Source organism: Petromyzon marinus, chromosome 47, assembly GCF_048934315.1.
Source record: "Petromyzon marinus isolate PM22_M1 ecotype Great Lakes invasive population chromosome 47, UKy_Petmar_22M1.pri1.0, whole genome shotgun sequence".
Classification (NCBI taxonomy): Eukaryota; Metazoa; Chordata; class Hyperoartia; order Petromyzontiformes; family Petromyzontidae; genus Petromyzon; species Petromyzon marinus.
In genome coordinates, this window is record NC_133713.1 from 5630627 (window position 1) to 5702715 (window position 72089).

At 51.6% G+C, this 72089-nt stretch overlaps 1 protein-coding gene across 4 annotated transcripts; it reads left to right on the plus strand.

Moving 5' to 3' along the window:
- Positions 1 to 9453: 9453 nt before the first annotated feature.
- SHOX2 (SHOX homeobox 2) lies at positions 9454 to 52126 on the plus strand. Of its 4 annotated transcripts, none has more exons than XM_032971923.2 (5): positions 9454 to 10495; positions 44484 to 44683; positions 46330 to 46387; positions 49786 to 49895; positions 50648 to 52126. In XM_032971923.2, the coding sequence occupies exons 1-5, from the start codon at positions 10174 to 10176 to the stop codon at positions 50891 to 50893; spliced, it is 936 nt and encodes a 311-aa protein (XP_032827814.1). In that variant the 5' UTR covers positions 9454 to 10173; the 3' UTR covers positions 50894 to 52126. The 4 variants fall into 4 exon arrangements, with proteins under 4 accessions (XP_032827814.1, XP_032827813.1, XP_032827816.1 ...); XM_032971922.2 differs by having other exon boundaries at positions 9459 to 10495; positions 50642 to 52126; XM_032971925.2 differs by having other exon boundaries at positions 9460 to 10495; positions 49807 to 49895.
- Positions 52127 to 72089: the final 19963 nt, after the last annotated feature.

The window sequence follows — 72089 nt, forward strand, 5'->3', positions numbered from 1 at the left end:
CTTCGTCTCCCCCGGTGCCGATGTATAAACACCGCTCGAGTTACTCATTTGAGGCTGAGCCTACCAAGGGGAGGCCCAGGTCCGGTTTCAGATATTCTTCAACAAATGTTGAACGTGAGCGGTAATCGAACTTGGGTTGCCGCTAGTTCACAGCGCCGTGAGCTAACCGCTAGAACACATCACCGCTCCCCAGACGTACAAAGGCAAAGACCCCCCGAATAGCCTTTAACAGACTGTTGGGGCAAGTGCTGTGAGCGAGCACCTGTGAAGGCCGGAATAGCACACGAGGGGGTGTGTGGCTAGCACTACGCCCGGCCGCCTTTGTCTCCCTAGTGGGAGTGTCTACACATCGCACCAGGTACTCATTTAAGGCTGAGTAGACCTAGGGGAGGCCCAGGACCGGTTCAGAAAATCGTCACTGGTGTTGGCCGCGAGCGGAAATCGAACCCGGGGCGCCGGGTTCGTAGCGCTGCGCTAATCGCTGCACCACCGCTCCCCGCGTGTACACACTCACACACGCGCAAGCAAACGCACACATACAAATACGTATTCACTTACATTTGCAAGCATAGTGTTACGAAGCAATACAAAGATCCCCCCTTGTAAACTCGAGAGGCAGTTGGGACAAGTGCTGTGTGCGAGCACCTATTAAGGCCAGGGGGGGGGGGGGGGCCGTGCACGAGGCTGAGTCGACCGAGGGGAGGCCCACGACCGGCTCACATTTAACGCGCCACTGATGTTAGCCGGGAAACGGAACTCGGGTGGCCTCGGTTCGTCGTGCAGCTCGCGAACCACTGCATAACCGCACACACGCACACACACACAAAGGCAAAGGCGACGGTGTAGGCTTCGCAGTGTGTCGGGGCAAGTGTTGTTACTGAACACCTTTTGAAAGTCGGGCATGAAGGGTTGTTGCGGCTAGAGCCACCACGCCCTGCCGGCTTGTCTCCCCCCCCCCAGTGCCGATATTGACACAGCGCTACGGGCACTCGGTTATAAGGCGACCTAGGGGGAGACAGCGCCGGTTTCGATATTCGCCAATGATGTTTAACCGCTCACACACACACACCGACACACACACACACACCGACTCACACACACACACACCGACTCACACACACACACTCCGACTCACACACACCGACTCACACACACACACACACACCGACTCACACACACACACCGACTCACACACACACACACCGACTCACACACACACACACAAAGACACAGATCCCCCCCGTATAGCCTTAACGGACTGTATGAGCAAGTGCTGTTAGCGAGCACCTATAAAGGCCTGCTCGGCACACGAGCGGGTGGGTGACGAACACCACGCCCGGCCGGCTTTGTCTCCCCAGTGGCGATGTTTACACACCGTAACCAGGTACCCATTTGAGGCTGAGTCGACCTAGGGGAGGCCCAGGACCGGTTCAGATAATCGTCACTGGTGTTGGTGGCCGTCAGCGTGAATCGAACCCGGGTGGTCAGGTTCGTAGCGCAGCACGCTAACCTCCTACACCACCGCTCCCCACACAAACACACACACACACCGACTCTCACACACACAACAACAACCGCCATTCACCATTCGCTTGTGCCAGGCTACGTGCACGTTGAGGCCACGTGAAGTGTCGAACGCCCGCTGGCAGGAGGTCACGTGGGGGGGGGGGGGGCAGACCCAGCAGATGTCACGGGTCGACTGACTGAGATGAATACACACGCAGAGACTCTCACACGATCGCAGAGTACACATTTGCCAAATGTTAAAGTGACCCCGCTAATTTACCGTTGATGGACCATAAACAGAGCGGCAGGCATCGCCCCCTCCTGGTGAAATAAAGTCCTCAGGTCGCTCTCGCAAATGAGACTAACTAACGAACCAAAAAAAACTTTTACAAGGTTTTTGCCGAGTGAGCTATAATACAGCTCTTTTTCAGGAACGACCTGGTCACAAATGATAGCCCAATGATGTTTGCTTGTGAGTAAATGTATAACAGCTAAATACTCTAAACGCGTGTGATTCTAAATGCAGATGGGAAAAACCGGAGGAACCCCACGTAAAAATCCACGCGACCACGGCTACAGAGGGACACGCAAACTCCAAATCTACAGCAGCAGCAGCAGGCGTCAGGGTCGGGATCGAACCCACGACCTCCTGTATACCAGGCGAGGTAGTTACCATCTCCTAGCCACCGTGATGATGATGAAAGAGAGACACGCAAACTCCAAATATACAGCAGCAGCAGGCGTCAGGGTCGGGATCGAACCCACGACCTCCTGTATACCAGGCGAGGCAGTTAACATCTCGCTATCCTGGTCTCCTTGACGTCTCTCGGGGGGGGGGGGGGTGGTGGTGAAACAAAATCAACTGGGAAAACTTTTCAATTTGAGTGGTGAAAATGAGCGACGTTCTGGGACCGCGTGACGTCAGAAACGAGGTTCCGCTTCACTGAATGGCCACGACCGGTCCCTAGGTCCACATTGCTCCGAGTCTCGCACTGCTCCAAGCACCATCTCCGTCGTCGCCGTCGCCGTCAGTGAACCGAGTAAGTTGCCCTCCCGTGGAGTGTGACGTTAAAGCCGAAAGAAAGCTGAGATGTGATTTCAAATCGCGGCGTTATTTACTCCCCATCGCCTACCACACCGCCGAAATAAACACGCACACATATTACATTCCATCGAAATATGAAGGCATATATATGCTCTGTATGTATATATGTATATACATATATGTATATATTCAATTGCAGTTACTGAGCACAGGTCCAAATATCCAAAATGCCAAACGGCCAACGACAGATTGCACTCTTAACATTGTAATACGAACTGTCTACAGTGAGCGAGCGAGTTGGGTGGGGTGGGTGAGCAGGTGGGTGAGTTAGTGAGCTGGTGGGTGGGTGATCGGGTGGGTGGGTGAGCGGGTGGGTGAGCGGGTGGGTGAGCGGGTGGGTGGGTGAGCGGGTGGATGAGCGGGTGGGTGAGTTAGTGAGCGGGTGGGTGGGTGAGCGGGTGGGTGGGTGAGCGGGTGGGTGAGTTAGTGAGCGGGTGGGTGGGTGAGCAGGTGGGTGAGTTAGTGAGCGGGAGGGTGGGTGAGCGGGTGGGTGGGTGAGCGGGTGGGTGGGTGAGCGGGTTGGTGAGCAGGTGGGTGAGTTAGTGAGCGGGTGGGTGGGTGAGCGGGTGGGTGGGTGAGCGGGTAAGTGGGTGAGCAGGTAGGTGAGCAGGTGGGTAAGCGGACGGGTGGGTGAGCAGATGGGTGGGTGAGCGTGTGGGTGAGCGAGTGGGTGAGTTAGTGAGCGGGTGGGTGGATGAGCAGGTGGGTGAGTTAGTGAGCGGGTGGGTGGGTGAGCGGGTAGGTGAATTGGGTAGATGTCGTGACCTGCAATGTGTCCGAGTCCTCAACATTGGGTGGAGGAATCAGCGTGCGGAAAGTCGAAGGATCAGTGACCAGGGTGGTCGCGATTGAAGAGCGATAAGGAAACGACTGGCTGCGAGTGAGAGAGTGACTGGGGTAACTCGGTGAGCGTTAGGTCATCATAATTATTATAATAATTATCATAATCATCATTATATAATTGCCTTCAAGGTGAAGTGTTCACGTTTATTTCGTGTAACCAGGCAAAAAAAAGAAATCTTGCTTAGCTTCCCAGAAGAGACAGACTGGGGCGCGTTCTCCGTGACTTGGCGGTGCGCCGGTGATGGAATTTAAATGAAACCAAAGAACACGGCCGCAAGGGGACGACAGAGATAATGGTCAACGTTTCAGGCAATAACCCTTTTTCATAACACAGACAATGAAGACTTGTCGTCCGGTTTCCTGTCCGAATGAGATTGCGGCGGTGCTCATCTCCCGTTAGCAGCCAGTGGTGGACATTCCACGTTCCTATGGCCTGGGCGTGTCTAATCCACAGTGCAACCACTGTTGACCACCTGAAAAGCGGTGCTCATTTTTCCGGAGCCAGGAGGGACGATGGGCTGAGTCGATCCCGCGAAATCAGCGATCGAAATCGCGACGCCGCTCGCTCTCCCCACCGAGCCAACCGGCCGGAACGTCGCCTCGGGCACCGTCGATTGGCGGGCAGCGTCGACCGTGCCTGTTGCGGCCTTCTCTGCCCACCAACGCCCCACGGAGCGGCACGCGCAATCCCCGTCCAAATCAAGCCCCGCCGCTCCAAGTGCAACCTGAGCGGTTGGTCGCGCAACGCAATCGCTCAGCGCGATCGCGCCACTTGGTCGCCTGCACACCGCGTGGAAAAGCCGCGCGACTCAACTTCAATCGGCGAGCAACTTGGTCGCGTAACTATTCGTCAATAGAAAAAGAAGAAAAATAGATGTTAAGACGACGCTTCTGGCAATGGCCCTGATGCAGAGCACATCGGCAGAGATGCCGGCAGAAGAGACCGAGCGGACGATACGAGTTGGGGGACCGCAAGTTGCCCCCAACCCCCCCCCCCCCCCATAATGAGATCATTATCGCCGGGGATATGCAGCAGATGAGACGCGCGCATAAGGTGGAGGGCGGGGGGATGTACAGGGCATGCGTCTGCCTCGCGTGGACCAGCAGACTTCTACTGCCGCTCGCACTCTCACGAATGCGCACGCGAGAACAAAGGCACCGGCGCTCGCCAGTGCTGGAAATTCCCCGTTACTATGACGGGGGTGCGAGAACCGGCGTCTGTCTATATAGAACGGCGCACGTTTGACACTCCGCGCGCATTTATTTTTGTTTTTAAAAGGAAGTGGTATCTTATTTTATCGACCCCAATCAATTTCGTGAAGATAGGAAGATCGTGTTCGTCAAGAACCTGTGCCCGGGTGTCAATGAAGTTGTAGAGATCCCCGGTACAGCCTTTAACGTACTGTTGGGGCACGGCACGCGAGGGGGTGGGTGGCCAGCACAACGCCCGGCCGCCTTTGTCTCCCTAGTGGCGATATTTACACACCTCACCAGGCACTCATTTGAGTGCTGAGTCAACCTAAGGGAGGCCCATTACCAGTTGTTAACTACTACGCTACCGCTCCCCGCGAGCACCTCCGGTCACACACAAAGACAAAGACCTCCCATATAGCCTTTAATAGGCTGGTGGGGCAAGGGCTGTTAGCGAGCACCTATGAAGGCTGGAGCGCTACACGAGGGGGTGGTTGGCCAGCACCACGCCCGGCCGCCTTTGTCTCCCCAGTGGCGATGTTTACACACCGCACCAGGTACTCATTTGAGGCTTAGTAAACCTAAGGGAGGGCCATGACCGGTTCAGATAATCGCCGGGTTCGTAGCGCAGCGCGCTCACCGCTGCACCACCGCTCCCCACGGTCACACACAAGACAAAGATCCCCCGTATGCCCTCATCAGACTGTTGGGGCAAGTGCCGTTAGCGAGTAGCACCTATGAATCGGTCACACACACACACACAGAGACACACGCACGCACATCCACACCTGCCGATTCATAAGCGTCCCCAAACTTTCCAATACATTACAGGGGGTTGAATGCGTCTTAGATTCCGCACATTACGTTCATCATGACAATAAGTGCTTAGCACTTTCTAAAACACCCCTGGATAAAATCCTCCCCACGCTGTGTCTATCACAGTGGCTGTTTGACCATACTTCACCACGCTGGTCAATGCGGATTGTTGAAGGCGGTTGTGGTGGAGAGGATCGTGCCCAGAACCGGTTCAGACATCACTCGCCACCGATTGGGAGCCGTGACCGGGAATTCAACTTCAGTGGCCGGGTTGATAGGGCACTGCGCTAACCAGAGCACCACCGCTCATTCCCTATACGTACGTATTCGAAAGATAAAGATCCCCCGTATAGCCTTGAACAGACTGTTTAAGCTTTTGTAGACACACTCGCAAACAAACACACACACACATATATATCAATATACAAGTACACATTGTAATTGTACACACAAAATATCCGAAATATTTACATATATACACACGTATGTGCATATATACATATATACATGCATGTATACATGCATACACACATTTACAAATACCAAAATTATTAACGTGCATGCATCCAAGTGTACACAGAGAAACTCGTAAACACGCAATAAATACATAAACACAGGCGCGCACGCATGCACACATTCGCACGCGTAGACGCACCAATGCCCGCACACGCATGGCAGTGCACTTGGGTGCGTAGCGTGTAGCCGTGTCAATGGCATGTGTCATTTAGTTGTGGCGTGTACACACGCGCGAAAATATCGACTGCACGGACGCGGCGTACAGACACTCGCACGCACGCACACACACACACACGCGCGCATTTCACATCGTACACACTATATATATACTGGTCCGCGCGTACACGTGTACAAGATGCACGCGCGTGTTAAAAAACAAAAGATAACACACACACACGTACGACAACAACAAAAAGCACGCGTGGGCACAGACGCGTGGAGATACGCGCAATTACAAACACCCCCCGTGTAGCCTTAACAGACTATTGGGGGCAAGTGCTGTTAGCGAGAGCGTTGAGAAGGCCGGATCGCGTACATTTACGGAAATTTACGCGATATAACTGCGTACATTTACGCGATCTACGGGGTGAGATCACGGAAATTTTACGCGATCTCACCCCATAAATTTACGCGATCTAACCCCCCCCCCAAAAAAACCCCTCTCTTATGGATGATATTGGTCGCGAAAGCCGACTGCGTGTCAAAAAGGTCGGAACGGTACACGAGGGGGTTTAGGTGGACAGCACCACGCCCGACCGCTTTGGTCTCCCATGCAGTGGCGATGTTTACCCGCAGCACCAGCTACTCATTTGAGGCTGAGTCTAAATAAAGTGTGTGGGGGGGGAAGGGGGGGGGGCCCAGGACCGGTTGAAGCAAGCGTCACTGGCGTTCTGCGTGAGCGGGAATCGAACTCAGTTCTCCGGGTTCGTAGCGCGGCGCGCGCTAACAGCAGCACCACCGCTCCCCACGAACACACAGAATTATAAAAAAATCCCCGCGTCTAGCCTCCAACAGTGGGTGTTGGACAAGTGCCATTCGCGAGCACCTATGAAGGCCAATACCACACACACAACGACAAATATGCATACATACACTCAACAACAACAACAACATCTGCCACCCGCCAAACAAAGACGCACACAGACAAATACACACACCAACACTCAGACACAAAAGACAAAGATCACCCGTATAGCCTTAACAGACTGTAGGAGCAAGTGCTGTGTGGGTGGACAGCACCACGCCCGGTCGCCTTTGTCTCCCCAGTGACGATGTTTACACACCGCACCAGGTGCTCATTTGAGGCTGAGTCGACCTAGGATAAGCTCAGGATCAGTTCAGATAATCGTCAACGATGTTGGCCGTGAGCAGGAATCGAACTTGGGTCGCCGGTTTCGCAGCGGAGGGCGCTAACCGCTACACTACAGCTCCCCACTCAGACACACACACTCAGACACAAAAACAAAGACACGCACACTCACACACACACTCAGACACAAAAACAAAGACACGCACACTCAGACACACACACTCAGACACAAAAACAAAGACACGCACACTCAGACACACACACCCACTCAGACACAAAAACAAAGACACGCACACTCAGACACACACACTCAGACACAAAAACAAAGACACGCACACTCAGACACACACACTCAGACACAACAACAAAGACACGCACACTCAGACACACACACTCAGACACAAAAACAAAGACACGCACACTCAGACACACACACTCTCAGACACAAAAACAAAGACACGCACACTTAGACACACACACACTCAGACACAAAAACAAAGACACGCACACTCAGACACACATACTCTCATACACACACACACTCTTAGACACACACACTCTCAGACACACACACACTCTTAGACACACACACACTCTCATACACACACACACTCTCAGACACACACACTCTCAGACACAAAAAAACAAAGACACGCCCACACACACACACACTCTCTCTCAGACACACACACAGACACAAAAAACAAAGACACACACACTGAGACACACACACTCTCTCCGACACACACACACACACTCAGACACACACTCTCTCTCCGACACACACACACTCTCTCCGACACACACACACTGAGACACACACACACTCTCTCCGACACACACACACTGACACGCACACACACTCTCTCCGACACACACACACTGAGACACACACACACACACTCTCTCCGACACACACTGACACACACTCTCTCCGACACACACACACTGACACACACACACACTCTCTCCGACACACACACACTGAGACACACACACACTCTCTCCAACACACACACACTGAGACACACACACACACACTCTCTCCGACACACACACACTGAGACACACACACACACTCTCTCCGACACACACACACTGAGACACACACACACTCTCTCGGATACACACACACTGAGACACACACACACACTCTCTCCGACACACACACACTCAGACACACACACTCTCTCCGACACACACACACTGAGACACACACACACACACTCTCTCCGACACACTGAGACACACACACACTCTCTCCGACACACACACACACACTCAGACACACACGCACGCGCCCACGTGCGCGCCCGGCCGCTTCGCAAACAGAGCAGCAGGGACTTGTCCCGGAATCGAACCCGGCCCGCAGGAGTCCCGTGCGCTGCGCGCTCGACGAGTCCCCCCGCCGACGCGAGGCCCCTTGTCCATCTCGAGAATCATCGCTACTGCTGCTGCTCCTCCTCCTCCTCCTCCGCGTGGCGCTCCGTAGCTCGTTCCCTCGACAGGGATACAATGTAATTGAATTAATTAGAAGCTCTTGTCAAATGGGGCGATGGATTGCCGGAGCGGCCAATGGGTAGCTGCCTTGTGCGAGAGAGTGTGTGTGTGCCCCCCCTCTCTTCCTCCTTCCTCCGCTCTCCCTCCCACGACGACGTCCCCCCCATCATCATCACCACCACCATCAACCCACCTCCTCCCACACAAGGAAGCCACTAGCCCATCCCACACACCCCAGACCCCATCCACAGGCAACCCGGCACCATTCTCACTCTTGCCTCTCCCTCCATCATCATCATATCCCTCCCGCCTTCTCTCCCTCATTCCCTCCCTCCTTCCCTCTCTCCATCTCTCTCTCACGCAGCCTCCTCCCCACAACAGCTTCCGCCGTCCCTCCCATCTTCACCAACCCACTCCCTTCCCCAACCCCCACTAAACTCCTATCCCAACCCCCTCCATCCCTCCCTCCTGCCCGTCCCCACCCAACCCACCCACACACCCCGCCAAGCCACCCCTTCGCGCCGATGACACGGCGATAAGGGTGTAATGCACAACGCGGCCAGCGATTAGCTGCTCGCTAATTGCGGTACGGGCGCGCACGGACAGACACGCGCACGCGCGCGCACGCACGCGGACACGCGGAGTCGGCAAACCCGCGGGGCGCCGTGAGCCCCTTCGTCTCGGCGCCCTATATAAGCAGCCGCGACTTGTGGGCAACGGGCTCATTTTTTGGAGCAGCATCTTTTGCTGCTGCCGCTATTGCCGCTTCTGCTACTCCCCCCTCCCCTTAGCACCTCTCCTCCTCCTCCTCCTCCTCCCCCCACCTCTTCTCCCCCCCCCACCCCCCCCCCCCCGCGAAATTTTGTAACAGATTTCCTCTATTGCCTGAAACCACCACCACCCCCTCCTCCTTTCTGAAAGATCACCTACAAAAAAGCCAGACTCTCCCTGCCGTTCATCCATCCCCTGCCGCCGCCGCCGCCGCGTTAATTGCCGGGAGAAGGCTGCGGAGCAAACTCCACGTTGCTGCGCCGAGGGCGCGAAGAAATTTCAACTCGCGGCGCGCGTAGCGCAGTTTTTTATTATTATCATCATTATTTGTACTTATTAAAAAGAGAGCCGCCAAGTTCAGTGCGGGCAATTTATTTATTGATTTTATGAGCATTATTTTTGTAACAAAAAATGTCTTACTTTATTTTGTAGTTTTGTAACAAACAAAAAAAAGAGAAATCTTTACGAGACGAACGGCTTCGTTGTACGGACAATATTTGCTCTCGTCGGTGTGATTCACACAATCATCATCATCAGCAGCAGCAGCAGCATCCTCCCCCGTCATCGCTCTGCCCAGTCCGAGCTCGCCGCTTCCCTGCCGTCGAAGATCCCGAGCATGGAGGAGCTCACGGCCTTCGTCTCAAAGTCATTCGAGGGCAAAGTGAAGGACCGCAAGGACGGAATTACTTACCGCGAAGTCCTCGAGAGCGGCTCGCTTCGCGCTCGGAGCGGCATGGCCACGGACGAGATTGTAGCGACTGCTGCCGCTGCTGCTGCTGCTGCTGCGGCGAGGGAAGAAGCGATGGCGGGGTCCCTATCGGCAGGGTTGGCCCCGCGGCTGCCAATGCTGCCCCGCCCGCCGAGCAGCAAGGAGTTAGGGCTGGACGGAGACAGCGAGAGGGAGGACAGCGACTTCGGTGTCTCCAAGGGCCGAGACGGTAAGAGAGAGAGAGAGAGGGGGGGCAGTCGGGCGGGGCGTACGGGCGGGCGTGCGGGGAGGCGTTCGAGGCGCCGCCGATCACGGAGTTGAACCCGCGCGCGTTGCGACTTCGAGGCGATGCCGACGGAATGTCGCTCCACTCGCCAAGTTTGCGGTCCGGTTCGAGCGTTCTGCGCGGTTCCGCGACTTCTCCCGTTGTCCGCGCTTCGCCCGGTGCTGTGCCCATCGACTCGGCCGTCTATTGTCTCACGCGTGTCCGTGGCATGCATCGCTCTTCCACGGCTATGCCGAATGAGGATGGGAGAGAGGGGTGGTGGAGGGTGTATTAGTGGGTGAGTGTGAGCGAGGGGAAAGCCAGCGGTGAGCCGGGATGGTGAGCGAGACACTTTAGTTGTAGTTTAAAGAGTGTGTGTGTGTTTGTGTGTGTGTGGGAGTGGTGAGGTCGTTGGTGCAGTGGTTAGCGCGCTGCGCTACGAACCCAGCGAACTAAGTTCAATCCCGTGTCGTAGTTGCAGCAGCATCTGTGGCGAACCTATATTGCGCGTCCTGTAGGTTAGCTCATGCAGTGCGTATAAAAGATCAGTACTGGAGAGACAAAGGCGGCCGGGAGTAGTGATGCTCACATCCCTCCGTTCGTGCCGTTCCTTGACGGCTGCTCGCTTAAACGAATTTCCCCAACAATCTGTACGGTTGAACACGATATATTTTATTGTGTGTGTGTGTACGTGCATGAATACATGCTGCATCTTGAATAGATCAACACAGCGTATACGCCGCGTGTAGATTGATTATTGTTGGCATATACTCTGCACTGTGGTTTAATATCAATATTAACGCATTCGCACATTCACAGACCAACTCGGTACAATTACGCAGCGCAGACACTCGGCAGAGGACACCACATTACCGAGTCTAAGTCTCAGCTAGCGACGTTCTCGCCCTCCCTGCCCCGTGAATGCCGCAAATAAAAATATCTCACTCAGCATTCAACATCGACATCGTCGTTCATTGTAAGCCACGGTCGATCCACTGCTGGATGATATGCCTCGCCAAGGCACGACCCAGCCCGTGAACACGAGCTGATGTTCATTGCTCCCTGCAACCTCGACACCCCCCCACTCCCCATCTCTCTCTCACTCTCTGTGTGACCCCCAGGATGGTCCCGACTCCTCCAACTGAGACTTGCCCTCTGTTTGACCAACAACAACAATAATAATAATACGAAAACATTAACACGTGATCTCGATATGTACCCGCGCCTCCGATTAGCCACGGTTGGCTACGTACGTTGCGAAAGAAGTTCAACACACATACATACTAGATACACAAGGGACTTGGAACCTAGTGCGGCGCGCAAGTGCCTGTGTCTCGTCGCTCGTATGTCACGATATATTGTGCACATAAAGTGAATATAGCGTCAGTCTGCATGACTGCGTATTTGGCGGTCTGTATATATAAATGACCGTCTGTTTCTGTCTGTCTGTACGACTGTCTTCATGGCTGACTGTCTGTCTGTACTGCTGTCTGTCTGTACGACGTCTGTATGGCTGACCGTCTGTCTGTACTGCTGTCTGTCTGTACGACTGTCTGTATGGCTGTGTGTCTGTCTCTATTGCTATCTGTCTGTACGACTGTCTGTATGGCTGTGTGTCTGTCTGTACTGCTGTCTGTCTGTAACGACTATCTGTATGGCTGACCGTCTGTCTCTATTGCTGTGTGTCTGTACGACTGTCTGTATGGCTGACCGTCTGTCTCTATTGCTGTCTGTCTGTACGACTGTCTGTACGGCTGACCGTCTGTCTGTACTGCTGTATGTCTGTACGACTGTCTGTATGGCTGACTGTCTGTCTGTACTGCTGTCTGTCTGTACGACTGTCTGTATGGCTGACCGCTGTCTGTACTGATGTCTGTCTGTAACGACTGTCTGTATGGCTGTGTGTCTGTCTCTATTGCTGTGTGTCTGTACGACTGTCTGTATGGCTGACCGTCTGTCTCCATTGCTGTCTGTCTGTACGACTGTCTGTATGGCTGTGTGTCTGTCTCTATTGCTGTCTGTCTGTACGAGGGTCTGTATGGCTGACCGTCTGTCTGTACTGCTGTCTGTCTGTACGACTGTTTGTATTGCTGACCGTCTGTCTGTACTGCTGTCTGTCTGTACGACTGTCTGTATGGCTGACTGTCTGTCTGTACGACTGTCTGTATGGCTGACTGTCTGTCTGTACTGCTGTGGGTCTGTACGACTGTTTGTATTGCTGACCGTCTGTCTCTATTGCTGTGTGTCTGGACGACTGTCTGTATGGCCGACCGTCTGTCTGTACGACTGTCTGTATGGCTGACCGTCTGTCTGTACTGCAGTCTGTCTGTAACGACTGTCTGTGTGGCTGACCGTCTGTCTCTATTGCTGTGTGTCTGTACGACGGTCTGTATGGCTGACCGTGTGTCTGTACTGCTGTCTGTCTGTACGACTGTCTGTATGGCTGACTGTCTGTCTGTACGACTGTCTGTATGGCTGACCATCTGTCTGTACTGCTGTCTGTCTGTCTGTACGACTGTCTGTATGGCTGACCGTCTGTCTCTATTGCTGTCTGTCTGTACGACTGTTTGTATGGCCGACCGTCTGGCTGTACGACTGTCTGTATGGCTGACCGTCTGTCTGTACTGCAGTCTGTCTGTAACGACTGTCTGTACGGCTGACCTTCTGTCTGCACTGCTGTCTGTCTGTACGACTGTCTCTATAGCTGACCGTCCGTCTCTATTGCTGTGTATATGCCTGCACGTATGACTTATCTGCCTGTATGGCTGTCAGCCTACATGACTGCCTGACTGTAAGTCTGTCTGCCTCTCTGTCTCTCAGTCACAGACGAGGTCGGCTTGCCAACACAAGCGCGCGCGTGTGTCTCTGTGCATGTACGTGCCGCTGTGTATGTATGTGTATCGATTCCCGCTCACGGCCACCAGCGACTATCATCTGAACCATTCCCGAGTCTCTCCTAGCTCGACTCGTGCCTGCAATGAGTACCTGGTGCGCTGTGTAAACATCGCCACTGGGGAGACAAAGGCGGTCGGGCGTCGTGTTGGCCACCCACCCCCTCGTTTGCCATTCGGGTCTTCGTAGGTGCTCGCTAAAAGCACTTGCCCCACCAGCCTGAATAGGCTGTACGGGCGGTCTTTGTCTTTGCATGCATGTATGCTTGTATTTGTGTGCATATATACGCGTGTAAGTGTCTGTGTATATATGTTTGCACTGGTTTTTTGTGTATGTGTGTATTTATTTGCGCTACGTGAATATATGTGTATGTATGTGTATCTATATGTTTAGATGTACGTATTATGCGCGTGTCTCTAAATATGCATGTGTGTATAAGAAAGTGTGTGTGTATATTTGTTGGGGCGGTATTGTCTTGGTTAGCGCGCTGGACTTCCTTTCGGATGGTGACCCGAATTCGATTCCCTCGCTCGCGACCAAATATCAGCGACGAATATTTGAACTGGCCCTGACCTTTCTCCGATGAGCACGGTCGGCTACGTACGGTGCGAAAAAAGTTCAACGCGCATTTTAAAAAAGGAGCACCCGATGCGGTGTAGAAACATCAGCACTGGTGAGACAAAGGCGGCCGGTAGCGTGGTGTTGGCCACCCACCCCCTCGTGTGCCGTGCCGGTCTTCATAGGTGCTCGCTAACAGCACTTGCCCCAACAGTCTGTTCAGGCTATACGGGGAGTATTTGGATTTGATTAGTAATGCACCGATAATATTTAGCTTGTGTTTATATGTATTCGTGTGTGTACATATGTGATATATGTACATACGGATATGTTTCTCGTAATCGCATTATGTGTGGATAGACTGGTGGGAGTGGTGGCGCAATGGTTAGCACACTGCGCTACGAACAAGACCCTCAAAGTTCGATTCCTGGCTACGGATAATATCATCGGCAATCAATATCTTAACCAGTCGTTAGCCTCACCTAGGTAGACTCAGCCTTAAAAAAATGTGTACCTCGTGCGGTATGGAAACCGGGCACAGGAGAGACAAAGGCGGCCGGGTGTGGTTCTGGCTACACCACTTCCACCACCTCGCGCGGGATTTAAACCAATACAGGTGTTGGCTAACAGCACTTGTCCCGACGGTGCATATGCCTATACGGGGTACCTTTGTCTTTGTGTGTACGTAGTGGGGAACGGCAGCGTAGCGGTGAGCGCACTGCGCTACGAACCTGCCGACACGAGTTCGATTCCCGCTCACGGCCAACAACGAGTGGCGAATGTCTGAACCTGTTCCCTGGGGCCTTCCCTATGTGGACTCAGCCTCAAATGAGTACCTGGTGCTGTGTGCAAATATCAGCATTGGGGAGACAAAGGCGGCCCGGGCGCTAGTACTGGCCCGTTGCGTGTGCATTGCCACTCGCTCACAACACCTTGCCCCAACATCCCGTGTAAGTCGGACGGCGGGCGTTCTTTGTCTTTGTATCGACTGCGGTGGCCTGTAACGGGCAGCTTTTAAGGCTCTGTAAGTGCCCGGGTCGAAGAGACACAGAATATCGTCCGATCTTATCGTCACAAACACCGAGGTCGTTCTGTACGTAACAAAGATCCCCCGTGTAGCCTTAACTGGCCGTTGGGGCAAGGTGCTGTTAGCGAGTAGCGCCTATCAAGGCCGTAACGGCAAACGAGAGGATGGTGTGGTTATCACCACGCCTGTCCGCCTTTGTCTCCCCCTCTCCTCCCCCCCCCAAAAGTGTTGATGTTTTACGCACGACACGAGATACTCGTTTCAGGCTGAGCTAGGGAAGGCCCAGGAGCGGTTCACATATCCGTGAGCGGGAATGGAACTCGGATCGTCGGGTTCTTAGCGTAGTGCGCTAACCACTACACTACCGCTCCCCATACACATTCAGAGAACACCTTTAACTCAACCACCGATTCTCAACATTACAATGATTTTATTACAATCGTTACAGCATTTGAGATGTAGCGACCTTGGCGTCTGTACGTCATCTCATCCTCAAACGTTACGAAGGGCACCCCCAGTGGCATCTGTCCCTGCTCGGAACAAGGTGACTCGGCCACCTGTCCCTTGCGAGCGGGCTTGACAAGTCTGCCGGGTAAGGATGGTGGAGCAGTGGTTAGGGTAAGGGATTGCGTCATCATCATAATCCTTAGTCATGGTCAATCCACATCAATAGTAATCTCACAACATGACATCGCGAATTAAATACAAGCATTGAAGACGCACACACCACATACGCATCACACACACACCACACACGCACACACACCACACACACGCACACACACGCACACACACCACACACACCACACACACCACACACGCCACACACACCACACATACAGCACACACCGACTCCAACGATATCCGCATTGTGTCGGTGGAGTGCTCTTGCCTGGAGCGCCAAGCAAAGCAATAGAGCCATTTGTTTACACGGCCACACAATGCTGATGATTGGCAACAAAAGGAAAACCCGACTGGGAATGTTCTGCTTATGAACAAATGTTCCTGGCGAACGTCATTCGAACTTTATTCAAGACGGTTTTTTTTTTTTGGGGGGGGGGTGCTAACGATCGTAAAAACATTTTAGATGTTACGTTATATTACAGTATGTGTGTACTGTATATATGTTTACTTTTGCTGATTAAATATATACACGTGCAGAGGTCCGTCTGTGTATGTGTGCGTGTGTATGTGTGTGCGTGTGTGTATGTGTGTGTGCGGAGTGGTGGCGCAGTGGTTAGCGCGCGGCGCTAACGACCCCGGCTACCCGAGTTCGATTCCCAGCCACGGCTAACATCGGTGGCGAGCGAAATCACGAACCGGGTCCTGGAAAAAAATCCCTCCACGCCTTCGAGACGGCCGGCGTCGGGAAGCCTTCATCCAGCAGTGGATTAACGAAGCACTGTAAATATATTTCCATTCGAATAGTACGTTAGTCGGATTTTGGCCGACATAAATATATAGTCTGAATGTACAATCTTGGTAATGTATGTACACACAACGTACTGACTTACAGCGATTAATACAACCAATGCAGTATATGTGGAAACAATATTGTATATTTAGCGACATTTCACATACATTACTGCAGCATGATGTGTCGCTTTGAAAAGTTTTTTTTTAATAACATATATAAACGTGCTACGCTGATATGTAGTGCGCAGAGTGTGTGCATGTATATATATAGTACGCATTGTGGGGGAGCGGTAGTGTAGCGGTTAGCGCTACGCTGCGCTACGACACCCGGCGACCCGAGTTCGATTCCAGCTCACGGCCAACACCGGGTGATAATTATCTGAACCAGCCCCGGGCCTCCCCTTAGGTCGACTAAGCCTAATATGAGTAACTAATGCCGTGTGTAAACATCGCCACTGGCCATACAAAGGCGGCCGGGCTTTGTGGTGGCCACCCACCCCCTCGTGTACCGTGCCGGCCTTTCAATGGGTGCTCGCTTACAGCACTTGAACCCAACAGTCTATTAAGACTATACTGGGGGCTTTTTGTCTTTGTCTTTATAGTACGTACACCGTGTAAATGTAACCACAAAGACACACAGAATAGCAGTGCACATTTCTAGACTGTAATGGCACGTGTTGTTAGCGAGCGCCTGTTAAGGCTAACGCGACGCAACGCGACGTCTCCAACACCAGCGGCTCCCGTTGTACCCAATGCAGGGAGCTACTCGATTTAAGGCTGAGTCGATCTAAGGGTGCCACGGCGGGAGGAAACAAACAAACAAAAATCCACTTTGAAATTTGTTTTTCCTCGCCGCTGATGTTGTCATCCGTGGCCCTCGAATCGAACTCGGGTTGGCCGAATTGGTAGCGCAGCGCGTCGGTCACGCGACAACGGCACAGACGCCAACCCAACGCTCCCCCGTGTCGCCTCTCACGGACATCTGGGGCAAGAGGTGTTCACGAGCACCTATTAAGGGCGAACGGCACCTACGCCTGCGGTGTTACAGAGCCTCTGGCCGTGACATTCGTTCGTTCATTCGACCGCACAAAGAGAACGGGTATGCTCCTCTCATCATCATCATAATCATCATAAGCATCATCATCGTAATTATCAATCGTCATTATCATCGGGCAAAGGTGTTGGTCTCTCCGCTGCTGGATGGACGTCTCCCCACGCCGTCGCCACAGCCCCGCCCGCCCCCCCCCCCCCGCCCGGGTAACGTGGGGCCGAGATCATTGCTCCACGGCTTTAATTTAGCAGCGGCAAATAGAACCACAGGAGCCGTGAGCTCGCTCGGGTGTACATGTGCTGACACGCGTCCATACGAGACTCCCTATGTTACCCAACCCCCACCGCCCCCAACCCCAACTTCGTGTATAACCCCCGCGTGATGTACAGTGCTAGAGACGACTGCAATAGCCTCCCGTTCCATATCGCCACTGATTATGGACAGTGCTGAGTTCAATCATAAATCCACTGCTGGATGGAGGCCTCCCCAAGCTATGTGGTAGGGCGCAGGTGAGGAGGCGGGGGGTGACCATGCTTCACCACTCTGGCCGCTGGCACGTCGTGCCAGATTAACACAATGTTGCGTGTGTGTGCACAATATTATTATAATTCTCTATGACGTTTCTCGCACATGCAATCCACTGCTGGATGGAGGCGGCGGTCGTGATGGCTGTGCTAGCTAACAGCTCTTGCCCCAAGCGGCTGTTGCGGCTATACGAGGTGGGGGAGGGAGGTTCTTTTTCTCTGTCTTGGTTAATGCTCAGACACAAAGACCTTGATATGAATATCCACCGTCCCCACTTTACCCATCTTATTTCACCCATATTACTGTCGTTGTGTTAGTGAGCTGGAATCGAGATGTTAACTGCCTCGTCTGGTATGTAGGAGGGGTCGTAGGTTCGATCCCGACCCTGGCGCCTGCTGCTGTATATTTGGAGTTTGCGGTGTCTCTCTCTTTTCCTTTGGTCGCGTGGATTTTTCTCCGGGTCCTCCCCGTTTTCCCTCCATTTGTGGCCAGGTCGCTTCTAAAAAAAAGAGCTATACAGCTCAGTGGGCCTTGCCTGGTGAAATAAAAATACTAGTTTATTTTTTGACAGCATCATTTTATTAAATCCGATCTCAATCGGGCGCGGCAGCTTCACTGCTGCTGCTGATTTCCGTCTGCTAAAACGAGCAATGGATCAATGCCCATCTCCTGTTCACAGCCATGCTGTCAGTGGTGGAAATTCCACATTCCTATGGCGGCAAGCGAGTTTCTCCAAAACAAAGGACAATCCACGCGTTGACCTCCGCACACAAAGCGGCACTCGTTTAAATCGACCGGCCGCCACCAGGATTTGAACGCGACTGTGTGTGTGTACCACAGTCGCGTTTGACCCAGAGCACGGGTCGGCAACCAAAACAACAACAACAACAACAACACCAAGAAGCGACGAATTTTGTTGTTGTTGTTGTTGTTGTTTCGAATTCGGTAAACAAAAAAATTCGTTAAACAACAAAAAAAAAACCACCGGCTTCAAATTTCAAGAAGCCGCAATGAGCGTCGTGGTGACCGCTCGGGCGCTTAAATCGACAGCGTCAGGAAGCAGCCCTCGGTAAGTGGGGCACGCGACTCCTTGAGCCCGCGGGGTCAGCGAGAGGAGCCCTTCGTTCCCTCGAGCCCCGAGCCACGAAGGTCGTGGGCAGAGGCGCGGCGAGGAACGATGTGGGGGGGGGGGGGGGGTGCGTGGGTTATGACACCCGCTCAAGAGGCGAATGCGTCCGTGTGCTTGCTGGACCGTGCGCGCGCGTGAGTGTCCACGTGCGTGTGTCTTGTGTACATACATAAAGACAAAGCTCCCCCGTGTAGCATTAATAGACGGTTGAGGCGAGTGATGTTTTTGCGAGCACCTTATGAAAGCCGGCACGGCACACGAGGGGGTGGGTGGCCGACACCACGCCCGGCCGCCTTTGTCTCCCCACTGGCGATGTTTATACACACCGCACCAGGTACTCATTTGAGGCTGAGTCGACCTAGGGGAGGCCCAGGACCGGTCCAGATAATCGCCACTGGGTGTTGGCCGTGAACGGGAATCGAACTCGGGACAGCCGGGTTCGTAGCGCAGCGCGCTAACCGCTGCACCACCGCTCCCCACAATATATAACACACACACGCGAGCGGTAGGGTAGTGGTTAGCGCCCCACGCTGCGCTAAGAACCCTGTACGACCCAAGTTCGATTCCCGATCATGGACGCCAACACCCGCCGGTCCTGGGCTCAACAGCCTTCGTCGGCTATACGCAGGATCTTTGCCCTATATGTACATCGCCTGCGCAAATGCCGATTGTTATTGAATGAAACGCGTCGTGATATTCGCGCGTGTTAGCGAGTATCGGTGCTAGTGCTAGTTACGCTAGTTACGTTAGTTACGCTAGTTACGCTAGTCACGCAAGTTACGCTAGTTACGCTAGTTAGACATGAACCGGTCTGTACACGGTCGCGACAGATGTCTCACGTGTGTGTGTGTGTGTCCACGTGTGTGTTAATGTGTGTTCACGTCTGTGTGTATGTGTGTTCTTGTGTGTGTGTCTTCACGTCTTTGTGTCTATGTTAAGGCGTGTGTGTGTTCACGTCTGTGTTAACGTGTGTGTGTGTGTTTTCACGTCTTTGTGTCTATGTTAAGGCGTGTGTGTGTTCATGTATGTGTGTTCACGTGTGTGTGTGTGTTCACGTCTGTGTGTATTTGTGTTTATGTTTGTGTGTTCACGTCTTTGTGTCTATGTTAAAGCGTGTGTGTGTTCACGTCTTTGTGTCTATGTTAAAGCTTGTGTGTGTTCACGTCTTTGTGTCTATGTCAAAGCGTGTGTGTTCACGTCGTTGTGTCTGTTAAAGCGTCTGTGTGTTCACGTCTTTGTGTCTATGTTAAAGCTTGTGTGTGTTCATGTATGTGTGTTCACGTGTGTGTGTGTGTTCACGTCTGTGTGTATTTGTGTTTATGTTTGTGTGTTCACGTCTTTGTGTCTATGTTAAAGCGTGTGTGTGTTCATGTATGTGTGTTCACGTGTGTGTGTGTGTTCACGTCTGTGTGTATTTGTGTTTATGTTTGTGCGTTCACGTATTTGTGTCTATGTTAAAGCGTGTGTGTGTTCACGTCTTTGTGTCTATGTTAAAGCGTGTGTGTGTTCACGTCTTTGTGTCTATGTTAAAGCGTGTGTGCGTTCACGTCTTTGTGTCTATGTTAAAGCGTGTGTGTGTTCACGTATTTGTGTCTATGTTAAAGCGTGTGTGTGTTCACGTCTTTGTGTCTATGTTAAAGCGTGTGTGTGTTCACGTCTTTGTGTCTATGTTAAAGCGTGTGTGTGTTCACGTATTAGTGTCTATGTTAAAGCGTGTGTGTGTTCACGTCTTTGTGTCTATGTTAAAGCGTCTGTGTTAACGTCTTTGTGTCTATGTTAAAGCGTCTGTGTTAACGTGTGTTCATGTGTATGTGTTCACGTCTGTGTGTGTGTGTGTGTTTAATTCCGGCTCACGACCAACATCAGTTGTGGATATCTATCGTGTGGTGTGTAAAACATCACTACTGGGGAGACAAAGGCGGTCGGGCGTGGTGTTTTCCACACCACTCGCTCGTGTTCCGTACTCGCTAAGAGCACTTGCCCCAGCGGTCTGTCAAAGGCTATCCGGGGGATCTGTGTGTCAACATCTGTCCAGGAAACGATACAGAATTCACATCAAACGAGACATGTTTGTAATAAAAAAACCGGATAATATAATTCCAGTAGCCACAATAATAATGTTACCGATATAAACAACGAATGAATGAATGAAACTAACTCCGTTCTGTATGTGTCTACGTATAGGTCCCCCATCAATGAGTGTGAATTCTACAAAACGTAAATCTGTGGGTTTGACCAGTAGCATTCGCGTTTTGTACACGGGCTCCGGTGACCAGTTTCGACTTTCCGGGTCTCATCAGCAGCGGAGCCTGCAGACTCGCTCGACAAGAGACTACGGTCGCCTCACCAGTTGCTGGTGAGGCGTTATTATTGGTGAGCGATCTCTGTCCGCAGCTTTAGTTTCTGCGGGGACTGGGGCCAACGCGCATCGCGTGAAAATTTAAACTCACACGCTCAAGCTGAATTGTTTGAATGTTATTATTATTATTATCATCGTCGTCGTCGTTAGCGTTTATTATTCGCAACGCAGATTCGCTGTGTTTAAAAAAAAAGCTTACCTTAATGACTTTAATCCATATTCTTGGTTCTTTCCACAACAAGAAAATTAGAAAAAAAATATTTTTGTGGTTTTCACACCTGATGATGATTGCTTGTGTTCCAGTCGAAACGTCGTGAGAATTTTATTGTTTTATATTTTTGTTATTTTATTGTTTCCCTTCTACGTGACTTTACCGAAAGAAACAAGAATATGAATCCCTGCAGTCACGAAAGCTTTAAATCAAAAGACTTTTATCCGGTTTTCTACCGGAAAGTGAGGATTGCGACATGCCATCTTATTTGACGTTTCTCTTTTTTTCCGCACGGCTCCTCGTATTTTATGTTAATGGAAATAAAAATCAACGCATTCTTCAATCACACTGTGCGGCCTTAAATTATAAATTTATCACGTGCGACGTTTCGGGCAAATTCCCCTTTTAAACAGCATATACACCGCTTACGTATTAGGACGAAGGCTTAGGGCTGCGGCTAAACAAATCGCGTACGTGCTATTTAAGAAGGGATATCGCTCGGAACGTCGCGTATTATACATTTGTTTCTTTCTTTTCATTTGAAGGCCACGCGCGGTGTTCTTTGCGAATGTATTGAGGATCTGTTGTTGTTGTTGTTGGCTTTGCTTTGTGCATCATCGATTAGGTAGCAGCAGCAGCCACGCCAATAAGTTCGTAAAAATTGCCGAAAATGTATCATCACCAAAGCACCCAGCCGTGGCTCTTGACTGCGATTGTCTCAGCTGTTGCGATTGTACGAGCTATGATGATTGTGGCAGCTGTTGTGATTGTATCAGCTGTTGTTATTGTATCCGCTGTTGTGATTGTATTTGCTATTGTGGATCGTATCAGCTGTTGTGATTCTGTCAGCAGTAATGATTGTATCTGCTGTTATGATTGTATCCGCTATTATGATTGTATTAGCTGCAATGATCGTATTAGCTGTTGTTATTTTATCCGCTGTTAGGATTTGGTCCGCTATTATGATTGTAATTTGATTAATTTGACTGTTATGATTGTGTCACGTGTCGTCCTCATGTCGTATCATGACTGCACAGTCAAAACAAAGATCCCCCGTACAGCCTTACAGACTGCTGGGGCAAGTGCTGTGAGCAGTGTGTCACTTGCGACACTGTCCACGTGACCGAGTTCCAGTCCACTATAGGGAATGCAACCGCATGCCCTCAGTGTGTAATGATTGTTGATAATTTAGCTGCATGCTATGTTACGCCTGTGTGTGTGTGCCATTCCAATCGATAGTCCGGGTGTGATTCTATCTGACCGTCCTATGGAATGTGTGTGTGTCTGTGTGTGTGTGCCGCGTGCCTGTGTCTGTTGTCAATATGTACGGGGGAACGGAAGTGTAGTGGTTGTCCCTGCTGCGCTACGAACCCGCGACACGAGTTCGAGTCCCACTCACGACGGCCGACAACAACAAGTGACGATCATACGAACCTGGTCCTGGGACTCCCTCTAGATCGACTCGGTCTCAATTCGTGTAGCCAGTGCGATGTGTCAACATCGTCACTGGGGAGACAAAGGCGGCCTGGACGTGGCGCTGGCTACGCACACCCCCGAAACGTCTGTTAAGGCTATACGGTGGATATTTGGCTTCGTTTGGCTGTGTGTGTGTCTGTTTGGCTGTGTGTGTGTGCGTCTGTTTGGCTGTGTGTGTGTTTGTGTGTTTGTGTGTGTGTGTGTTTGTGTGTTTGTCTGTGTGTTTGTCTCTGTGGCTGTGTGTGTGTTTGTCTGTGTTTGTGTGTGTGTGTTTGTGTGTGTGTTTGTGTGTGTGTTTGGCTGTGTGTATGTGTCTGTTTGTCTATGTGTATGTGTATCTGTGTGGCTGTGTGTGTGTCTGTTTGTCTGTGTGTGTGTCTGTTTGTGTATGTGTGTCTGTTTGGCTGTGTGTGTGTGTGTCTCGTGCGTGTGCTCCGATTCGTCAAACTCTCTGGCCAACGTCCCGCTGCGATGCGCTTCTCATTCCACGACTAAACACGACGCGCAGGTTGAAAGCGATTGACAAGGCGACAAGATGGTTACCGATGGAGATTCCATTGTCGGTGTGTGTATAACCACATCACGCACCCATGCCTGGTAGAGTCATTAACAGGCTATTGGCCCAAGTGCTGTCAGCGAGGAAATATTATAGCCGGAACGGCGTACGGATAGCCGATGTAGCTGTCAACACATTCCTGCCACATTTGCCTCCCCGGTTGCTGATGTTTAAATAACGCACGCGATTCTCGTTTGAGGCTGAGTCGACCTAGGAGAGAGCCGGAATCGGGGGGACGGATATCGGTCGCCATTAATGGCATCGGCGCATTCGTGAATCGAACTCAGGTTGCCGTGGTCGTGGCGCGGTGCGCTAACGACTGCACCACCGCTCCCCGTGCACACGCGCGCGCACAAGCACGACAAAGGCGGCCGGGCGTGGTGCTGGCCACCACCCCCCCCCCCCCTTACCCACCCGACCCCCCCCCCCCCTTCGTGTACCGGGCCGGCCTTCATAGGTGCTGCTCGCTAACAACACTTGCCCCAACAGTCCGTTAAGGCTATACGGGGGAGCTTTGTCTTTGACAAAGGGGGTGGGTAGCAAGCGCCGCGCCCGACCGCCTTTGTCTCCCTAGTGGCGATGGTTACACACCGCACCGGCTGCTCATTTGAGGCTGAGTCGACCTAGGGGAGGCCCAGGACCGGTTGAGATAATCGTCAACGTGGTTTTGGACGTGAGCGAGAATCGAACTCTGGTCTCCAGGTTCGTAGCGCTGCCCGTGTGACACACACACACACACTCTCAATTGTACACGGAGAGAATCCTGGGCTACTAACGCGCATCCACGACACGGTGAACACCACGTCTGCATTCAGTCATAGGACACAGCAATTATTACATTTCCACCACCAACTGACTTCAGGTCTCATCTAGCGCCACCCCCCCTGCGTCACCACTCTCCTTGAGACATCACCATTGCCTCCTCCTATACCAACTCCCTTTAAAATCCGCTGGTCGGGTGTTTAAATAAAAAAATAAACACATTTGTGTGAAGACACGGAGCCGTTGCCAGCTGAGATCACAGTGAATGGATTTCTCTGTCAATGAATCTGAGGCTGATATTTCAGCATGCGACCTGTGCGTGCGATCGCGCGTGTGTGTGTCTGCGCGTGTGTGTGTGTGTGCACGCGTGTGTGTGCGTGTGTGTGCACGTGTGTGTGTCTGCGCGTGTGTGTGCGCGTGTGTGTGCGTGTGTGTGCGCGTGTGTGTGTCTGCGCGTGTGTGTGCGCGTGTGTGTGTGTGTGCGCGCGTTGTGTGTGTGTGCGCGTTGTGTGTGTGTGTGTGCGCGTTGTGTGTGTGTGTGTGCGCGTTGTGTGTGTGTGTGTGCGCGTTGTGTGTGTGTGTGTGTGCGCGTTGTGTGTGTGTGTGTGCGCGTTGTGTGTGTGTGTGCGCGTTGTGTGTGTGTGTGCGCGTTGTGTGTGTGTGTGTGCGCGTTGTGTGTGTGTGTGTGCGCGTTGTGTGTGTGTGTGCGCGTTGTGTGTGCGTGTGTGTGTGCGCGTTGTGTGTGTGTGTGCGCGTTGTGTGTGCGTGTGTGTGTGCGCGTTGTGTGTGTGTGTGTGTGTGCACGCGTGTGTGTGTGTGTGCGCGCGTTGTGTGTGTGTGCGCGTTGTGTGTGTGTGTGTGCGCGTTGTGTGTGTGTGCACGCGTGTGTGTGCGCGCGTTGTGTGTGTGTGCACGCGTGTGTGTGTGTGTGCGCGCGTTGTGTGTGTGTGCGCGTTGTGTGTGTGTATGTGTGCGCGTTGTGTGTGTGTGTGCGTGTGTGCGTGTGTGTGCGCGCGTTGTGTGTGTGTGTGTGCGCGTTGTGTGTGTGTGTGTGTGCGCGTTGTGTGTGTGTGTGTGCGCGTTGTGTGTGTGTGTGTGTGCGCGTTGTGTGTGTGTGTGCGCGCGTTGTGTGTGTGTGTGCGCGTTGTGTGTGTGTGTGCGCGTTGTGTGTGTTTGCGCGTTGTGTGTGTGTGTGCGCGTTGTGTGTGTGTGTGCGCGTTGTGTGTGTGTGTGCGCGTTGTGTGTGTGTGTGTGCGCGTTGTGTGTGTGTGTGTGTGCGCGTTGTGTGTGTGCGCGCGTTGTGTGTGTGCGCGCGTTGTGTGTGTGCGTTGTGTGTGTGTGTGCGCGTTGTGTGTGTGTGTGTGTGCGTTGTGTGTGTGTGTGCGTTGTGTGTGTGTGTGCGCGCGCGTCTACACACAGTGAGGGGCGGAGGCGTAGCGGTTAGGGCGCTTCCGCTACGAAACCCGGCGACCCGGGTTCGATTCGCGCTCAAGGCTACCACCGGCGAAGATGATTTCAGCCGATCCTGGGCCTCCCCTAGGTCGGCCCAGCCTCAAATGAGTAGCTAGTGAGATGTGTAAATATCTACACTGGGGAGACAAAGGCGGCCGGGGCGTGGTGCTGGCCACCCACATACTCGTGTGCCGTGCCGACCTTCATAGATGCTCGCTGACAGCACTTGCCCCAACAGTCTGTTAAGGCTACACGGGGGATCTTTGTGTATCCACACAGGCGCGCCAGTGACGATTATCTGAACCGGTCCTGGACCTCCCCTAGGTCGACTAAACCTTAAAACGAGCTGCCGCTGCGTAACGCTGGCCACCCACCCAATCGTGCGCCGTGCCGGTCTTCATAGGAGCTCGCTAACAGCACTTGCCCAAGAAGTCTGTTAGGGCTATACGGGGGATCTTTGTCTCTATATAAATTCTGCTCGTCAGGTGTAAGAGTTTGTGCTTCGTTTCTCAGCTCCCGTTATCTAACCTCCTGCCACAGGCAGCGTTGGAAATTCCACATTCCTATGTTGGGGGCGCTGTTGACGTCCGCCCAAAAAGGTATCAATGATTTAGCATCGATCCCGGGAAGGAGATTATGGCCCTCCCGGCGGCTTTCCCCACAGCAGTGGGTTTAACATGGCTGATGGTGGTGGTGATGTTGTTGATACTGTAGTCGCCAGATGACGGTTTTCGTGAGTAACGTACCCAAAGACAAAGATCCCCCGTACAGCCTGTAACAGACTGTTGGGGCAAGTGCTGTTACCCAGCACCTATGAAGGCCGAAACGGCACACGAGATGGTGGCTGGGCCAACACGACGCCCGGCTGCCTTTGTCTCCCCAGTGGCGATGTTTACTACACACACCGCACCAGGGATCCATTTGAGGCCCAGTCGATCCTAGGGGAGGCCCAGGACCGGTTCAGTTAATCGTCACGTGGTGTTGGCCGCGAGGGGGACTCGAACCTGGGTCTCGCCGGGTTCGTAGCCCTAACCCCTACACAAAATGAGCACACACACACGTAGATGTATACGCAGAGCGTGCGCACACACAACATACAGACGCGATATATAATAATTATTATCGACGAACAATACAAGTGTACGACTATATTCATAGTTTTGTGTTTTATTGCACTATATTGTGTATATTGTGTCGCCGTGCGCGTGTGTTCGTTGTGTGTGAATGTGTATGTCTGTTGTGTGTGTGTTTACTAACTTTATTCATTGCAATGCCTGTCCGTTGTGTGTGTTCATACAAAGTACGTATGCGTGTACTGTGCACAATTTGCGTATGACTTACGTATGCGTGGTACTCGTAAATTATTTACGCTCGTGTTTTGTGCGTGTTTATATGGTTGTGTTTAAGACGTGTGCGTGTATACACATTATTTTGTGTGTAGTTTACTTATGCGTGCGTGTGTGTGTTGTGTTTTGAAGTGTGTGTGTGTGTTCCGTGTATGCGTGTTACGTGAACATTCGGGAAGGTATGAATTCTGTTGTCTTTGTAATTCTGAATATTCTCGATTTCACGCGCGTTGTGTATGTTTATGTAGTCGCATTGTGTACATTCGAGTTTTTGTTGATTCAGTATTTTATACGTGTGTGTGAATGCATGTATTTGTGTTATTTGCCTGTATGTGTGTGTTTGTTATATATTTGTTGTGTCTTCCGTCTCTATGTTATATTTAGTGCGCGCATGTCTACAGTATATATGTGTAGATTCTGTAAGTTTCGACTGAATTTTATGTATGTACGTTACGCACGTGTGTGTGTATATGATTATATTTTTTTAATTGGTGTGTATATTCTGTCCGAATTATTCGATTTAATATCATCATATTATGCATATGCCTATCTGTGCATGTGTATTTATTATATCGTGTGGGCCTGTGTGTATATATTTATATTGTGTATGTGTAGATTATGTACGCCAGATTAGCGCGGTTGGCTACGTACGGTGCGAAAGGAGTTCAACATACAGACATACACACGTATTATTTTTGTACACGTTTCGTGAATATTATACTCGCATATTCTATGTACGTGTTTCTTTCTGTAATGTGGATTCCACATTAGCAAACGCTTGCATTGTGTATACGCGAGCATGTATTCACCAAATATATACGCATAAAATACATATATACAAAATCTATATTTCTACCACTAAGCAATAATAGAACCAAACCCGGCCGCCTTTATCTCCCCACGGCGTTCACATGTACACACCGCGCCGGGGATGCTCATTATAGGCCGAATCGATCTCGGCAAGGGCCAGAACCGGTTCAAATAATCGCCACTGATGCCGCCAACGTCAGCGGGAATCGAACTCCGAGCGCCGGTCACGGGTTCGTAGGCGCAGTGCGCTCACCACTTGCGCCACCGCTTCCCCCACCTCGTTTCGCACAACCACGGCACGCATTGTTCACCGGTATCCGCGCGTGGAACGCAGAGGGTTGTGGGAGGAGGGTGGTGGTAGGGTGGTCTTCGTTGAGTACACCACACGGCGTGATTTACCATGCAAGTTTTTTTACGCGCGAATTTACGAGCATCGCACGTCCAACATATTTCATCCGAGGGCCGTTTTCAATTAATCCCTTTATGGACGCGTGTTAGGCCGGGGCCAGGCGTAACGCAATTAGGAGGCGATGCAAATTAAGCGAGCATAATGACTCACGTCCCATCGGTGCTCAGATAACGAGGTGCCCGCTCGAGCCATTATGCCTGCGTCTATACACGCGAGGTGCATTGAGAGCGGTGCTGATGATGATGTTGCTGCTGCTGCTGCTACTGCTAGCTGATGCTGCGTGAGATATTGTCCAGGGGGTTTTGTTTTATTTTATAAATCGGCGAAATTTGTAAAGGCCAAAGTGCGCGGCTATTGTGCCTTTTGTTTAGCTTCCTTTGTCATCTGTTGATGATTATGTTGATGATGATGATGATCACGCGTATTAATTACGTAGGCTCGAGCCCATTTAAGCATCGTAACATCATCGTTATCTTCATCATCAACACCACAGTCATCAGATGCTGTGTAGTTAGCATCATCGTCATCATCACCAACCATTTTTATCCTTTCCATCATCCACAGTCATTTTCTATCCCCTGTTGGATGTAGGCCGCCCGGGTAGCACTTTATTTTTTATAATTGTGTTATGAATATGCTATAAAGAAAGGGCCATTGCCCGAAACGTCGCCTATTATATATATTTTTCCAGGTTCGAGGCCATAGACACACACGCGGTTTGTTATTATTGACGAATGTGTCCAGTTGTGTCGTGTTAATTGTGAACCCCACACGTAGAGTTGTGCCCGTGACCGAAAGTTATCTTTTTTACCTAATAATCAGCAATGAGGAGGAGGGCAGTGTCACGAAACGTCGAGATATCGGTTCACGTTTCAACAAACTTCTTTTTGAACAAAGGGGGTCGCAAAGCTTTACTGGCGCGTCGCTCCGAGCGAACAGATTTTACCGATGTCGAATGAAAGTATCGGAGCGGCGAATTTTTATTTTTATTTTTACATGAAAAAAAAATGAAATACAAATCGTCCAAAAAATAAATTAAACAATGCGCTCCAAACCTCGAGTCCATCAACAGACGAAACAAAGCAACTCGGCTAAAACATTTTTTGCACTTCGGCTGTCACCTGTGACGCACGGTGACATCGCGACGCGTGAGACACCGTTGATCAGATCGGGCCAACACGTGCTACGCCCGTGACGCAACTGCAAGGTGGTCACGTGCGGTGGCCATGCCTGCAACAACGCTGCCCGTTCGCCGAGGAGGAGCGCGCCGACGGCCCCGCCGAGGTGACCCCTGAACCACAGGCAGCGGGAGACGGCCGCCGCTGCTCCCAACTCGCCTCGCATTTCGCGTGCCGTGGGACTCGCCGAGTTTTTTGCGTGCGACAAATGCCCCCAGCGTTGTATCGACCGCCAGCGCAAAACTCACTTAACGCGTGGGGCACGATGTCGTTGAGGGCTGCGGGCTCATAAAAGGGTCGAGCACGTGGACGTCCCGAAGCCTTGCGAGGCGTGTGCATGCGAGTCGAGCCTTCCAAATGACCTCAGCCTTGTCAAGACCACCGGCTCAAACGAACCGAACACGTGGCCGTGTTGTTCCGTAGGTTACCAACTGCTGCTGCTGCTGCTGCGCTGACCGTTGGACACGAGCGCAATGAGCAACCTTGAAATATTACAATAACAAAAAGCATATGTGACGTTCCGAGCAATGGGCCTTCTTCATCGCGCTATGGACCCTTCTTCACATCACATCTTTTACGTGCCACGAAGAAGGGCCGTTGCTCGAAACGTCGCCTATCATATATCTTTTTTTGTTTACTTAATGACGCGCGCAGTGTTTCTCGTCGAATACCGTCCGAGCGGTGTCTGTGTTGAACCAGGCCGTGGCATGCGGGGGTTTTGGATTCCTCGCCGCCGATCATTGCAGCACTCGGCGGGGGGGGGGGGGGGGGGTTGTGGTGGTGGTGGGGGAGCCGTGCGATTCTCTCCGTCGTGCTAGAGGAGCTCTTGAAGAACCGTGGGGGGAGTGGAGGTGGGGGGGTGCACGCGTGGTGGTGGACAAAACTAGGTTAATGAAACATTACTATTCCCACTTCATTGCGACGTGGACGTTGCCTCCTGTGATGTGCGGAGTTTTAAAAAATTCATCACAGGCGCCGTTTGAAGAGGGGGGCTGCGAATTAACATGCGCGTGCCACAGTGCGTGGCACGCGCATTTGGCATCACAACAACGCGTGCTTCCTATTATTATTATTATTGCTATTACTGTGACTGCTACGATTATTATTATTAGCATGCTACAAACATTACTTAAACACGATATACGAAAGAATTGTTTGCATAGCGAACGTTCATCGACTGCGCGAACAACGCTCTTTGGGAGGCGGGGGTGGGAGCGCTTCTTTAAGTCGGGGGGCATTCGTTGGACGCAAGCGAACCTCGAGGGCCCGGTCGCGACGTTCATCGTGCCTCGCGTGCCTCGCATGAACCAGTGCCGGGTGAACACTCCCGATGAGCGTGTAGGTGGGGCGGTCTGTACCCCGCCGTGGTCAACACGCGGGCCTTGGAGGGCGACGCGGAGCCGCGCGTTATTAATGCATGACGCAAACTAACATCGTGCGGTGGCTAGGAGATGTTAACTACCTCGCCTGGTGTACAGGAGGTCGTGGGTTCTATCCCGACCCTGACGCCTGCTGTATATTTGGAGTTTGCGTGTCTCTCATCATCATCATCATCACAGTGGCTAGGAGATGTTAATTGCCTCGCCTGGTGTACAGGAGGTCGTAGGTTCTATCCCGACCTTGACACGTGCTGTATATTTGGAGTTTGCGTGTCTCTCATCATCATCATCATCACAGTGGCTAGGAGATGTTAACTGCCTCGCTTGGTATGCAGGAGACCATGGGCTCTATCCCGACCCTGACACGTGCTGTATATTTGGAGTTTGCGTGTCTCTCTCTCTCCCCCCGTGGTCGCGTGGATTTTTCTCCCGAGCCCTCCGGTTCTATTCCCTCCACATTTCGAAACGACGTCATGCTTTTAGAGAAATTTGGCTGCTATACGTTTCCACATGATAATGATAAGCCACTTCGTTGCGCTATCATTTGTGGCCAGGTCGCTTCTGAATAAAGAGCTATAGAGCTGAATTGGCCTTACCTTGTCAAATATAAATAGTTTATAGTTTGTTGATACCTTGTCCGTTGCGTCTCTTCACCTACAGCCTAACCGGATCGCTGAGAGTGAGAGAGAGAGGTTGGGGGGGGGTAATTAATTAGGGCGCAACAGAAGTTGTCATTATCATGCTTTGACAGTGCACCAGCCTTAAATGTGTGCTCGCTAACAGCACGGATTCCTCCAGCAGAAGTGAATACTCTGATTCCGAATTCGTTCGCACAATCCCGTATACGCATACGAGTCTGTGTGCGTGTGTGTTAGGGAGAGAAATAGAGAGAGTACGTGTGTGTGTCTATTAGAGTATAGTTGCGTGTGCGGGTGTGCGTGCATGCATATGCAAGGAGTGTGTGTGTGTGTTATAGGTGCTCGCTAACAGCACTTGCCCCAAGTCTGCATGTCTATACGGGCTATCTTTGTCTCTATATATAGACACACACACACATACATATTATACAGTACCATACATCTCTACACACGTTAGCACTTATTTTCAATTACTTTAAAAGTGCAACGTACTAAACGTGATTATTAATACACCTGTAAAACATTTAAATATGATTACGGCTATACACTAATCGTATATGCACCCACATTGATGCACGGTGTGTACACAGATGTACACATTCACCTATGAATTCCAAATGCATTATATGTTGCATCGAGCATACGCACACACACACACACACGTGTTGTATAAACCACACACACACGCACGTGTTGTATAAACCACACACACGCACGTGTTGTATAAACCACACACACACGCACGTGTTGTATAAACCACACACACGCACGTGTTGTATAAACCACACGCACACAGTGGGTGGAGCGGTGGCGCAGTGGTTAGTTGAATTACCGGCTAAGATCAGTGGCGAGTGAATCAGAATATTGATTTATACTGGAGGAATCCGATGAGCTATAAAGCTCTCGTTCACACATGTCCAGAGTGACGTCTGAAGCGCTCCTGGGCAACCCCTCTGTCTCCTACTACCCTATTCACCAACCTACACTTACCAGAGTGGTGAAGTATGGTCAAAAAAGCACGATGGCCGATACGGCGTGTCGGAGGCCTTCATACAGCAGTGGATGGAAAGTGTATGCATACTGTACATACAAAAAACAAAGATCCCCCATATAGCCTCAACAAACTGTTGGGGCAAGTGCTGTTAGAGAGTAGTACCAGTGAAGGACGGAACGGCACACGAGGGGGTGTGAGGTCAGCACCACGCCCGGCCGCCTTTGTCTCCCAAGTGACGATGTTTACACATCGCACCAAGTATTCGAATTGAGGCTGAGTCGATCTAGGGGAGGCCCAGGGCTGGTTCAGATATCCGCCACTGATTGTTGGTGGCCGTGAGCAGGGAATCGACCTCGGGTGGTGGGGTCCGGATAGCGGTGCAGCGCTAACTGCTGCACCACCGCTCCTCATGTATGTGCACTCCCGCATGGAGAATCCCATCTTGGTGGTAAGCTAGGAAATAACTTACTCGAGAGACACGGCTCTGTGATTTCGTTGTACATCCCAACCTACTCACCTTACACAGTTTGGTGGCAATGTGCTGTTAGCGAGCTCCTATTAAGGACGCACGGCACTCGAGGGGCTGGGTGGGAGTGCCCAATACACGAACCGCGCAGGAGTAGTTTAAGATTTCGTGTCTACTCGACCGCGTGAAGCCAATTTGTTTACAGTTCACTGCGCACCATGAGTAGAGAGCATCGTTTTTGTCGTTACATTGCATTAAATATTGCGAGGTTTTCTCCGTCGCCTGATCGCGTCGTTTGTTTTCTATAAATCATATTTGTTGTACACTTAAATTGTGTAAAGTCACTTTCCGGCCTTCCTTAGCTTTAAAGTTTGATTTAAAGCTTTCGTGACTGCAGGGATTCATATTCTTGGTTCTTTCGGTAAAGTCACCACGTAGAAGGGAAACAATAAAATAATAAAAAAATATATTTTTATTATTTTATAAACAATAAAATAATAAAAAGATATAACAAATATTTTTATTATTTTATTGTTATTATTTACCGAAAGAACCAAGAATATTAATTCCTTAGCCTTGTTAATTTTTAAGTATTTGTTTTTTTTTTACAAATGCTAAATTCAGTGTAAATTTGTAACATTATTTAGTTGTTAAATATTCAGTTTATTTGCCCTTATCCCCCCCGTGCCAATATTTACACAGCGCAGCGCGTTCGACCTAGGGGGAGGCACAGGACCCGTTCGGATTTTCGTCATTGGTGTTGGTGAGTTAGACGTGATCGGTAATTGAACTCGGATTCTCATGTTCGTAGCGCAGTTGGCTAACCACGACACGAAAGCTCCCCCCACACGACTACACACACAGAGAACAAACAATGGCACTCAAGACAAAGGTCGCCCGTGTAGCCGCGTACACTTTAGGGGCAAGTGCTGTTCACGAACAAAGACACAAATCGCAATCTCAGTTGCACACAGAGCGCACACAATCTCGGTTGCACACAAAGCGCACACAATCACAGTTGCACACAGCGCGCACAATCACAGTTGCACACAAAGCGCGCACAATCTCAGTTGCACACAAAGCGCGCACAATCTCAGTTGCACACAAAGCGCACGCAATCTCAGTTGCACACAATCACAGTTGGACACAAAGCGCACACAATCTCAGTTGCACACACAAATCTAAATTGCACACAAAAGCACACAATCTCAGTTGCACACAAAGCGCACACAATCTCGGTTGCACACAAAGCGCACACAATCACAGTTGCACACACAGCGCGCACAATCACAGTTGCACACAAAGCGCGCACAATCTCAGTGGCACACAAAGCGAGCACAATCACAGTTGCACACAAAGCGCGCACAATCACAGCTGCGCACACAATCTCAGTTGCACACAAAGCGCACACAATCTCAGTTGCACACAATCACAGTTGGACACAAAGCGCACACAATCTCAGTTGCACACACAAATCTAAATTGCACAAAAAAGCACACAATCTCAGTTGCACACAAAGCGCACACAATCTCAGTTGCACACAATCACACTTGGACACAAAGCGCACACAATCTCAGTTGCACACACAAATCTAAATTGCACACAAAATCACACAATCTCAGTTGCACACAAAGCGCACACAATCTCGGTTGCACACAAAGCGCACACAATCTCAGTTGCACACAGAGCGCACGCGCTTGGAAATAATCGCACAATCTTACTCTACAATCACAACATTCACAATGCATACACGCATAATACACACGCATAGTACACACACGATTACAAAGACAAAGATCCCCCGTATAGCCTGAGCAGACTGTTGGGGCAAGTGCTGTTAGCGAGCACCTACGAAGGCCGGCACGGGACACGAGTTCGTAGCGCAGCGCGCTAACCGCTACGCTACCGCACCCCACACGCACGATTACAAACATAACGACACACACACACAGCACATACCTGCTACACGGACACACAGCAGCGTGATAGTCGTCACACGATAACAATAAAAGTAATTGTTATTTTTTTGACACAACTCTGAAACAGGCTTCGACATTCAGTGTCTCATCAGCAGCAGAGTCGGGCTTTGCGTTGTGAACAATGCTTCCCGGCAATGCATTGTTCAGTGCAGTAACGCGACGAATATCACAGGAATGCGAGGAGAGCCGCAATGATAGAATATTAGGGGGGGTAGGGGGTGGGTTAGAGGAGAGAGGGGTCCATCCTTCTATACACCCTTGTTACCGGGATACCTCACTCCCCTAGGGACCCCCCCCCCCCACCACCGCGGATACTAAACGGGGTGGGGGGGTAAGGATCTGATGTCGAAAATAACCCCGCGTCTGTAGATACACACACACACACGTGTCTCTAGTAGAGAGCACACGTGTGTGTGTTCACCCTGCCCCTCCAGTCTCTGCAAAGACCACTGACAGTCCCCCTAACCCCCGTGACAGTCTATATCACGACAGTCTCTAGTAGAGAGCACTTGCCCCGTGCAGACGATCGTCAAATAGTAGAGGCCGCAGGGGCAAGTGTGCTGTTAGTCGGGGGTCTTTGTCTTGGCGTGTAGAACAAAGGGCCCTTCCACCACACCTCTGAAGCCTCAATGCCAGTGTCTGGGGCAAGTGTGCTGTTAGTCGGGGGTCTTTGTCTTGGCGTGTAGAACAAAGGGCCCTTCCACCACACCTCTGAAGCCTGTGTCTGGGCAAGTGCTGTGCGTGAGCAGCTGTTAAGGCCGCTCAACAGGTTCATAGCCCGCGAGCTGAACCACTTCGCCACCGCTCCATGTGTCTATACTGCATATATATGTAATGTATACACATCGTACACGCACATAGAACAATGACAGCACTTGTCCTTACACGGCCTACACACAATACTAAAGTCCCCCCCCACCCGTGTAGACTCATGGACTTGCCGATAGACCCATAGACTTGCGTAGAAACTCATAGACTCGCATTAGACTTAGAGAGGCTCATAGGCGTACATATAAACTGATAGATTTGCATATGGAGACTCATGGACTTACAGATAATCGTGATCACTGGCGTACATCTCGAGGTGCAGGAACAAATGGGTCGGTTTGAGATGGTTAGGGCGCCGCGGTGGCTAGGAGATGTTAACTACATCGCCAGGTGTACAGGAGGTTGTGGGGTCGATCCTGACCCTGACGCCTGCTGTAATATTTAGAGTTTGCGTTTTCGCCCCGTGGTCGCGTGTATTTTACTCCGGTTCCTCCGATTTTTCCCTCCACATTTAGAACCAACATGCGTTGCGAGTAATTGTTTGCTGTGCATTTTCACGTGATGATGAGTCACTTCGTTGGGTGATAGGCAGGTGGCTTCTGAAAAAAAGAGCTACATAGCTCGGTAGGGCCTTACCTGGTAAAATAAAATAGAAGTTTATAGATCTTAATTTAAAGCTTTCGTGACTGCAGGAAATCATATTCTTTGGGTCTTTCGGTAAAGTCACGTAGATAGATTCTGTTATGTTTTTTTTTAGGTTTTGTTATTTTCTTGGAACCTATCTACGTGACTTTTCCGAAAGACCCAAATACTAGTTGATAGCTTTAAAATTAAAATAAAAAGTTTATAATTTGAGATAATCACTCACAGATAAGGGAACGAATGCAGGGACCCCACACCATCACGAGTCACGAACCGCAGAGAAGGGACAGCGCCACATGGCCCAGGTGACACTCAGTACGGACTTCCACCCCTCCTCTCGAAGCTGTGCTCGAGACCCCACGCTCTGGGTTGGTCGCCCCCTTATTGTGAGTTACGAATCGTGCGCCAGGGCAAACCCATGCCCTCAGTTTGGTGTTGATGAGATGTTCATACCACCACCACCACCATCATCATCACCACGTATGTTGCACTGAACTTCTTTCGCGGCTGTACGAAGCCAACCGTGCTACGTACGGTGCTAAAGAAGTTCATACATCATGTCGCACGTCGATGGGCAGTACGCTCGACTCGCAAGCCCCGAGTGCCGCCGGTCAGGTTCGATCTCTCGGCGCGCCAGTTGAAACAAATGGTCGTTGCAGAGTTTCCAAATCACCCACCGCAGCTGCATGTTTCCACGCAGCCGCTACGTGCGGCGGGGTAAAGTGTGGTTATATTACAATCCGTATTATTATTATTTTTCTTCTTCACGCTCGGGGCACCAAGACGACAAACGAGGGCAGCTCCTAACTCCTGGCGCCCCTTTCGTCGTGGATGAGCAGCAGACCTCGACATTCGCATCAAGATCCAGAACAGCACCGCTGCTGCCAAGGGCAAGATTATAACATGACCGTCGTCTTCTACCCGAGACGTCTATAGACGGTGCGGAAGAGCGGGCCGAGAAGACAATCTTGCCGAAGCTCTGTGGGAGCTACCTCGTGGTGGGGGGGGAGACCCTTTCCGACAGTAGTGGCGTGGGCGAGGCGATCGCAGGGCTGCGCCTGTGCCTTTGTCGCGTAGTCGACGTTGCAAACGAAACGCGTCGAGTGTTGTAGGTGACGGCGTGAAGTCGGTAGGCGACGTTATTCGGGGGGGGGGGGGGGGGCGACAGATGAAGGAGGAAATCCCACGAAGGGTTAGTGATAGATTAATTTGATCAGTCATGGTCAATCCACCGCTGGATGAACGCGTATTCCAGCCGTAACCGTCTCACGCGACGTCACTCGCAATGTCAAAGTGAGATTGCTTTGTCGTCATCATCATCTCAAACATCATCATCATCATCATGCACCATGATCACTCCACCGCTGGATGACGTCTCTCCGAATAGAGCGAGTCGGTGGATTTGCGATTTACAACAACGCTGGGAGGATGAGCATGGAACGCCTGCAGGTTGCAAGTTGTCGCATACCAAGTTCGCGATGGAGAATCACGCGTGCGAATTGAGATGAATTGGAATGTTTCAAATCGACAATTCAATTGATCTCGAACATAATTGTTAACAACAACAAAAAACATCACATCCGTCAATAACCGTGGCCTTACGAAGGGTGGGGGGGCGGGGAATATATTGGCGACGTTTCGGGCAATGGTCCTTCATGGCACGTAATTAAACGCAATCGTGACAATGTATCGAATAATCCCGAAGGGTGGGGTGGGAGGATCATTACCGCTCCCCCCATTTCTATATCAGGGATTTATTTGAGTCGGAGCTCTTGAGGGCTGAGCTCCGGAAAATGTCTTCACCCGGCACACCACGTCAAGTACAGCTCCGTGGCAAATGTACGCGTGGCCGCCCAAGGAAGAGAAACATCATCTGAATACTTCCTGCGTGTCGTACACACACACGTACGTATGTACGTATGTATGTTGAACGTCTTTCGCAAAGTACGTAGGCAAGGGGAGGTGTTAGGGAAGGACAATAAACAAAACAGCAAAAGCAGTTCTCAAGAAATTAATTTTCAATCCACGTTAAAAAAAAAATACGGACCGAGGCCCAAACCGCCAGAGCGGCCTGCAACAAACGGCACCGTTATCAAAGTTGTAATCGATAACGAGTGTACCGCGACTCTTGGATTGAGCAAGGTTACGATGAGAGCTGGTGGGGAGAAGAAGAATGATGGTGACGATAGACGGCATCCCACAGTGGAGCAGTGCGAGGGAAGGAGCAGGATGAGAAGTGAGGTGAGTGGGTGAGTGGGTGGGTGTTGTGAGTGAGGCGAGTGGGTGGGTGAGTAGGTGAGTGGGGTGAGTGGGTGGGTGTTGTGAGTGAGGTGAGTGGGTGTTGTGAGTGAGGTGGGTGGGTGTTGTGAGTGAGGTGAGTGAGTGGGTGAGTGGGTGGGTGTTGTGAGTGAGGTGGGTGGGTGTTGTGAGTGAGGTGAGTGAGTGAGTGGGTGGGTGTTGTGAGTGAGGCGAGTGGGTGTTGTGAGTGAGGCGAGTGGGTGAGTGGGTGGGTGAGTGGGTGGGTGTTGTGAGTGAGGCGAGTGAGGTGAGTGGGTGAGTGTTGTGAGTGAGGTGAGTGGGTGTTGTGAGTGAGGTGAGTGGGTGAGTGGGTGGGTGTTGTGAGTGAGGCGAGTGGGTGTTGTGAGTGAGGTGGGTGGGTGTTGTTAGTGAGGTGGGTGGGTGAGTGAGTGAGTGGGTGAGTGGGTGGGTGTTGTGAGTGAGGTGAGTGGGTGTTGTGAGTGAGGTGAGTGGGTGTTGTGAGTGGGTGGGTGTTATGAGTGAGGTGAGTGGGTGTTGTGAGTGAGGTGAGTGGGGTGAGTGGGTGAGTGGGTGGGTGTTGTGAGTGAGGCGAGTGGGTGTTGTGAGTGAGGTGGGTGGGTGTTGTGAGTGAGGTGGGTGGGTGAGTGAGTGAGTGGGTGAGTGGGTGGGTGTTGTGAGTGAGGCGAGTGGGTGTTGTGAGTGAGGTGAGTGGGTGTTGTGAGTGGGTGGGTGTTGTGAGTGAGGTGAGTGGGTGTTGTGAGTGAGGTGAGTGGGGTGAGTGGGTGGGTGTTGTGAGTGAGGCGAGTGGGTGTTGTGAGTGAGGTGAGTGGGTGAGTGGGTGGGTGAGTAGGTGGGCGAGTGAGTCTGTTGTTGTGACCTGCAGTGAGTGAGTGTGATGTCGTACACATTTTATACATTGCACAGCAAGTGTGTGTATCAAGTGTGTGGACACGCGCACACATACACGCTAACCGGGGGTATAACAGTGCATGAAAGGCAAAGATCCCCCGTGTAGCCTTCCCCGAGTGTTGGGGCAAGTGCTGTTCGCGAGTACCTATGAAAGCCGGCACGGCACACGAAGGGGTAGGTGGCCAGCACCACGCCCGGCCGCCTTTGTCTCCCCAGTGCTGGCGATGTTTACGCAGCGCATTCGGTGCTCGTTTAGGGCTGAGTCGACCTAGCGGAGTCCCAGCGACCGCTTCAGAAATTCGTCACCTATGTTGGTCGTGAGGGGGAATCGAACTCGGGTCGCCGGGTTCGTAGCGCAACGCGCTCACCGCTACATTACCGCTCCCCAGACACAGCAACAACCTCCATTCGTCACTAAGTGGAGGTGACGTCATCACGGCACTTGTGCCAGGCTATGTGCACGTTAAGGCCACATGAAGTGTCGAAATCCCGCTGGCAGGAGGTCAAGGGACAGACCCAGGTACCATGGGTTGCGATCGAAACGTCGTAGTTTTTTTGCTTATTTTATTTTTTATTAATTTGAACCTATCTACGTGACTTTACCGAAAGACCCAAAGAATATGAATTCCTGCAGTCACCAAAGCTTTAAGCCAAGATTGATCGAGAAATGATAACAGTCTATTAATTAGTGGGCTATAAATTACACGCGTTTAGCTCTAATTCAATAACTTCATTGGAGCGATATCACGTGGTTCTCTCATTGATGTTAATTGACGCCCCATGGCTGGGAATAGTTTCTGATTAATTATCAATAGGCGATTGCATTTCAATTAAAGATTGACACCAGACACAATGCAGTACACGCACGCAGAGGCTGGAGCAATGCCCTGCTCAAATGATCATCCGTTCCCTGTAGAGCTCAGTGGTGAAAATTCCACATTTCTCTGGTGAGGAGCGAGTCTATCGACAGGATATGCAGCGTTGTTGACAAACCCTACAAAGGGGTAGATTTATTTTTTTTATCGGTCCCGGAAGGATGATGGGCTGAGTTAACGCACAAAACGAGGGTGCGAACTCGCAACCTTCAGATTGCCAGCCGCTTGCTCGACCCGCTGAGCCATTTGCTCGGTTGCACGAAAAAAAGAGGCAAAGACAAAGATCCCCCGTGTAGCCTTAACATACTGTTGGGGCAAGTGCTGTTAGCGAGCACCTATGAAGGCGAGGGGGTAGGTGCTCAGCACCACGCCCGACCGCCTTTGTCTCCTCAGTGGCGATGGTTTTACACACCGCACCAGGTACTCGTTTTGAGGGTGAGTCGACCTAAGGGAGGCCCAGGATCAGTTCAAATAATCGTCACTGGGTGTTAACCGTGAGCGGGAATCGAACTCGGGTCGCCGGGTTCGTAGCGCAGCGCGCTAACCACACACACACGCACAGACAAAGATCCCCCGTGTAGCCTTAACAGGCGGTTGGGGCAAGTGCTGTTAGTGGATCTATTGAGCAATGTGAGAACGGCACACGAGGGCCAACAGCACCACCACGCGAGGACGCCTTTGTCTCCCCAATGCTGACATACCAACAGACCCCGTCACACCAATAGACCGCGTCACACCAACAGACCGCGTCACACCAACAGACTGCATCACACCAACATACCGCATCATACCAACATACCGCATCATACCAATAAGCCGCATCATGCTAACAGACCGTATCATACCAACAGACCACATCTTACCAACATTCCGCATCATGCTTAATAGACCGCATCATACCAACAGTCCGCACAATAGCAACATGCTGCATCATACTTACGGATCAAAATATCAACGTGGCTGCATCACACTCACAGATAGGCTGCATCACACTAACAGACTGCATCATACAGGCGAGTCACACTTTCCCGAGTGAATCATTGTCGTGAAAAAGAGACTACTACACAGGAGTATGATGTATACTGTACGCGCACACATATATATTGTTGTGGATTCATTTCAAAGCCGCAGCGCTATTTACGAATGTGTTGAGCGATGTGTTTGTTTCGTACACTGGAGTAAAGTCTAATACGGCAGTGGAATGATCATGGCTGATGATGGCCGATGGTGGAAAGCTCACGGATTCGGCGTGAATAGACCCGTGAGCTTACTCGAGTCCCGATTGGGCACGGTTGGTTAGTACGGCGCGAAAGAAGTTCAACAATACGGGGACCATCGAGAGCGCGAGAAATTCGGTGTCGCGCGTGCCACAGGAGACGCGTCCCGGTGATGGAAATCGACGGAACTTAATTTACTCAACAGCCACGCGTCAGAGCCCACTGTGATTGGAACAAAGTAAAGTAACGAACAAAAAAAAATATAACCTGATCATAAGACGCATTTTCCCCGTCGTGGATTTAAAAAAACTAAAAAAATCGGGGGTGCGTCTTATAATCCGGAAGGTGAGTGTCGCGTGCGCGTGCGCACAGCCCACGCGCTTACAACCAGACCACGTCACTGCCCCTACAGACTGTACAAAGACAAAGATCCCCCGTGTAGCCTGTAACAGACTGTTGGGGCAAGTGCTGTTAGCGAGCACCTATGAAGGCGAGGAGGTAGGCGGTCAGCACCACGCCCGACCGCCTTTGTCTCCCCCCGTGGCGATGTTCCCATAACGCACCGGGTACTCATTTGAAGCCGCGTCGACCTAGGGGAGACCCAGGACCGGCTCAGATCATCGTCACAGGCGTCTGGCCGTGAGCGGGAATCGAACTCGGGTGGCCAGGTTCGTAGCGCAGCGTAGCGCTAACCGCTACCCTACCGTTCACCTGGTAGCATAACGGTTCGAATGCACGGGCTGATTGTATCGTAGAATCGCTGTAGGTAGTGTCCATCGACATCAGGGGGTCCGGCACATGTGCGTCTCTTTCAGTGCCACTTCATGCTAGTTTGGGGCCGTCCATAAATGACGTCACGCACCTGGGAGAGGGCGGGGGCAGACATTTGTGGCGATGTGTGACGAAGGGGAGGGGGGTTTGAGAAATATGACGTCACATCAAAACGCGCAACTTTAAATAAATATAGACAACACGTTCTACTTAATTAAATAGACTTTTTAATAAATGTTTTCTCCTACAACATCAGAGTGCAGCGCTACATTAAATACGCACTACAATGACAATAGTTTAAAGCGATATGAAGCATGTTTTATTTACAAAATGGAAATATGGTTTGGGGGGGGGGGGGCAGAGCTTTGTGACGTCATATTTGAGGGGGGGGTCTGACTTTTTGTGACGCCGTGTGACGAGGGGGGGGGGTCAAAAATCGTCCAAAATCGCGTGACGTCATTTATGGACGGCCCCTTATTTATTAAGCGATCACAGTGTCTCGTTTTCACCACACGGTGCATTTGTGACTCTTGTTGAAATATCGAGGTCAATAGCTCGTTGGTATATAATGCGAGCGTCGTCTCTTGCTTATTTATTCAGAAGAAGAGGTAAGAAAAAAACCTCCCTGGATGAGTCTCAAATGTTTACGAGGGTCCTGCTCCCACATTGGGGATATTTGTCCAATTCCATCAAATAATAATTGTGAGTTTGCTTTCTTACGGGAGGGATAAGGGAAATTGCGGGAACAAAACCCAGAGGGAGAGAGAGACACACACACTTAAAGATCCGCGCAGATAGATTCACGAATCCGCTGCTGTACTGCCATGCCCTGGCCACCTCTCAGCCCGAGCCGATAGTACCTGGCATTCTGGGTAAGGCGTTCAACTACCCAGCAGGCTCAGAGCTGCGTAGCTTCCGTTGATGTTGAAGTTTAGGCAAAGTCTCCCTTGAATTGGCCGCATATTTCGACGGTGTGTTGTCGCCGGACTCCATCGCCACCGAGGTCACGGGCAACGTGGTTCGAGTCCCGCCACGGGACATTGCTAAACACATTTCGGGGCCACAACTTGCACGTGAAAGACACGCCGACGTAGTCACTCGTAAGCAGGGAAGTGGGGGGGGTGCCACTACATTCATCTCTCACGCCTACATTCTCCCCGCTTCACGCACAGACCCGTCTCTCCCACTATCTCCCGTCTCTCACTCTCCTACTCTCCCGTCTCTCTTCCACTCTCCCGTCTCTCACACTCCCACTCTCCCGTCTCTCACGCTCCCACTCTCCCGTCTCTCACTCTCCCACTCTCCCGTCTATCACGCTCCCACTCTCCCGTCTCTCTCCCACTCTCCCGTCTCTCTCCCACTCTCCCGTCTCTCACGCTCCCACTCTCCCGTCTCTCACGCTCCCACTCTCCCGTCTCTCACTCTCCCACTCTCCCGTCTATCACGCTCCCACTCTCCCGTCTCTCACGCTCCCACTCTTCCGTATCTTACTCTCCTTCTCTCCCGTCTCTCCCACTCTCCCGTCTCTCCCACTCTCCCGTCTCTCTCCCACTCTTCCGTCTGTCACTCTCCCACACTCCCGTCTCTCCCACTCTCCCCTCTCTCACTCTCCCACTCTCCCGTCTCTCTTCCACTCTCCTGTCTCTCACGCTCCCACTCTTCCGTATCTTACTCTCCTACTCTCCCGTCTCTCCCACTCTCCCGTCTCTCCCACTCTCCCGTCTCTCTCCCACTCTCCCGTCTCTCTCCCACTCTTCCGTCTGTCACTCTCCCACACTCCCGTCTCTCCCACTCTCCCCTCTCTCCCACTCTCCCGTATCTCACACTCTCCGGTCTCACACTCTCCCACTTTCCCGTCTCTCACTCTCCCTTCTCTCCCACTCCCCCGTCTCTCTCAGACTCGAAGGAGCGGCGGGAGGAGTCGAGGGCCGAGGAGGAGGAGGGCCAAGCGAAGCTCAAGCAGCGCCGCAGTCGCACCAACTTCACCCTGGAGCAGCTCAATGAGCTGGAACGTCTATTCGACGAGACGCACTACCCCGACGCGTTCATGCGAGAGGAGCTGAGCCAGAGGCTCGGACTGTCCGAGGCTCGAGTGCAGGTACAGCCAGCATCATCATCAGCATCATCATCAACATCATCAGCAACATCATCAGCAACATCATCAGTTATCATTAGCGGTATCATCATTGGTAGTGTAAGGTCATTAGCAGCCACAGCAGTGTCATCAGCAGCTTCAAAGTCATCATCAGTAGCAAAAGCATCAAACCATCGCCAACACCATCATCGTCATCACAATCGTCGACGCTGCGTGCAATGTTACACGTGGCGCGTGTTCACGATCACGCAACATCATCGGCACCTTCGCCTAAATCATGATCATCATCTTCATCATCACCACGATCATGGCGAGTTTTTTTTCCAATCATACATCGTGAAAGAAGAATTCCCATCGGAGCGAGCCGCTGTTCAACAACAACAACAGAACAACAATTATCCGCTGCGGATATCTGTAGTGCCGCCGCGACAATCAGCAGCAGTAGCAGCAGCAGCAACTGTCGACTCTTAAATTTTTAATCAACTTTTAGCGGGTGGGGGTGGAGGAGGGGAGCGAGTTGAGTGATCACGTTTCACGAAGGTCATGCTCCGTGCCGTGGAGGAGCTGTCGAGTGTGCAGGCTGTGCAACTGCGTCGGGGCCCAGAGTGTTGGGGGAGGGGGTGGGGGGTGTGCAGAGGGCGATGAGGAATTGTAGACGGGCCACGTTTAATTTCCTACAGCAGGGCCCATGACAGTCACTGGCGAAGGCCCGCTTGCACCACCAACCTTGCATTATAACGCCGTCGCTAGCACCACCACGACTACTACCGGCCCGACCTACCACCAATAACACCACCACCACCACTCACAACACCGCCTCTCACCATCACGCCCTTCGCCATGGTGGCGAGATGTTAACTACCTCGCCCGGTATGCAGGAGGTCATGGGTTCGATCCCGACCCTGACACCTGCTGCTGTATATTTGGAGTCTGGATATTTCGCTCTCCCCGTGGTGGCGTGGATTTTTCTCCGGATCCTCCTGGGGTCCGCCCCCCCCCCCCCCCCCCCCCCACTCCACATTTAGAATGAACACCACGCGTTGCTATAAATCTTCCCCCCATAAATGATAAGCCACTTCGTTGAACCACCATTTGTGATCAACCAGTTCGCTTATGAAAAAAAAAGAGAGCAACGCGTAGCTCAGAGCGGGCCTTACACCTGGCAAACAAGCCCAAAAAAATACAAAACGAAAAATTGCTCGAGAAAAAAAAATACCAACAAAAATGTTTAAAGTCATCACCGGCCCGTATAACCCCCCTTCAATCGGAATCATTGCCCGCTCGTTTCGGTCCCGGAACGCCTCAACAATGGGAACACCACGGCCGCTCTCTGGGTAAATGTCAGGCGCTTTCAAATTGCATCGCTCAATGTACGCGGGATGAGGCGGTCGGTCGGCATCAATAAAGCCAGCAGCGGCATGCATTATTGATTAAAGTCTCTCGTGTGATTAACACAAGCCCGCATGCCGCGCCAGCATTGATATATGCCCAACCCGAGCGCGCATGATAATGTCTGATTTATTTATTCGCGGATACTTAGGGGCGCGCGTTTGATTCGATCTGATTTAAGACAGGCGAGGAGTGGAGGGGGGGGTGGGGGAGGGTGCTCGAGGCGGGTTCATCGTCTCCTCTTGTTGCGCGTGTCCCAGGTCTGGTTCCAGAACAGGCGCGCCAAGTGCAGGAAGCAGGAGAACCAGATGCATAAAGGTAATTTTCTGTGTGTGTGTGTGCGTGTGTCTATATGTATGTGTTGATATATAGGTGCTCGCTAACAGCACTTGCCCCTACATTATGTTCAGGCTATACGGGGGATATTTGTCTTTATCTTTATCTGTGTGTGTCTGCGCGTGTGTCTATATATGTGTGTGTGCGTGTGTCTGAATATAGGTGCTCGCTAACAGCACTTGCCCTTACAGTATGTTAAGGCTATGCGGGGGATCTTTGTCTTTATCTGTGTGTCTCTGCGCGTGTGTGTGTCTGTGTAACCGGTCCTGGGCCTCCCCTAGGTCGACTCAGACTCAAATTAGTACCTGGTGCGGTGTGTGTGACGTGCCGGCCTTCATAGATGCCCGCTAGCAGCACTTGCCCCCAACAGTCTGTTAAGGCTATACGGGGGATCTTTGTACGTACGTAGTGTCGGGTATTTGCATGGCAGCCAGTTTTACTTTTATGTATCTGTTTGTCTGTGTGCCTGTCTGTTTGTGTATTCGTGCTGTGTCTGTCTGTGTGTCTGCCTGTGTGTCTGTTTGTTCGTGCCTGCGGGCACGTCTGTACTGAGAACGGTGGTGCAGTTTGTGTGTGTCTGTCTGTTTGTGTATTCGTGCTGTGTCTGTCTGTGTGTCTGTCTGTTTGTGCAGTTTGTGTGTGTGTCCTACACGATGTTGACTTATCCAAAACTGAGTACCTTGTGCAATGTATAAACATCGCAATCGGGGAGACAAAGGCGGTGCTGGCCACCCACCCTTTCGCGTACCGTGCTGACCGTCATAGGTGCTCGCCAACAGCACTTGCCCCAAAGTCTGCTCAGGCTATACGGGGGATCTTTGTCAGCTTGTGTCAGTGGGTGTGTGTTAGCTTGTGTGTGTGTGTGGGGTGGGGAGAGGTAGTGTAGCGGTTAGTGCGCTGCGCTATGAACCCGGCGACCCGAGTTCGATTCCCGCTCACGGCCAACACCAGTGACGATTATCTGAACCGGTCTCGGGCCTCCTCTAGGTCGACTCAGCACTTTTACACCATGTGGTTTAACTACCGCATCGAACTCACGGCTAAGAGAGGGAGGGAGAAAACAGACATCTTTACCCAGAGCAAAGATCGCGCAAATATATAAATGCGTCATTAAACCCTACCAGCACGGGTGTGTTGAAGCACTTATAACTAATTGTCAAAATTTGTTTACGTGCACAAACTTTAGTCATCGTTTGTTCTGGATATTGGTCGCGAAAGCCTCCGACTCGGTGCGAGGCATCTTCACCAACACGGAAGTCGTCTTACGCCCTCCATGCCTTTCGCCACCAAACGGTGATTGATTAATAAATAAATAATTGCGTCACCAATCTATTGCGACTACGTCAACCGGATGCGTTCCATCACCACTCTCTGGGCTCTGGAGGGCCCCCTCCAGAGCCCCTCCCTCTCGAGCCCCTCCCCCTCGAGCCCCGCCCCCTCGAGCCCCGCCCCCGCTGAATTTCCCAATGGACGCCTCGGTGGCGAGATCAGTATTCAGAATAGTTATTGCAACTGGAGGAATCCGATGAGCTATAAAGCTCTTTTCTTACAGCTGTCCAGTAGCGGCGGATCAGAACGTTACAATAAAGGCACGACAGGAGTGCAAAGTATAGGAAATGTATACAAATTACTTAAATATACAGATACAACTAAACTGTTTTTATCTAACCGGGTAAAAGCCCACTGAACTATTCGCTTCTTCAGAAGAGACCTACCCACAAATGATAGCTCAACAAAGTGGCTTGTCACATGGAAATTTATATCAGCAAAATTCTCTAAATATTCTAGATGCTAACTCCCTCGCCTGGTATGCAAGAGGTCGTGGGTTCGAGTCTAACCCTGACGCCTGCTGCTGTATATTTGGAGTTTGCATGCTCTCCCCACGGATTTTTCTCCGGGTCCTCCGGTTTCCCCCTCCACGTCTTTAAACACGCGCTTAGAGTATTTGGCTGCTATACATTTACACGTGATGATGATAAGCCACTTCGTTGAGCTATCATTTGTGGCCAGGTCGCTTCTGAAAAAAGAGCTGGATAGGTCGGCGGGCTTTACCTGGTAATATATATATTTTTTTAATTTTCGTTTTGAATTGTGATCGCTGATAATTCATTTGGCGCGCGGGTCGCATGTCAAGTTTTTCACGGCTGCCACGATATCGCTTTTGCTCGGACACGATCCGTGCCGGTGCTTCCCAGGTGTTGTAGGCTCGTGGCTGTGAGGTGTGGCCAGGAGGTGACAGCGCTGATTAGCGTCTATCCCACCCCACCCCATCACCCTCCCATATGCCGCAGCGAGGTGCTGGGTTGTGTCTGAGCTTCTCCCTTCTTTTCCCAAGCAGACGCCACCAAACTCTAATTGGCGATGGAATGAATGGGGTCTGTTGTATAACATCGCAATGTAGCAAGGACCAACACCCCCCTCCCCCTCCTCCTTCCTAAAAACGAGTCCTCGGACTCAGCGAGGCTTTCCTGGGTGCCTAAAGAGGATCGTCAGTATCACCGCCACGCAAAAATCTACCACGTAATAACTGCTACCAATAGGTAGCTATTAATATGCCAATTTAAAAATTGGGAGATAAAAAACAACATTATGTTATTCTTATCAGGTCTTTCTACGGTGTAGAGGGCAGTCTCTAACACTCATCCACTTCGTCTCTCTGGCCTTTGTATGTGCCATGAAGGACCATTGCCCGAAACGTCGCCTGTTATATATGTTTTTCATTTCAAGGCCACAGTATTGTTGTTGTTATTGACGAAATTGTTGAGTTTCTGTTGTTGATTATGCTTGTGCCCCACTGCCAACGCAGCACCAGGACATGTTTTAAAATCGATGTAATTATTAGAAGCAAGGGTTGGTGGCTCACAGAGACATGTGAATCTAAGCATTGGAAGATGTCTATTTGTTAAAAACTAAACTTTTCAACTATTTATATTCTTTTTATTTGACCAGGTAAGGCCCACCGAGCAATATCGCTCTTTTTCAGAAGCGACCTTGCCACAAATGATAACCTAACTTAGTGGCTTGTCATCGTATGGAAATTCATAGCAGCCAATTACTCTAATCGTGGAGGAAAAAAATCGGAAAACCCACGACCTCCTGTATACCAGGAGAGGGAATTAACATCTACCTACCGTGATGATGATGAGAGAGAGAGAGACGCAAACTCCCAATATATAGAAGGCGTCAGGGCCGGGTTCGAACCCACGACCTCCTGTATAGGAGGAGTTAACATCTCCTAGCCACTGTGATGATGATGATGAGAGAGAGAGAGAGACACGCAAACTCCCAATATATAGCAGGCGTCAGGATCGGGATCGAACCCACGTTCTCCTGCATAAACAAACGGGAGTGTGTGTGATATATTTGTTTATTATTATTAGTGTTTACCGCCTGTCGCCCAGGAGTTCTGATCGGCACCACGAGTCACCTGGAGGCGTGCCGCGTGGCCCCCTACGTCAACATGGGCGCTCTGAGAATGCCCTTCCAACAGGTAACCCTACACACACGGAACACGTGTACACACACACACACGGAACACCTGTACACACACACAGGGACACACAAAGACAAAGATCCCTCGTGTATCCTTAACAGACTGTAGGGGCAAGTGCTGTTAGCGAGCACCTATGAATGCCGGCACGGTACACGAGGGGGTGGGTGGCCAGCACCACGCCCGACCGCCTTTGTCTCCCTATCGGCGATATTAACACAACCGCACCAGGTACTCATTTGAGGCTGAGTCGACCTTGGGGGAAGCCCAGGACCTGTTCAAATAATCGTCACCGGTGTTGGCCGTGAGCGGGAATCAAACTCGGGACGCCGGGTTCGTAGCGCAGCGTAGCGCTAACCACTACACCCACCGCTCCCCACACGAACACACATCGACAAGTATCAGGGTGAGTGCACAGCCCTGCAAATGCTCGCCCACGCCACTGCTGGCGGAAGGCATCGTCCCTCATTCTACGTTGAAATTAAAAAAGTCGTTCCACGCTGCACAGCGCAATTACTCCGCAACGGGTTGCGGAGGCGACCGCGTGCGAGCGATCCAGTCGCGTGCAACTGGGCCCCTCGGGTGTGGCGGAGGGGAAAGAGTTCGGTTCATTTACTTCTATGAACAGCAGTGCGAAAGTTACAGCCTGCCAACAACAACAACAACAACGTTGCCACCGCTTCTCTCTCCCCCCCTCCCCACCCTCGACTCCATCGCCCCTCCCCCCCCCCCCCCCCCTGATGAAGGTACAGGCGCAATTGCAATTGGAGGGAGTTGCTGCCCATGCACACCACCACCTCCACTCGCACCTCGCCGCACACGCTCCCTACATGATGTTCCCGCCGCCGCCCTTCGGGCTGCCCTCGCTCGCCAGCATCGCCGACTCCGCCTCGGCGGTGGCCGCCGCCGCCGCGGCCGCTAAAACGAGTACCAAGAACTCGAGCATCGCCGACCTGCGACTCAAAGCTCGCAAGCACGCGGCCGCCCTGGGTCTCTAAGAGGCCGCCGGCGAGGCCCTGCGGCCCGGCACGACAGACCTCGGCCACCGCCGATCAGCGGCCGCCACCAATCGGCCGTCACCAAATCGATCAACGGCCGCCAATCAACGGCCGCCAATCAACAGCCGCCACTCTTACGGCCGTCACTCAGCAGCCGTCAATCAACAGCCACCACATCAACAGCCACCAATAATCAATCGCCCACCGAGTTCTGCCACCGAACGCCAGGAGTAGTCGTGCTGGAGTCCGTTTGTAGCGATGGTGGTGGTGATGGTGGTGGTGGTGATGATGGAGGAGGTAGAATGAGTTGGTCAGGAACGTTTCTGCTCCGGCTGAACTCGGCACAAATGTGATTTTGTCGCTGACCCCCCACGTCTCCCCTGCCCCCCCACCCCCACCTCCCTGTTGACTGAGCACAAAGTTGAACACGTAACGAACGGCACAAGTTGAAGGACAAACGTTGGACTCCATTTACGATATTCTTAGCGATATCCCTACGATACATTGCACGCAAACAAGTCGTGTGGAACACGTGCCGCGTGTAGTTCGACCCAAGAGCGTTATCGCGTTTCCCCTTTGAGCCCGACTCTGATCCACATGATGATGATGGTGATCTCGATCTTTCTTGCCCAAGAGTGACTGCATGGGGAGGGGAGGGAGGGGGAGGGGAGGGAGGTGGAGGGGAGGGAGGTGGAGGGGCGGGTGACGTGTGAGCGTGACGCGCGAGAAGCAGTTCAGACTTTACCCAAGCCTCGACGCACTTTTATCTGTACTATTACTATGACTACAATTAATGTCACTACGCTTCTCATTGTTGTCTTTCTTAGTTCAATTAAATTGAAGTGAGACGGATCGTCGATTAATTAAGCGCTGTATAAATGACTTTAAGTTATTGAATTTGTTGTACGTGTTCGGCGTCGATTAATAATTTAAAGAACACTTTTTTCTAATCAGCAGCAGCAGTAGCCCGTGACGCATGTCATCAAAACAGTCTGACCACCAGCGCCTCTCAATCCCCGTTAATTTATCTTGGTCCAAATTTATTTTTTATTTTGTGTTAACTATATATTTATCGTGGCTTTCACGTCAAACTGTGCTCTCTCTCTCTCTCTCTTTAGAAACACATAAAGTTTACTGAACGAGGATTCCTTTCTGATTTTGGCGAAATATTACGGCTATTGCGCAATCATAGCGCGCAGGGGGAGGGGACAAAGCGCACCGCATTCCTGGGGGCGGGGCTCGGGGGGGGGGGCAGGGGTGGGGGTCAAGGGGGGGTCAAGTGGGGTGTGGGGGAGGTGGGAAATTTCGCCACAAATCGGAATGCAACTGAACGTCAGATAGGACCATAATATATATTTATATATACAAAAAAAGTTAATCACATTGTTGCTGGTTTATTACCGTAACCGTGGCGAGATATTCCTCTTTTTTTTTAAACGTGTTTTAATTGTCGTTCTATTTTTTATATGTAATAATATTATTGTTTGTTTTCTTTGGGTCTGTCGGCAAAGTCACGTGAATAGGTTCAAATGAATAAAAGTAAAATAAACCAAAAACTACGACGTTTCGATCACAACACAAACGATAGTCACCAGGAGGAAAACAGAGGGAGAAAGCTGCTATAAGCAGACTGCTTTTTGTTCATTTTATTTGTATTAATTTGAACCCATCTACGTGACTTTACCGAAAGACCCAAAGAATATGAATTCCTGCAGTCACGAAAGCTTTAAGTCAAAATATTATTGTTGTTTCATAAGCCACGTATTTATTTGAGATGTGAGAATCAAAACACATTTCACGGCTTACTGCCAACGCGCGTTCCGTTGGGTTTATCTGCTGGCAGCAGGCATAGTGAGAGCCGCGCTCAGCACAGACACTACCGTGTACAGATCCTTTGCTAATCCACTGCTGGATGTCGAGATCCCCTGCCCACACCATTGGGCGGTCGTGATATGAACCTAAAAAACGCATTTACATCATCCATCATGTGCGGGTATACACATATATATCTCTCTCTCTCTCAAAAGGCGCCTATTAACTGTACTGTAACTTGCTCAATTATATATTTCACGGACGTAACAATACAACAACTTGTTCATGAATTACGAACGATGTTCATTAACGTGTGTCCTGGCACGAGGCTGTAGAGAGATGATTTTGGGGTTAAGAATGTGTCTCCAAAATTCAGATGCCCCCGTCCACCCACCCACCCACATTTCATCCATCTCCACTATCGCTCTCTGAATGCCCTCTATGACCGGGGTGGGGGTTGGGGGAAGCCACGCCTCTATGGGCTGGAGACAGCCCGCGGATTCACTTAACACGGCCCGACCACTTCGAGATGGCACCGCTAAACGCTATTTGCTCCGCGGTCACTGCAAGCATCCTCTAGCCCAGGAGTTGGCAACCAAAATAACAACAAGAAGAGTCAGTTTTCATTTATTTATTTATTTTAGAATCTGGTACAAAAAAAAAAAATGTCGAGCACAAATGTACGTTGAATACGAGACGGTGTGGTCCTTAACAAATGACCTTGGCGATGCCGGGTCCTCAAAGAGCCGCGTGAGTCTGCGGAGACGCAAGTTTGCCGACCCCTGCTGCAGCCGCGCTGATCGGGAACTAGAGGGGGATTGGTTTGTAACCTTGCCGGCAACAACAACAACAACAACGCCGAGTTCCAAACGTTTTGTGCGCGCGGAAAGATTCTAATCGCTGAAGCAGCCCGCTGTGTACGGTCCTGCGCGGATGTCCGCCACCACCATAACAAAAATCGGATGTAGATCTTTAGTCGGCCCTCGGTTAAGGACACCGTTTATCGCGCCTGATGATATTGTCACCCTCTCCACTCTCGCATCGAGTTCGCGGCCCGGGCGGAGAAGGGAGGGCGGCGGTGGGGTGTTGAGAGCCACGGGGGAAATGGACATCGTTAACGCGGTTCACGCGAGCGTTCTGAACGCATGTGCGGTTGGACGAATCTTCCGTGGAATTAGCGCACACGGCAGTGGCACTTAACGCGTACAGAGCGGACGGTAAGGACAGTCGAGATAATGATCATCGTGATGATGATGATGATCCTTATAATGATCGTGATGATGATGTGCATCATACATTGTGGGGATGAAGCCCACAATGCTATGTATAACACGTAGGCTTTCGCGACCAATATTATTAATAATAAACGTTTTTTGGGTTAGATCGCGTTATTTACACGTTTATAAATAACGCGATCTAACCCAAACACGTTCATTATGAAAAATACTCTGTATGATGATCATGAAGATAATGATGATGGTATTGAAAAATAAATGATGCGTCATAGGGAATTCAGTACTGCCAGTAATTTAGTTTTGTTCTTGTTTAATATATAAAAAACTTAACTCACTATACGTCAACATGTGCGATTTCATTGATGATGTCAAAGTGATCTCCTTGCATTGTGGCATTTGGTGCTCATCTCCTGTTTACACAGTCCCCCAGCCAGTGGTATAAATTCCACGTTTCTATGACGGGGTGAGTCCATCCCACAGGACAACCACTGTTGACTTCCCCACAAAGTGGTATCATTTTATCGACCCCTGGAGTGATTATGGGCCGAGTCAACCTTCACCACTATCCACACCCGACCCACACACCCCACCTAACCAAGATGTGAACTCGCAACTTGCCACTTTGCGAGCCGCTCGCACTACCGCTGAACCACGTGGCCGGGCTGTGACGATGATGAGTCGTGGTTTGATGATGAGTCACGGTATGATGATGATGACAATGACGACCATGATGATGATGATGATGACATAAACGATGTAGCAAATTTATTATCCCGAGCTGTTCGCGTACCATCGTGATGTGTAACCGACAAGTCGCTACCTTCACGCAGACTTGTTTATGTACGTAACACAAAGACACAAGATAGTCACGTACACAAACACACACACATATACACACATATACGCAAACGTACACACACAGACAAAGATACCCCCATAGCCTCTAACAGACTGTTGGGGCAAGTGCTGTTAGCGAGCACCTATGAAGGCCGGAACGACACACAAGGGGGTGGGTGGCCAACACGACGCCCGGCCGCCTTTGTCTCCCCAGTGGCGATCTTTACACACTGCACCGAGTACTCATTTGAGACTGAGTCGGGGTGAGATAATCGTCACCGGTGTTGGCCGTGAGCGGGAATCGAAATCGTGTCACCGGGTTCGTAACGCAGCGCGCTAAACCACTACACTACCGCTCCCCACACACACGCATACACACACACAGACACGTACACACACGTATATACACACATACAAACATTCATACACACAAACATACACACACATACACATAAACATACACACACGTACATACGCACAGGCATACACATAAACATACACTCACACACATACACACAAACATACATACACACAAACACATACACACACATACACACACGTACAGAGGCAACGTCGATCGATGTCATAAACCAACAGCAGCCGTAGCAGAAGGACTGCGAGAGAGGAAAAACATTCTACAATAATGCCTACCACTCTCAGGATAAGAGTACTGTATACTGTATTTATATACTGTAGTGAGCCTGTAAATACGTGTTATTATTTGTGTTCATTATATACGAGTTGCGGAAAGACACAACGCGCGTTGTAAATTATTGTCTTGGAGAAAATAATAAAAGTAATAAATGATAAATGAAACAAGACTCACACCGCACGGAAGATTTTCAACACGGGAGCAGCTTAAATCATCAGGCACAGTGTCATTCATTCAAATCGTCAGTGGCATCACATGAGCATTGAGGCATTGTTTACAGCGCTGAGCCAGTGGTGGACATTCCACGTTCATATGGCCGGGGGTGGAGTCTTGCCATTGGACAACCGCCGCTCACTCGCCCACAAAGTGGTGCAATCGATGTTATCGACCCCGTAGGGGATGATGGGCTGAGTCAACCATCCACCCCTCCTCCACCACCAACCAGGATGTGAGCCCGCATCCGTCCGATCGCGATCCGCTCGCTTGAACGCTGAGACACGTGGCCGGTTAAACATTAAATAAATAAATACATCAATTAATTAATCAATCAATCAATCAAGGGAGGGAGGGACGCCGCTGTGCCAATGACCGTGCGCGCTGGGCCCACGCAGCGCATCGCTCGAGAGGGGTTTTCTACGTCCGTCATTCGCGCGTTCTGTTTGCGTGACCCATGGAATTGGACTGCGTTTTAAATGTTTTACATGTACAATAAAGACGGTCTCTTTTCTCTCTCTCTCTCTTCTTTATTTTTTGTCATTTCCGCCGTCACTCCCTCCCCCTCCCCTCTAACCCCTCCTCTCCCCTACTCACCCCCGAGCAATATTAAGCCATTGGCGTCTCGTCGCGACACGAAGCAACCCGCCGTCGTGTTGTGTTACAGAACGACCCGCGGAAGTGGACATCACAGAGCTACCGCTGAGATTCTGTGACACCACCACCACCACACCCCGTGTCTCGCCCGACCGCACGAACAGTTGGAGGGCAGAGCACGGTGCCCCCAAAGTCACTCGCAGTGTGGCCGCGAGATGAAAGTTGATGGGCAATGTTCGCCGTAGAGGGGCAGCCCGGTGGACGTTACTATCTCTCCGAGCAGGAATTGTGATTCGGATCACAGCAGTTGTTGTTGCTCGGCGGGGTCGAGGCCAAGGACGAAGCGACAGCGAGAGAAGGAAAGGCGGGCAGTGTCGGCACGAGCGTCAGTGGCGAGCGATGTGTTAAGCGGTCGTGCCGGGAGGCCCACCTCTAACGCGCCCACAGCGATGACCGCTGTGGTGAAGTGTGGTCAAACAACCTGCAACGGCCCACGCGGTTGCAAGAGGCCTTCATCCAGCAGTGGATCGATCACGGTTGACGACGATGGAGGAGCGAAATGCGGACGAGGCGTGGTCGTTTGATATTTCATTGTAGTGAAAGTGATATTTTTTTTAATTGTTTTTTTTTTAATAACCGCACATTCTTCACAGACGCATAAATAAATAGAACAATAGGAAAATGTAACATTCATAGTCCAGCGGCATGATGCGTCAACCCACGGCTAGATGAAGGCCCGGTACGGGCGTCACTTTCTCCACTGGATGATGTTGGCGGTGCTTGAGAATCGGGTGGCCGGGGTTCGTAGCGCAGCGCGCGAACCAACAGGACACGGCAGCATTGGTAACACACACACCAAAGACACCTCCCCCCTTCCCCCCCATAGCCCATAGCCTTTAACAGACTGGTGGAGCAAGTGCTGTCAAGGAGCACGAGGGAGTGGATGATCAACAACCACGCCCGGCCGCCTTTGTCTCCCCCTGGGCTGATGTTCACACTTTACACCCGGCACCAGGGTCCTCATTTGAGGCTGAGTCGACCTCTGGGAGGCCGTCATTAAGCGTGAATCGCTGACTCACACACAGATACATGTACACACAATGATAGACAAAGACGAACTCGCGAACAAGACAAAGATCCCCCGTATAGCATGTGACAGACTGTTGGGGCAAGTGCTGTTCGCGAGCACCTATGAAGGCCGGCACGGCACACGAAGGGGTGGGTGACCTGCACCACGCCCGGCCGTCTTTGTCTCCATAGTGGCGATGTTTACACATCGCACCAGGTACTCATTTGAGGCTGAGTCGACCTAGTTGAGGGGACCGGCTCGTCACTGGTGTTGGCCGTGAGCGTGAATCGAACTCGAGTAGCGGGGTTTGTCGCACAGCGCACTAACCGCTACACCACCGCTCCCCACACTCACACACAGATCCAACCACAAATAGGCACAGCAGCATACAGACACACTCACCCAAACACTCACCCGCAGATCCACAATGACAAAGACCCCCCCCCCCCCCCCCCCCCACGTATAGCCTTAACAGTAATTTGGAGCAAGTGCTGTTCGCGAGCACCTACGAAGGCCGGCACAGTGACGCGGGTTCACACCCACACAGCAGCACCGCGCACACACACTCACACATCACAGCGGGCTTGCAGTGGTATCACTTGTGTGTGATTATAAGAGAAGCCTTCAGAAGCTGAGCGATCAATGTGAATTCTCCATCGATCGCCCTCCGCCGTCAAATGCTGTGAGGTCTCTCTCTCTCTCTCTTACAGGAAGGACACAAGCAACGATTTTGTTTGAATTAATACAAGAAGCGAACCCCCCCCCCCGCTCAACCCCCCCCCTCGCTCTCGCCCCCACCCTCACCACCCCTCGCCCCCCCCCCCCAAACCCGGGCAACACCACCCAACAATCCCCCCGTAACTCTTATCTTGTAGCGAGTGGGCTTAGCGCGATGTGGTGGCACATTGCGACGGTAGGATATAGCCTCCTCGATCAAAGTCTCGGTCGTCTTTGCGTAACATAGTTGTATCGTGGCGATGCGAAATATCGTAGTATCGTGGCGATGCGAAATATCGTAGTATCGTGGCGATGAGAAATATCGTAGTATCGTGGCGATGCGAAATATCGTAGCATCGTGGCGATGCGAAATATCGTAGCATCGTGGCGAAGCGAAATATCGTTGTAACGTGGCGATGCGAAATATCGTTGTATCGTGACCAAATGGGATATCGTAATATCGGCCAATCGGAATGTCATCGCTGCACAAAATACCGAATATCGTGGCTTTCTTTACGTTTGTAAAGTCTTTTTTTATTCTTGGCTCTTTCGGTAAAGTCACGTAGAAGGGAAATAATAATACAATAATAAAAAATAAAACGTTGTAAAATTCAATTCTCACGACGTTTCGGCCACAACGCAAGCAGCCGTCCTCAGGTGAAGAAACAGAACTGTCGGAAAGACAGCGTCCTACTGAACACTGTTAAGCTTGGCAGCGTCTTTTAAGCTGGGTGGGAGGAGCAGAGCGCCTTGACAAAGGAGTTTACATATCAACAGAGGAATTAAGCATATTGATGACAAATGCAGATATGGGGTTAGTGACTCCTTGTGTTTGTTTGTAAAGTATTTTTTTTAATACGTATAGAGTTCGACCAAATGCGTGTGCAATACAAAATGATGAAAGTTGACGTTAAAGGGTTATACACTTCCGTGAAACGATAATAAAAAAAACAGCCACCGCTTTACGTGTTCCCTTCGTGAGCTATTTTTGAACTATCGCCGGGATGAAGAGATGACGTCGCAGGTGGTAACCGTGGCGTCGCGGTCCTCCCGACACCACGCGCGTTGTTACTCAAACCTGTAATTGGCGAGACAAACTCACAATCATCACGACGGAACACCAATGATCAGCATCATCATCATCATCGTCGTCGTTGTTGTCCTTCCCCCGGCACCTCCGATTAGCACGGATGGCTACGTGCGGTGCGAAATCAGTTCAACGTACGATCGCACGCGTATACGGAGCAGCGAATGGCGTGAAAACCATAAATGTCGCACAACCAACCACGCGCGAAAACACGCTGTAATCAAACAAAAACACGCAGCTTCTGCCCATTATTGCAACGGTAAAAAAACAACAACAAGACTACACCATCACCAGATGCTGAAGCGCTACGTTGCTCTTCCCCGCAACCGTGCTCGAACCCCCGCCATAGAAATGTGGAATTTCCACCGTCGGCTCAGGGGTCGTGAATGGGGAGACGAGCAGCCAATCGGTTCGGTGTTCATCTGAGACGGGAACCGCACTCCGAGTGCCGTGCGCGATTCTCAGGACCGTTATGGCAGCAAAGCGAAGGAATAGGAGAGAATGATTCCCGCACCTCTCTCTCTCTCTCACACACCGTACGACGCGCACACAGCTAGCGGGGTTGGCTGTCACAGGTGGACCCTGGGGAATGGTGCAGTTGGGCATTTTTTTTTTATTGTGTCAACGAATACGCAGGGATGGGAGGAGAGCGGTGGAGGGGGGGGGGAGGGAGGTGTCGGTGTGGTTAGCGGGGGTGGAGGATGAGGAGGAGGTGTTTGCGGGCGCCCTCTGAGCTGCTCGCATTACGGGAAGGGAAATTGGGAGCATGCGAGAGGCGATAGAAACCCAAATTGCCGCGTTTCCCCGCAGAATCACGGCGCAACATTTTTTTGGTGGGAGGGAAAAAAAATAAAGAAACCCGAAATGCCTGGGGATTTGTCGAGACGCCGCCACGAGGACGGACGCCACCACCACCACCATCACCACCATCACTATCACTACCATCACTACCATCACTATCACTACCATCACTACCATCACTACCATCACTACCATCACTATCACTACCATCACTACCATCACTACCATCACTATCACTACCATCACTACCATCACTACCATCACTACCATCACTACTACTACTACCATCACTACTACTACTACTACCATCACTACTACTACTACCATCACTATCACTACCATCACCATCACTACCATCACTACTACTACTACCATCACCATCACTACCATCACTACTACTACTACTACCATCACTACTACTACCATCACTACCACCACCATCACCATCACTACCATCACTACTACTACTACCATCACTACTACTACCATCACTACCACCACCATCACCATCACTACCATCACTACTACTACTACCATCACTACTACTACCATCACTACCACCACCATCACCATCACTACCATCACTACTACTACTACCATCACTACTACTACTACCATTACCATCACCACCATCACTACCATCACTACTACTACTACCACTACCACCACCATCACCATCACCACCATCACTACTATCACTACTACTACTACCATCACTACTACTACCATCACTACTACTACTACCATCACTACTACTACTACCATCACTACTACTACTACCACCATCACTACCATCACTACTACTACTACCATCACTACCATCACTACCATCACTACTACTACCATCACTACTACTACCATCACTACTACTACTACCATCACTACTACTACTACCACCATCACTACCATCACTACCATCACTACTACTACTACCATCACTACCATCACTACCATCACTACTACTACTACCATCACTACCACCACCATCACTACCACTACCTCTACCTCCATCACTACCACTACCACCATCACTACCACTACCACCACCATCACTACCACTACCATCACCATCACTACCATCACTACCTCCATTACCATCACTACCACCATCACTACCACTACCACCATCACTACCACCATCACAACCACTACCTCCATCACCATCACTACCACTACCACTACTACCTCCATCACCATCACCTCCACCACCACCATCATCCCCATCACCATCACTACCACTACTACCACCACTACCACCTCCACTACCACTACCACCACCAACACTACCACCATCACCATCACTACCATCACTATCACTACCATCACTACCATCACTAACACTACCACCATTACCATCACTACCACCATCACTACCACCACCATCACCACCACTACCACCATTACCATCACTACCACCATCACTACCACTACCACTACTACCACCTCCAACACTACCACTACCACTACCACCTCCATCACCACCTCCATCACCATCACTACCATAACTACCACTACTACCACCACTACCACCTCCACTACCACTACCACCTCCATCACCATCACTACCACTACCTCCACCACCATCACTACCACAATCACTACCACTACCACCATCACTACCACTACTACCTCCATCGCCACCTCCATCACTACCACTACTACTACCACCACTACCACTACCACCTCCACTACCACTACCACCATCACTACCACTACCACCATCACTGCCACTACCACCTCCACTACCACTACCACCTCCATCACTCCCATCACTAACACTACTACCGCCACTACCACCTCCATCACTACCACTACCACCTCCATCACTACCACTACTACCACCACTACCACTACCTCCATCACCATCACTACCACCATCACTACCACCTCCATCACTACCACTACCATTATCTCCATCACCATCACTACCACCATCACTACCACCTCCATCACTTCCACTACCACTACCTCCATCACCATCACTACCACCTCCACCACCATCACTACCAATACCACGATCACCTCCATCACTACCACCTCCATCACCTCCACCACCATCACCATCACCACTACCACTACTACCACTACCACCTCCATCCCCACCTCCATCACCTCCACCACCACCACCATCACCATCACCGCCACTACCACCTCCATCCCCACCACCATCACCACCACCATCACCGCCACTACCACCTCCATCCCCACCACCATCACCGCCACTACCACCTCCATCCCCACCTCCCTGTTTTTCCCATTCATATCACGGGCGCATTCATTACCCCACACTACACACACATATACATTCTAAACACAGACATATTACCTTGCAACATGAACACGCATACACAAATATACCCCATATAGCCTTAACATGCTGTTGGGCCAAGTATCGTTAGCGAGGTACTAATTTGAGGCTGAGTCGACCTAGGAGAGGCCCAGGACTGGTTCAGATAATCGTCACCGGTGTTGGCCGTGAGCGAGAAGCGAACCCGGGTCGCCGGGTTCGTAGCGCAGCGTAGCGCTAACCACTACACCACCGCTCCCCGTACTACGCACACATGAACGCACACACACACACGTGCACATACAAAGATCCCCATATAGCCTTGAGCAGGCTGAACGGACAAGTGCCGTTGGCGAAACTAACACACACACACATCCATAACAACCAGGGTGGCAATGCTGTAGTATTAATGATAATAATATTATTAAAATAATAAAATGAAGACATCTGACAGGAGGAGACGGTGGGGGGGATGAAGGGGGGGGGGAGGGGATTCTACTATGTAGAGAGGGGGGGGGGGGGGTCGAGTGGGGGTGTCAGGACCATTGGAAATAACGTTCGCATCGATCGTCGTGTCGCGGTGATGTATGGCTCCATTTTGCTGTAATTGAGAATTAGCGAAGAGATTAGCGGCGAGCCCTGCGCCTCTCGCATGCTGCCCTGCATGGGATGGGTGATTTGTCATCGCAGGGGGTCGCGCTGGGAAGGTGGGGGGGGGAGACGGGGGCGGGGGAAGAGAGACGGGGCGGGGGGGTGAGAGAGAGAGAGTGAGAGGTGGATTGTTGAAGTCAGTGTGTGTAGTGTAGCGGGTAGCGCTACGCTGCGCTATGAACCACGCGGCCCGGTTTCGATTCCCGCTGACGGCCCAACACCGGTGACGATTATCTGAGCTGGTCCTGGGCCATCCCTTAGGTCGACTCAGCCTCAAATGAGCACCTGTTGCGGTGTGCAAACATCGCCACTGGGGAGACAAAGGCGGCCGGGCGTGGTGTTGGCCACCCACCCCTTCGTGTACCGTTCCGGCCTTCATAGGTGCTCGCTAACAGCACTTGCCCCTACAGTCTATTACAGGCTATACGGGGGATCTTTGTCTTTGTGTGTATGCGTGTTTTTTGGGGGAGCGGTGGTTGTAGTGGTTCGCGCGCTGCCCTACGACCCTGGCGACCTGAGTTCGATTCCCACTCACGGCCAACACCGGTGAGGATGACGATCTGAACCGGTCCTGGGCCTCCTCTAGGTCGACTCAGCCTCAAATGATAACGGTGAGCGTAGGGGAAAGGTGAGAGGATGTGTCGGTGAGTGGTGAGGGGTGGCGCTGAGAGGACGTGGGTGTGGGGTTGATGTGGGAGGATGTGGAGGTGAGGGGCATTACGGGGCGAGTGGTAAGGAGTGGAGCTCTGATGATGTGACGGAGGTGAGGCTACGGGATTGGGTTGAGGAGTGAAGGAGAGGGGTCGCGACGAGTTGACAACTGACCTATGACCCCCTAAGGCGTTTGTGAGGTCAGCTGGTGGTGATGGGTGGTTGTGGTGAGTGGGGTTGGTGGGAGGGATTAGAGGGGGCTGGGGGGGGGGGGATGTAAAGCAATTGTATTTTTCCATTTTTTATACGGCCAGATAATACGACAAATCGCTAACCTTAAACACCCGGTCGTTCGTAAAAGTTGAAGGCGGTATAGTACTATAGTAATAGAGCAAGTGCAGAATCACTGAACCAGAATTGATAGCTTGAAAGCATTTAGCGCGAGGCCCGTAGCATATGCTACTTTTGCTACTAGGAAAATCCGGCACTGTGCTTCACCCCAGTCTGTATCACCCGGCACACCACGTCCAGTATATATCTCGCAATGGATGTGTTTTACGAGTCACGTGCCTACCGCAGGCCTCGTCCAGCCTGCCAGCGACTCGGAAACAATAATTGTTGGGTGGGAAATTAAGTTTGCGGCCGCTGTGGAATATCAGTCGGTAGGTGGGTGAGTAGGCACGTGGGTAGGTGACTGTGTATGTGAGTGAGCAGGTATGTGAGTAGGTACGTGGGTAGGTGACTGTGTGTGTGTGAGAGTGAGCAGGTATGTGAGTAGGTACGTGGGTAGGTGACAGTGTGGGTGTGTGATTAGGTACGTGGGTAGGTGACTCTGTGTGTGAGTGAGTGTTCAGGTATGTGAGTAGGCACGTGAGTAGGTGACTGTGTATGTGTGTGAGTGAGCAGGTATGTGAGTAGGTACGTGGGTAGGTGACTGTGTGTGTGTTCAGGTATGTGAGTAGGCATGTGGGTAGGTGACTATGTGTGTGTGAGTGAGCAGGTATGTGAGTAGGTACGTGTGTAGGTGGCTGTGTGTGTGAGTGTTCAGGTATGTGAGTAGGCACGTGGGTAGGTGACTGTGTATGTGTGTGAGTGAGCAGATATGTGAGTAGATACGTGGGTAGGTGACAGTGTGGGTGTGTGAGTAGGTACGTGGGTAGGTGACTCTGTGTGTGTGAGTGAGCAGGTGTGTGTGTAGGTACGTGGGTAGGTGACTGTGTGTGTGTGAGTGTTCAGGTGTATGAGTAGGTACGTGGGTAGGTGGCTGTGTGTGTGAGTGTTCAGGTGTGTGAATAGGTGCGTGGGTAGGTGACTGTGTGTGTCTGAGTGTTCATGTGTGTGAGCAGGTACGTGGGTAGGTGGCTGTGTGTGTGAGTGTTCAGGTGTGTGAGTAGGTACGTGGGTAGGTGACTGTGTGTGTGTGAGTGTTCAGATGTGTGAGTAGGGACGTAGGTAGGTGGCTGTGTGTGTGAGTGTTCAGGTGTGTGAGTAGGTACGTGGGTAGGTGACTGTGTGTGTGTCTAAGTGTTCAGGTGTGTGAGTAGGTACGTGGGTAGGTGACTGTGTGTTTGTCTAAGTGTTCATGTGTGTGATTAGGTACGTGGGTAGGTGACTGTGTGTGTGTCTAAGTGTTCAGGTGTGTGAGTAGGTACGTGGGTAGGTGGCTGTGTGTGTGTGAGTGTTCAGGTGTGTGAGTAGGCACGTGGGTAGGTGACTGTGTGTGTGTGAGTGTTCAGGTGTGTGAGTAGGTACGTGGGTAGGTGACTGTGTGTGTGTGTGAGTAGGTACGTGGGTAGGTGACTGTGTGTGTGATTGAGTATTCAGGTATGTGAGTAGGTACGTGGGTAGGTGACTGTGTGTGTGTGTGAGTGTTCAGGTGTGTGAGTAGGTACGTGGGTAGGTGACTGTGAGTGTGTCTAAGTGTTCAGGTGTGTGAGTATGTACGTGGGTAGGTGACTCTGTGTGTGTGAGTGTTCAGGTGTGTGAGTAGGTACGTGGGTAGGTGGCTGTGTGTGTGAGTGAGTGTTCAGGTGTGTGAGTAGGTACGTGGGTAGGTGACTGTGTGTGTCTCTGAGTGTTCAGGTGTGTGCGTAGGTACGTGGGTAGGTGACTGTGTGTGTGTGAGTGTTCAGGTGTGTGAGTAGGTACGTGGGTAGGTGACTGTGTGTGTGTCTAAGTGTTCAGGTGTTTGAGTAGGTATATGGGTAGGTGGCTGTGTGTGTGTGAGTGTTCAGGTGTGTGAATAGGTACGTGGGTAGGTGGCTGTGTGCGTGAGTATTCAGGTGTGTGAGTAGGTACGTGGGTAGGTGGCTGTCTGTGTGTGAGTGTTCAGGTGTGTGAGTAGGGACGTGGGTAGGTGACTGTGTGTGTGTCTGAGTGTTCAGGTGTGTGAGTAGGTACGGCGGTAGGTGACTGTGTGTGTGTGAGTGTTCAGGTGTGAGAGTAGGTACGTGGGTAGGTGACTGTGTGTGTGTCTAAGTGTTCAGGTGTGTGAGTAGGTATGTGGGTAAGTGGCTGTGTGTGTGTGAGTGTTCAGGTTTGTGAGTAGGTACGTGTGTAGGTGGCTGTGTGTGTCTAAGTGTTCAGGTATGTGAATAGGTACGTGGGTAGGTGGCTGTGTGTGTGAGAGTGTTCAGGTGTGTGAGTAGGTATGTGGGTAAGTGGCTGTGTGTGTGACTGTTCAGGTGTGTGAGTAGGTACGTGGGTAGGTGGCTGTGTGTTTGTCTAAGTGTTCAGGTGTGTGAGTAGGTACGTGGGTAGGTGGCTGTGTGTGTGTGAGTGTTCAGGTGTATGAGTAGGTACGTGGGTAGGTGGCTGTGTGTGTCTAAGTGTTCAGGTGTGTGAGTAGATACGTGGGTAGGTTGCTGTGTGTGTGAGTGAGTGTTCAGGTATATGAATAGGTATGTGGGTAGGTGACTGTGTGTGTGAGTGAGTGTTCAGGTGTGTGAGTAGGTACGTGGGTAGGTGGCTGTGTGTGTGAGTGTTCAGGTGTGTGAATAGGTACGTGTGTAGGTGGATGTGTGTGTGAGTGTTCAGGTGTGTGAGTAGGTACGTGGCTAGGTGGCTGTGTGTTTGTCTAAGTGTTCAGTTGTGTGAGTAGGTACGTGGGTAGGTGGCTGTGTGTGTAAGTGAGTTTTCAGGTATGTGAATAGGTATGTGGGTAGGTGATTGTGTGTGTGAGTGAGTGTTCAGGTGTGTGAGTAGGTACGTGGGTAGGTTGCTGTGTGTGTGTGTGTGAGTGTTCAGGTATCTGAGTAGGTACGTGTGTAGGTGGCTGTGTGTGTTAGTGTTCAGGTATGTGTGTAGGTGGCTGTGTGTATGTGAGTGTTCAGGTGTGTGAGTAGGTACGTGTGTAGGTGGCTGTGTGTGTGTGAGGGTTCAGGTGTGTGAGTAGGTACGTGGGTAGGTGGCTGTGTGTGTGAGTTTTCAGCTGTTTGAGTAGGTACGTGGGTAGGTGGCTGTGTGTGTGTGTGAGTGTTCAGGTGTGTGAGTAGGTATTTGTGTAGGTGGCTGTGTGTGTGATTGTTCAGGTGTATGAGTAGGTACGTGGGTAGGTGGCTGTGTGTGTCTAAGTGTTCAGGTGTGTGAGTAGGTACGTGGGTATGTTGCTGTGTGTGTGAGTGAGTGTTCAGGTGTGTGAGTAGGTACGTGGGTAGGTGGCTGTGTGTGTGAGTGTTCAGGTGTGTGAATAGGTACGTGTGTAGGTGGCTGTGTGTTTGTCTAAGTGTTCAGTTGTGTGAGTAGGTACGTGGGTAGGTGGCTGTGTGTGTGAGTGAGTGTTCAGGTATGTGAATAGGTATGTGGGTAGGTGACTGTGTGTGTGAGTGAGTGTTCAGGTGTGTGAGTAGGTACGTGGGTAGGTGGCTGTGTGTGTGTGTGAGTGTTCAGGTGTATGAGTAGGTACGTGTGTAGGTGGCTGTGTTTGTGTGTGTTCAGGTGTGTGAGTAGGTATGTGTAGGTGGCTGTGTGTATGTGAGTGTTCAGGTGTGTGAGTAGGTACGTGTGTAGGTGGCTGTGTGTGTGAGTGTTCAGGTGTGTGAGTAGGCACGTGGGTAGGTGGCTGTGTGCGTGTGTGAGTGTTCAGGTGTGTGAGTAGGTACGTGGGTAGGTGGCTGTGTGTGTGTGAGTGTTTAGTTGTGTGAGTAGGTACGTGTGTAGGTGACTGTGTGTGTGTGAGTGTTCAGGTGTGTGAGTAGGCACGTGGGTAGGTGGCTGTGTGTGTGCGTGAGTAGGTATGTGTGTAGGTGGCTGTGTGTGTGTGTGAGTAGGTATGTGTGTAGGTGGCTGTGTGTGTGTGTGTGAGTGTTCAGGTATGTGAGTAGGCACGTGTGTAGGTGGCTGTGTGTGTGTGTGAGTATTCAGGTGTGTGAGTAGGTACGTGGGTAAGGTGGCTGTGTGTGTGAGTGAGTGTTCAGGTGTGTGAGTAGGTACGTGTGTAGCTGGCTGTGTGTGTCAGTATTCAGGTATATGAGTAGGTATGCGTGTAGGTGGATGTGTGTGTGTGAGTTTTCAGGTGTGTGAGTAGGTACGTGGGTAGCTGGCTGTGTGTGTGTGTGAGGGAGTGTTCAGGTGTGTGAGTAGGCACGTGTGTAGGTGGCTGTGTGTGTGTGAGTGTTCAGGTGTATGAGTAGGTACGTGGGTAGGTGGCTGTGTGTGTGTGAGTGTTCAGGTGTGTGAGTAGGTACGTGTGTAGGTGGCTGTGTGTGTGTGAGTGTTCAGGTGTGTGAGTAGGCACGTGTGTAGGTGGCTGTGTGTGTGAGTGTTCAGGTGTGTGAGTAGGTATGTGTGTAGGTGGCTGTGTGTGTGTGAGTGTTCAGGTGTATGAGTAGGTACGTGTGTAGGTGGCTGCGTGTGTGTGCGTGTTCAGGTATGTGAGGAGGTATGTGTGTAGGTGGCTGTGTGTGTGTCTAAGTGTTCAGGTATTTGAGTAGGTACGTGTGTAGGTGGCTGTGTGTGTGAGAGTGTTCAGGTGTGTGAGTAGGTACGTGTGTAGGTGACTGTGTTTGTGTGTGAGTGTTCAGGTGTTTGTGTAGGTACGTGGGTAGGTGGCTGTGTGTGTGTGAGTGTTCAGGTGTGTGAGTCGGTACGTGTGTAGGTGGCTGTGTGTGAGTGAGTCTTCAGGTGTGTGAGTAGGTACGTGTGTAGGTGGCTGTGTGTGTGTGTGAGTGTTCAGGTGTGTGAGTAGGTACGTGGGTAGGTGGCTGTGTGTGTGTCTAAGTGTTCAGGTGTGTGAGTAGGTACGTGGGTAGGTGACTGTGTGTGTGTGAGTGTTCAGGTGTGTGAGTAGGTACGTGGGTAGGTGGCTGTGTGTGTGTCTAAGTGTTCAGGTGTGTGAGTAGGTGGCTGTGTGTGTGTGTGAGTGTTCAGGTGTGTGTGTAGGTGGCTGTGTGTAGGTGGCTGTGTGTGTGTGAGTAGGTATGTGTGTAGGTGGCTGTGTGTGTGTCTGAGTGTTCAGGTGTGTGTGTAGGTGGCTGTGTGTGTGTCTGAGTGTTCAGGTGTGTGAGTGTTCAGGCACGTGTGTAGGTGGCTGTGTGTGTGTGTGAGTGTTCAGGTACGTGTGTAGGTGACTGTGTATGCGAGTGTTCAGGTATATGAGTGTTCAGGTGTGAGTGTAGGTGGCTGTGTTCAGGTATATGAGTGTTCAGGTGTGAGTGTAGGTGGCTGTGTGTAGGTGGCTGTGTGTTTGTGTGTGTTTGAGTGTTCAGGTGTGTGAGTAGGTACGTGTGTAGGTGACTGTGTGTGTGAGTGTTCAGGTGTGTGAGTGTTCAGGTACGTGTGTAGGTGGCTGTGTGTGTGTCTAATTGTTCAGGTGTGTGAGTAGGTGGCTGTGTGTGTGTGAGTAGGTATGTGTGTAGGTGGCTGTGTGTGTGTCTGAGTGTTCAGGTGTGTGTGTAGGTGGCTGTGTGTGTGTCTGAGTGTTCAGGTGTGTGAGTGTTCAGGTACGTGTGTAGGTGGCTGTGTGTAGGTGGCTGTGTGTGTGAGTAGGTACTGTGTAGGTGACTGTGTGTGTGTGAGTGTTCAGGTACGTGTGTAGGTGGCTGTGTGTGTGTCTGAGTGTTCAGGTGTGTGAGTGTTCAGGCACGTGTGTAGGTGGCTGTGTGTGTGTGTGAGTGTTCAGGTACGTGTGTAGGTGACTATGCGTGTGTGTGTTCAGGTGTGTGAGTGTTCAGGTGTGTGTAGGTGGCTGTTTGTAGGTGGCTGTGTGTGTGAGTGTTCAGGTGTGTGAGTACGTACGTGTGTAGGTGACTGTGTGTGTGAGTGTTCAGGTGTGTGAGTGTTCAGGTACGTGTGTAGGTGGCTGTGTGTGTGTCTAATTGTTCAGGTGTGTCAGTAGGTGGTTGTGTGTGTGTGTGAGTAGGTATGTGTGTAGGTGGCTGTGTGTGTGTCTGAGTGTTCAGGTGTGTGTGTAGGTGGCTGTGTGTGTGTCTGAGTGTTCAGGTGTGTGAGTGTTCAGGTACGTGTGTAGGTGGCTGTGTGTAGGTGGCTGTGTGTGTGTGTGAGTAGGTACTGTGTAGGTGACTGTGTGTGTGTGAGTGTTCAGGTACGTGTGTAGGTGGCTGTGTGTGTGTCTGAGTGTTCAGGTGTGTGAGTGTTCAGGTACGTGTGTAGGTGGCTGTGTGCGTGTTGCGCCCTCCCGGCCTCGGATTGTGGCCCCGCGCGGCGCGCGGCTCCCACCCCTGGGCGGAGCGGACGCGTCCTCTGATAGATCTGTCACGTCGGCAATTTGCTACAAGCCCGGCTACACGATTTCAATTAGGGGCTGCCGGGACAGCCGTGTCAGAACATCACTCTTAATCGCAGCAGCCTCCTCCTCGCACGGGGGAGGGGAGAGAGGGAGGGACAGAGAGGATATGTGGGGAGAAGAGAGGGAGGGAGGGATACGGGACGAGAGGGAGAGAGGATTGGATGGACAGAGAGAGTATGTGGGGAGAGAGAGAGAGAGGGATACGGGGTGAGAGGGAGAGAGTGGGAATTGAAGGAGTAAGAGAGTCACGTGGCTTTAGAGGGATGGAGGGACGGAGAGGGCATGGGGGAGGGATGAGGGGTGGACACAGGGGCTGCGTGTGGTGGGAGAGAGTATAGAAGAGAGGGGTAGGAGGGAGGGGTAGGAGGGAGGGGTAGGAGGGAGTGGTAGGAAAGAGGGGTAGGAGAGAGGGGTAGGAGAGAGGGGTAGGAGGAAGGGGTAGGAGAGAGGGTTAGGAGGGAGGGGTAGGAAAGAGGGGTAGGAGAGAGGGGTAGGAGGGAGGGGTAGGAGAGAGGGGTAGGAGGGAGTGGTAGGAAAGAGGGGTAGGAGAGAGGGGTAGGAGGGAGGGGTAGGAAAGAGGGGTAGGAAAGAGGGGTAGGAGAGAGGGGTAGGAGGGAGGGGTAGGAGGGAGGGGTAGGAGAGAGGGGTAGGAGGGAGTGGTAGGAAAGAGGGGTAGGAGAGAGAGGGGTAGGAGAGAGGGGTAGAAGGGAGGGGTAGGAGAGAGGGGTAGGAGAGAGGGGTAGGAGGGAGGGGTAGGAGAGAGGGGTAGGAGGGAGAGGGGTAGGAGAGAGGGGTAGGAGAGAGGGGTAGGAGAGAGGGGTAGGAGAGAGGGGTAGGAAAGAGGGGTAGGAGGGAGGGGTAGGAGAGAGGGGTAGGAGGGAGGGTTAGGAGAGAGAGGTAGGAGGGAGGGGTAGGAGGGAGGGGTAGGAGGGAGGGGTAGGAGAGAGGGGTAGGAGGGAGGGGTAGGAGTGAGGGGTAGGAGAGAGGGGTAGGAGGGAGGGGTAAGAGGGAGGGGTAGGAGGGAGGGGTAGGAGAGAGAGGTAGGGGGGAGGGGCAGGAGAGAGGGGTAGGGGAGAGGGGTAGGGGAGAGGGGTAGGGGAGAGGGGGAGGGAGAGAGGGTAGGGGAGAGGGGTAGGAGAGAGGGGTAGGGGAGAGGGGTAGGGGAGAGGGGGCAGGAGAGAGGGGCAGGGGAGAGGGGTAGGGGAGAGGGGTAGGGGAGAGGGGCAGGAGAGAGGGGTAGGGGAGAGGGGTAGGGGCAGGAGAAAGGGGTAGGGGAGAGGGGTAGTGGAGAGGGGTAGGGGAGAGGGGCAGGAGAAAGGGGTAGGGGGGAGGGGTAGGGGAGAGGGGTAGGGGAGAGGGGCAGGAGGGGTAGGAGAGAGGGGTAGGGGAGAGGGGTAGGGGAGAGGGGTAGGGGAGAGGGGCAGGAGAGAGGGGTAGGGGAGAGGGGTAGGGGCAGGAGAAAGGGGTAGGGGAGAGGGGTAGGGGAGAGGGGTAGGGGAGAGGGGTAGGGGGAGAGGGGTAGGGGAGAGGGGTAGGGGAGAGGGCTGTACGAATGTAAGAGGCAGTAAGGGAGTGAGGGACAGTACGAGACGGACGAGTCGAGGTGAGGATGCGGGCGAGAGTTGTTGCATCGGGTGGGGTGGGCGGAGCTGTCCGTGGTGGACGCGGGGGGGGGGGGTTGAGAGGAGGCGGCGGGGAAGCGACACCGCTAGGAGCGCGTTGGGTTACAGCGGGGGGGGGGGGGGGATAAGGTGGGGGGGGGGGCATTCCTCACAGCGGTTTACGCCACTCACCCTCCACACACACAAAGACAAAGATCCCCCGTATAGCCTTAACAGACTG

Excerpts from the sequence above, each read along its gene's own strand:
- SHOX2 (XM_032971922.2), top strand. The coding sequence starts at position 10,174 with ATGGAGGAGCTCACGGCCTTCGTCTCAAAGTCATTCGAGGGCAAAGTG. Across the intron at positions 10,496-44,483 it reads TGTCTCCAAGGGCCGAGACG|ACTCGAAGGAGCGGCGGGAG; the intron begins GTAAGAGAGAGA and ends CGTCTCTCTCAG. Across the intron at positions 44,684-46,329 it reads TGTCCGAGGCTCGAGTGCAG|GTCTGGTTCCAGAACAGGCG; the intron begins GTACAGCCAGCA and ends CGCGTGTCCCAG.